We start from the raw sequence: 72089 nt of genomic DNA on the forward strand, positions 1-72089 counted from the left end.
GAGAATGTGGGGAAAGAAGAACTCTTCTCCATTGTTGGTGGGACTGCAAACTGGTAGAAACCACACTGGAAATCAGTTTGGTATTTTCCTTAGAAAATTAGACATAGAACTACCTGAGGACCCAGCTATACCACTCCTGGGCATATATAAAGAATATGCTCTAACATGCAATGTTAGAAGACACATGTTCTTCTATGTTCATAGCAGCCTTATTTATAATAGCCAGAACCTGGAAAGAACCCAGATGCCCTTCAACACAGGAATAGATACAGAATTGTAGTATATATACAGGTATATTACTATTCTGCTATTAAAAATAATGAATTCATCAAATTCTTCCGTAAATGGAAGAATTAGAAACTGTCATCCTCATCGAGGTAATCCAATCACAAAAGAACACACATGTTATGCACTCACTGATAAGTGGATGTTAGTCCAAAAGCTCAAAATAAACAAGTGACAATTCATAGACCACAGAAAGCTCAAGAAGAAGGAAAATTAAAGTGTGGATGCTTTGGTTCCTCAGAGAAAGGGAAGAAAATACTCACAGGAGCAATAAAAGAGACAAAGTGTGGAGCAGAGACTGAAGGCAATGCCACACATAGACTGCCCTACCTGGGGATCCATCTTATAAACAGTCACCAAACCCAGACGCTATTATGGTCGGCAAGAAGTGTATATCAAAAGGAACATGTCATGGTTGTCTCTGGAGGGGCCCTGTCAGAACCTTACACATACTGAGGCAGATGCTCGCAGCCAACCATTGGACTGGGTGTGGGGTCCCCAAGGAGGAGTTGGAGCGCAGTCCAGATGAGCTGAAGGGGTTTACAGCCCCATGGGAGGAACTAAGATGTCGGCCACCCAGAGCCCCAGGACTACCAGGAACTAAACTCTCAAACAACGGATACACAAGGTTCCAGGCCAAAAATGTGGCAGAGGAATGCCTTGTTGAGCATCAGTGAGAAGAGAGGTCCCTGGTCCAGTGAAGACTCAATAGATACCCCATCAAAAGGAAGTCGAGGGGTAGTGACAGTAGGTCAGGTGGTGGGGAATATACTTGGAGGAAGGGAGTGGGAGGAGGGGTTGGAGTTTTTCAGGGAAGGGGGAAACCAAGAAAGGTTATAGTATTTGAAATGTTAATGAAGTGATTATACAATAAAAGAAAAAGAAAAGGAGACATGAATTTTTGGGTTTTGGGAGGGGTGGTGAAAATGGATCTGGGAGGACTTGGCAAAGGGCAGGGGGAGAATAGGATGCAAATACATTATGTGAATGTGCGAGATTCTCAAAAGATACTGTAACTTTTAAAAACCACAAAAGAAATCAAAAACTTAAAACCCCAAACAAAGACAAAACAGAAACAACAAAAATAAAATAAATAAGAAAATCGAGAAGAACAAAACTCAGAAAGCCAAAACTGGCACAAAATTCCCCAAAATGTAAACATGTTAAAAAACAAAAGAGACGTTCAAACAAAAATCTCATCATACCATGAAAGCCAAAACCAGCCAAGCAAAGAAACCAGAAAATAAAATCCAAAGCATAAAATGTTATAGGTCAAATAATCTCCAGGCTGTGGTTGACCAAACTTTTAGACCCAACAATCAGGAGGCAGAGACAGGGGGATCTCTGAGTTTAAAGCCATCCTGGTCAAGAGAACAAGTTCCATGCATCTCTGAGGAAAAAAAATAACAAAAAACAAAACAAAACCATCCAATATCCATGGCCCAGGGAGATATTCCGTACCTAAATAGCAAAACACTAGGTCTGAACTTCAATCTTAAGAAACCATGTGTGAATTCAATCAATAGAATTATTTTAATTTTACTTTGTGAAATGGATCAAAGACCTCCAAATAAAACCAAACACACTAAGTCTAATAGGACAGAACATAAAGTGGGGAATAGCCTTGAAATCATTGGCCCAGAACTTCCTAAACAGAACAACAAAGGCTCAGGCTCTGAGATCAACAATAAATGGAACATCAGGAAACTGAAAGCTTCTGTAAGGCAAAGTCTCATTATGAAGAAAGAACAGACTGTAGACTGGGAATGGATCTTCATTATCCCACAGCTGATAGAGGGCTAATATCCAAAATATACAAAGAACTCAAGAAGGAGCTTACCTCCAACCCCCCCCCCAAAAAAACCCAATCAAAATATTGGGTATAGCACTAAAGAGAGACCTGACAACAGAGGAATGTGGAATGGCTGAGAAGCACTTAAAGAAATGTTCATCAGACTTACTCATCAGGGAAATACGAATCACAATGACTCTGAGATTCCATCTGACAACCATTAGTGTGGCCAAGATCTAAATTCAAGTGGCAGTGGCTTTGGTTACTTCCACTGGGTCTGGGCTGGGGCCCTGAGCAGGCCTGGGGGGCAAACGCTGAAGCCAGTCCCACAACAACCATAGGAAGCTCAACTTCCAGGTATTCTAAGGTGCCCGGGATCACAGGGTCACAGGGCCACAGGATCACAGAATCCCAGGGTCTTGGTCACACCTGGATCTCAGGGTCACAGGGCCAGAATAACTCCCAGGAGCTTGGACACACCCAGAATCTCAGGTTTATAGAATCCCAGAATCACAGGATCACATTGACAGCTTGACTCAGAGGAGTTCTGATACCACCACGAGGACAGGAAGAACAGGCTCCAGTCAGATACACCTAGGGGAGGTAGCACTACAGATTACCAGATTTGGGGAGGCAATCATCAGAACATAAGCAACAGAAAACAAGGTGAAATGGCATCATCAGAACCTAATTCTGCTAACATTACACCAGAAAAGCAGGATTCAAATCGAAAAATCGCTTCACATGATGATGATATTTTATGTATTTTAAGAAGGACATAAATAACTCCGTTAAAGAAATACAGGAGAACACAGTTTAAGAGCTAGAAGTCCTTAAAGAGGAAACACAAACCTCCCTTTAAAATTATAGGGAAAAACAAGCAGGTGAAGAAAATGAACAAAATCATCTGGGATCTAAAAATGCAACTAGAAACAATAAAGAAATTATAAACTGAGACAATCCTGGAGCTAGAAATGTTTGGAAAGAGATCAGGAGTCATAGATGCAAACATCAACAACAGAATACAAAAGAGTAGAGAGAATCTCAGGTGCAGAAGATACCATAGAAAACATTGATACAACAGTCAAAGAAAATAGGAAAACCTAAAAGCTCCAACCCAAAACATGCAGGACATCCAGTACACAATGAGAAGACCAATGTTTAGGAAAATAGGTATAGAAGAGAGTGAAGATACCCAACTTAAAGAGCCAATAAGTATCTTCAAGAAAAGTAAAGAAAAAAAGTTCCCAACCTAAAATAGGAGATGCCCTTGAACATACAAGAAGCCTGCTGAACTCCAAAGACTAGAAAAGAAATTCCTCCTGTCACATAACACTCAAAACACCAAATGCACTAAACAAAGAAAAAAATATTAAAAACAGTAAGGAAAAATGGTCAAGTAGCATACAAAGGCAGGCCTATCTGAATTACACCAGACCTCACACCAGAGACTATGAAACATAGATGATCCTGGGTAGATGTCATACAGACCTGAAGAGAACACAAATGCCAGCCCAGGCTACTATACCCAGCAAATCTCTCAATTACCATAGATGGAAAAAACAAGATATTCTATGATAAATCCAAATTTACACAATACCTTTCCACACATCCAGCCCTACAAAGAATAATAGATGGAAAACACCAACACAAGGAGAGAAAATACACCCTAGAAAAAGCAAGAAAGTAATCTTTAAACAGACCCACACCAACATAATTCCACCTCTAACAACTAAAATAACAGGAAGTAACAATGACTTTTCCTTAATATCACTTAATATGTAAATTAGTATTACCAACACAACCTAATCGATTGAAATTCAAAATATGAGGAATTAAAAATTTGTTGGCTGTCACCAAGTGGTCTCTCTAATTTGGTCATTGGATAAATATGTCCAATACTCTACAATCCATATATACTCTCTGCTTGTTCATACATGACAGTGTCTTGCTGTGTAACACATAATGTTCTTGAAATCATGCTTCTCACATTTAAGCCTCTCTATTAATAAGATTGTTTATTTGATATTTTTACTCTATACTATGATTTTCAGAACAGCTTACACATTTCAAAATTATACAGTATAAAGAAACGTAGACAATTAATTTGGGAGGAGTCTCATAAGAGAACAACAAAGAGTGAGACTGAATATTTTGCTTTGTACTTATAATTATTGTATCATTTATGAAGGTGACCTTGTAAGGTACTTATTTTCTGAGATGGATACTTTTAAAAATTACCACACCCAACGAACCAGAATCTTTCCCACAACTAATGTCTGTGCCACCTTCCAAGCAGAACCATTGTTCATTGAAACAGTTGATGAATGACTTCATGGACAGACCATCTTAATACACACACCATTTCTTAATGAATGTAACCTGTTTCCAGTGGGCTGGGAATGATGACAATCACTCAAGTCACGTAGCTTTGACCATAGCAGGAAATCTGTATACAAATAATTGTGCCTATAATTCATTCCTTGGCAAAGCAGAACTGTGCTTAGCTACTATGGAGCAAAAGTCCTTTGGTGATGTGAGGAACATAGAAGTACACACTTATTACAATGAACTCCAATGTCTAAAATTTTCTTTTTTTAATTAAGTAGCTTTTGCTTAGTTTTTTAATATGTATGTGCATTACAGGAAACAAAACACAGGAAGGCAAGAACAAAGTCACCCGGTCTCAAGCAGCACAGCTTCATGTGTCTTTCTAGATCCTGCAAGTGTACATACACTTGGGTAATTGAGATTATATAGTATGTACCATGCTTTCCCCACGTTGTGAATATTCACTGACTAAATACTACACAAGGAGTTTGATAACCAAGAATACACCATACCATCTCAATCTGCCAGACAAAATTGTAACCCTGTCTTCCTTGGCAACAGAAATTTCATAGAAGACAAAACGGCAGCAGGCCTCTAGATAAACGTACTGACAAAGTTACAATTAAATTCTACATTCACTCCATCTTAGCTCACAAGGAAACACAAAGCAACAGACCACAGGAAGTATAGCATTCCTAAGCTTATCATCAGATCGACACAGTAGCATATGTAGAAGGGGTGTTCCCACTCAACAACTGTATTCCCACGGAGCAGCTGGGAGACGCATCTCTGGCAGGGCCTCTCATGACGTCACTCTCAATACACTGTGAACCTCTCTGCCCCTCCAGTCAGCCTAGCAACATGAACTTCCCCCACACTGTCCAGATATGGCTTAACAGTTCCATGTTCAAGAGGAACTCTTTTGTCAATTCTACCCTATCCACTTGCTCTATTTTAACCATGTGTTCTCCTTTAGGATATAACAGTCAGATGACAACTGTGCATAAGGAACACAGGTATTTTACCAAGATGCACATAGAGCCCCTGGGTACAGCTGTCCTCTGGATGTAGTGATAGGAACGGTCTTTCCCTCATCCCTACTCTTCCCTGCACAACTCCTAAGTGCAGATGATGCTAGTGAGAAGATTATCAAAGGCCACGCCCAGAAGACAGCCCTCCCCAAAGACTAGCCTAATCTTTTGCTACTTTTAACGTCCTTTAGGCACTGGGACTTACTACCTGGCAACATTAAGTGAAATGCACACCTAACCAATGGCTAGACAACCTGAACCAACCAACAGCTACAGTGCCTTTTCTGAGGACTAATCTTTGCCCTAGCCCACCTCTATCACCTAGTATCAGCGTCTGCTCAAAGGCCAAGTTTAACCTCCATTTTCCCAGTGAGACCATTCCTATGAAAGAATAAAATAATCCTTACAAAGTGGTGTCAGCCCTCTATTTTTACCATGGTGTGCATTTTTACATTTATGCATTAGTGCATGCATGTGTGCACAAGCGTGCCACTGCACTTGAGGTGAGGCTGAAAGGCAAGCTGCGAATGACCTTTCTCCTATCAAGTGGATCCTGGAAATCAAACTCAGGTCACCAGCTTGGTGGCAAGACCTTTACATGCTGAGCCACCCTACCTGTCCAGTACGCAGTTTCTTACTGTTTTGAGACAAAGTCTCTATAGCCCTGGCTCACCCAGAACACAGAGCTCCACCTGCCTCAGCCTAGAAGTAAAGGCATGCACTACCACATCAAGTCTAGTATGCACTTAAAAGTCTAGACACCAGATGTTCCCAATAAGCACTTCACTTTGCCCTGAAAGTGTCCACTGCAGTGATTACACTGCACACCTAACAAAGGCGCTGGTCACAAACTGCCTTCTAAACAGCAAGGTTCTGCTCTAGCCCCTCTTCCAATTCTCTTCTCCCAGGGGTCCTGTGTATGCATCTGTCCTGTTTTTGTGGGATACTAACAATTTCACTTCCTAAGTGGTTAAGATGTTTTTCCTACAAATTTTACCATAATTTATGAACATGTCTTTTCACTAACTGTACATTGTCACACACTGGCACCTCTTTAGTGTCTAGGAAGGCTGAGTGCTGCAAATATGGACATATGTCTCCTATACATTACAGAGTAAGATGCACAGATACACGGAACACTGGATAATCTTGCATTACCAAACTTGCAGTAGCATTAGGCCCTTCGTCTCCTTTCTTCCTCTCTCCCAGACTCTCCCAAGCAAGGCTGTATTGCTCAGAAGCAGTTTCTCTCTCTGGTTCCAAAACACAGCCCTTCACCAAGAGTCTAAACAGGACATTCTGCAGCACACACTACTCACTATGTCTACTGTTAACATACTTTGTGCACGTCTAAACACCTAGGAGAATCTGATGTCTCAGATGGGGATATACATTTGTCCCCCATATACATAGTAGTGCTGAAACCACACACACCAAACTAGTTTGATTTCAAAGTGTCTTCTGGTGAGAACATTCTGATCTCTGACCTTTCTTCCCCTTCAGCCCTGTCTTGTGTCCCAAGACACAATCACCTGTCACTTGGATCATACACCTTCACAACTCTTCAGAAGACAACTCTGCTATGAACTAACAGACTATACAGAATGTGTGAGTCTGTACTCAGTGAGTTACTAACTACTTTTGTCATACAATAGCAACCTCTTTACTACCTACAGACTAGATGCCATAGGACTCACTTGTCCAGTATGTACAGTATATAAAGGAAAGTTTAATACCTAGAGACTAGCTACCATGGGACTCCTGTGTCTAGTGTGTACACCATACACAGTATAGCAAAGTTATATGCGATGCACAGAGCACACAGGATGATGGGTAAGCAAGAAGTGCCTAGCACACTAATGGAATCTTTTTGCAGTTCCTTCCCTCCCACCTCCACTGAACAAGTACAGCCGGTACACTGTGCCCAGAGCTATGTTAACAATTCTATTTCTACACACAGTGTTTCTCCACTTTAAAAAAACTATATGCAAAAAAATATTATTCTACTTCTTGTACCTTTAAATGGATTAAGCACTTTCAGATAACTAAAAGACTACCTGATTCATTTAAGAACTCAACTGCTATTGACATAGCACTGGTAAATACAACTCTATGCAAAGCAATGGTTGTTATCTGAGGGATTTTCTAAATAACAATTTGGACTTTGACCCACTTTCTTCTCCCTTCAAACCGGTAGACAAATATAAGCATGTGTAATGCTCAGAAACAGCTGAACGAATTCCTATCCCAAAGCCACTTACACAACCACATTTTCTATGAATGTTAATGGTATACACTATGTTATGTGCTAAATTTACTATTTTGTCAGATATTGGCAACCTCTTTAACCTCTAAAGTCTAGATGTTGAAAAATAAGACATATTTGTCCATTTTATACAGTATTCATACAGTAAAAGAAAATGCAAGTATATAGAAATGGCGTCTGGAAAGGTCCCATGTACACACACTACATGACTGTGGTCACTGCCTCCCAGCAGCTCCTCCAAACCCCTGAGCAAGAACGGACATTTCTGCTCAGAGGGGCTCAACACTCTGCTTCCAAAAGACAACGGTTCATGAGTTTTTGCAAAAAGATATTTACAAAGTGATATTTCCCTACCTCTACATTTAACATACGTTGGGCACTTCCAATCATCTAGATAGACCAGATGTTCCACATGTGGACTGTTGTCCATTATGTACAGAGCAGTCCAGGAAACAGCAAACATGTAACAAAAGTAAATAAAAATTCTTACCACAAAATGTAAACACACCTATTGTTCTACTAATTGTACAATGTCATACACTGGCAACCGCTTTAACATCTAGAGTGAGTAGATGTTGTAAATTAGGACCCCTTCGTCCTTTCCATACACTATGTACACAGACAAGCCAAACAACATGGGCTAGTGGTTCCTTTCCTCCCACATGGCTTAGGGATCTGCATTTCCTTCTCCTGGGAAGCAGGGCACAGACACGGTGTGGCCAGCTCAGGGGAGATTTGGCTATTCCTCTCCAAACAATATTTCAAATGAATCCTAACTAAAAGGTATTTACAGAATGTTTTAGACTCATAAAATCTGTCAGGCACTTCAGAGCAGCTAGAAAGACATTCCCAACAAACCCTGGGATTTTCAAACTTACTCAAATGTGTACACACACACACATAGTGGAGGGTAAGAGATGAGATATAAAATGTATGCACAATGAGAGAGAGAGACAGACAGACAGACCTCGGCTTCACATGGCCGATCTGGCTCTGGACCTCTTCCTCCTCCTACTGGATCCTCTAAGCTACTGCACCAACTGGGACTAGTGTGGCTCCTGGGTCTTTCTAGAGGCCACCTTAAAAATTCCATCTCAAAGTCACTTGTGGAAGATGTGTCTACGATCTTCTTTCTACGGTGACACAAGTGATCCCTACGTCTACTTTACCCTGCATAGGCAATCTCTACAGCTAGATGTCCAGATTTAGCTAAAAGTCTAAAACGGGTCTGGGGAAAGGTTGGGAGCAGCTTTTTCCTATTAAATACACAGGCCTTCTGGGGTGGCAGGTTAAGTCTTCACCAGCCTTTCCGAATGGCCGAACACGTTGTCTCTTCTCGGCTTCTCTTGGGTGGAAGGAAGACCCGCGGCCCAGCAATCGATCATTCTTCTCCTTGATTGGGGTCCCACTCACCTTCGTCCAGGCCCTCTGAGGCCTCTGATCATCCAGGTCTGAGTGCTGGTCCATGGTTGGTCCCCTCCAGGCTGTGGCACAGTGTTATTGCACAGACCGGCCTCCTCAAGCCTCAGAAGCCCCGAAGACCCAGCTCTGGCCTTCAGGTGGCCGCCATTCTTGCCGCCATGCCAAGCTCACTGCCACTCAGAGATGTCCTCGAAGGTCTAGCTGGGGCTTCTCAGTGGGCCGGACCCTGGAGAGTAGGGGGTGCGGCGGGTGGAGGTGTGGAGCCCACGCACAGAGGCCTCTCCCATCCAGGTGCATCTGTGGCACAGAAAGAGTAGCTGTAGAATCTCCGAGTGGCCTGTCCGGTGGCTGCCTCGAGGCAGCCTAACGTCCTAACGTCCCCTGATAGGGACCGAGGCCGCCCCGGGGCCCCACCCCCAGCTCACCCAGCACAGGCTGAGGCTGTGAGGGGGGCAGGGTGGGAGAAGGCCCCACTACCCAGCTAGCTGCACTCTCAGCCAGAAATCCTAAAAAGGGTTCTTATTTTAGGTTTGTACCACAGTAACAGCTAAGATTTTAAGCTTTGCTAAATACACAATGAACAAACAAATAAAAAGACTTTATCTTTTTTCTTCATTTAATGAAATATCCATCATTTTTAGGAGTGGTATAAAAATATATATTGATTTGAGTATAATAAAAATAAAAATTAAAAATTAAATAAACAATAGTCAAGCTGACTGATGGTCTGAAAACTTGCCATACACAGGTATTTTCACTTCTAACACACATGTACCTACACATACACTCTCATACACACACACACACTCACACAAACACACAGGTGCACTCACAATCGCCCACAGGTATACCTACACACAAACACACAGGCTGGGATACAGAGGCTGAGAAAGGACTCTGGATTCCCCAGCAGCTTCTCTTCAGCCCTTGCTGCCTGGCTGTCTGCAGCCTCTCACTGTCCCACCCCAGTTACTACTGTCTTCCTGCTTCTCCCATGCTGGCCATCAGGGAAGGGCAGCACAGGAGCCCAGAACTATACTAAGGGAATCATTTCACTCTACATTTTCATGTAATTCTTGATGTGACTTTTATAGAAAAAGAGGTAGGGAAGATCGATACTTCAGACTTTATATCCTGGTCCATTTGGGAACCCAGTATTTCCAATCCCTTTCCCAAAATTGTTTTAGGGCATGGATTGGGCTCAGCTCCAATGTGGCAGGTTGTGCAAATTTGGGCATCCCTCATCTAACTCCAGAATGGTCAGGAGGCCTCTAGTTGCAACTAGAAAACCTAAAAATGTATCATTAGTCACATGTACATATTTTTATTCTCCAAAATTAGAAAAATGAGTATCATTTATCTGTAATAATTAATTAAGTCCTCAAGAAATAACACCATTATGTGCTATAGCTAGACACTGAGGACACCAAGAACAAGTACTTACAAGTATTTGATGTGCACATTTTCTAAAAATATAAAATTATTTTCAAGCCATTATGATTTTGATAACATAAAGAATATGATTGTATGGCCAATTGTTCCTATATAGTCTGGCTGGGACACAAATTTCAGGTGCCTTGCCTTAAGGGGTCTTGCCCAGGCACTTTTTTAAAAAATTATTAATTTATTATATATAAGTAGCCCAATACTTATATATATATATATATATATATATATATATATATATTAGTAGATCATTAAAATCAGGGACAGGACAAGGCTGCCCCCTCTCTCCATATCTTTTCAATATACTACTTGAAGTTCTAGCTAGAGCAATTAGACAACATTAAAATCAGGGACAGGACAAGGCTGCCCCCTCTCTCCATATCTTTTCAATATACTACTTGAAGTTCTAGCTAGAGCAATTAGACAACATAAGGAAGTCAAAGGGATACAAATTGGAAAGGAAGAAGTCAAACTATCACTATTTGCAGATGATATGATAGTATACTTAAGTGACCAAAAAATCTCCACTAGAGAACTCCTACAGCTGATAAATAACTTCAGCAAAGTGACTGGTTATAAAATCAACTCAAGCCCAAGAATCACAAACCAATCATTTCTTAGCATGGAGAGCCTGTGAAATGTGAGCCAATTGATTTGTACCACTCCATAGCTTTTAGGCCAATCAATTTAAATTATCAGAGCCCAGGCTCAGTGGACCAATTAGTTTCCTATTTCCTTGAATGTCTATAGCTGCGCGAACTCCTGCATAGGGGTAATGGTATAAGCAGTTCACAGGAGCAAGATAAGCTTAGCCCATTTCCAGTTACCTTGTGGGGCCAGGATCACCTATTCAAGGCCCTTCTGCTAGGTCTAAACAAAGGGCAGGCTCTGGAATGTGACCTTTTACCTAGTTTCTAACAAAGCAAGATAGCATTTTAAACTTCTGACTTCTTGGGGTCATTAGAGTTAGGCTGTATTATTTTCTATCTTTTCAACTACAACCCTGAGTTATCAGTTTTAAACTAACCTTTTATTACCAACATTATACCATTTAAATCATAACTAATAACTTTTAACTCTATAGTCAAGATATGTAAAACCATATACCTTTAAGACCAATTAGAAACAAAAATAAAGTGATTACACAAATCTCATAAATTTAAGCCAAACAAAATTTTTCTTCTTCTAGCTGTAATTTCGAGAGAGAAAAAAAAAAAGCACTTTAAAGCCAAAATCACAATTGTAGAGATTTTTCTAAGAGAAATAACCATTAACCCAGTTGCCCATAGAACTTGAGGCTGGTGGCCCTTTAAGAAGCAGCTTTTTCTCCAGTTGTGTTTGACTCCTAGTTGAGTGTGGGGCAATTTAATTCAGCCTCCTCTGCGACTAGATGAAGAGATAAACCACCAGCAGATGATGTTTTTACCATTTTTTTCTTTTCAACATAAAACACAGGACAACAATCATCCAAGCAACAAAATAAAGGGGACACAAATTGACATGTGGACACGTTGGTGTGCACCAAAGACATAAAAAAGGGAAGCATGCTGTACAGTACTAAGAATATCTCCAGTAGGCTCCACAGAGGAAACAGGACCTCACTATATTTCAACTTCTCCCTAGGTGTACAGAGCCATATTGTGGTGTCATGCCACTTGGTAGGAACTCCACGTTGACCAAGGTGAACTTCCTCTCCCAGACTTTGTTGAGAAGGGATTCCTGTGCAATTCAGGATCCTGCTCCACCTAGGGTGGAGCACTCAGAGTGAAGGTGAAGTTCATTGTTCCCCCAGGTCTACAAATTCCTGAATTAAGCAGGTGACCCACCCAGCTGCCTGAGCAATGGAGCCAAGAACCAACAACTTCCCTGGAACTCAGCCCAGAGTCTGGGGGGAGGGGCTTGGCCAAACTGTTAAATGGTCTGACCTCCATTAAAGTTGGGGCCTGGATTGGTAAACTATCGTCCTGGCCCTCTTTCTTTTAGCTGCTTTCCCAATCCATCCCTCAGTTTCTGTTCCAGGAACCCAGTTCGCAGTAGCTACAGAATGCAACATAATGATGCCCAACGTGGGGCTGGATGCGAGATTTCCTGAGGTGACCCTGTCTTTGCGAAGCTTCACAGAAAACGGAAAAAGATGGTATCCTGCTCAGTGAGCAAAATAGGTGCTAGAGGATACGGACTAAGTAAAGTAGCGTAGACCCAACACTAAAATGCTTAGGGAAAAGACAGTGGAAAATGGGAGAAGAACTTTATAGACATTTGTCCACAGCTTTAAGAGCTGATTCAGGCAAAAAGAAAAGGGTTTTAAAATAGGCATATGTCCACAACCTCCAAAAGCTGCTTTAAGAAAGTTGGAAAAATGAGAGCATAAAAGAGAAGGAAAATGGACATAATTGGATACATAACACGTGTGCTTCCCTCTCTGCGTATCCTTGTTTGTCCTCGATGCACACTGTGTCTACATGTATGTTTATGTCCTATACGTGGTGTTGTGTGAATGAGCGTTTATTTGTTTCATGTTAAAAAAAATTGGTAAAAATTTCATCTGTGGGTGGTCTATTTTTTAATCTAGCCGCAGTTTACATAGCAGAGGCTGATTTAAGGTGTCCTGCACTCAGCTAGGAGTCAAATATAGTTAGAGAGAAAGCTGCCTTTAAAAAGAGCCAGCAGCCTCAAGTCTAGGACAAGTGGGTTAATGGTTGTTTCTCCTAAAGAAAAATCTCTACAATTGTGGGTTTTGGTTCAAAGTTCTTTTAATTCTCTCAAAATTACAGCTAGAAAAAGGAAAAATTTGTTTGGTTTAAGTTTATGAGATTTGTGTAATCGTTTTATTCTTGTTTATAAATTGGTCTTAAAGGTATAAGTATATTTTGCATGTCTTGACTATATAGAGTATTGGCTTATAAGTCATTGGACATGATTTAAAAGGTATAATGTTGGTAACAAAAAGTTAGTTTAGAACTGGTAGCTCAAGGTTACAGCCATCTCAAACAACATGTGGCATGACACAGGAAATACAGGCCTCTAAGATGCTTTTAAAGTGGCATGGTGTTTTGTGTGAATCTTATCCTAGAAATTGGACTTGTGCGGAATAGGATTTAAAATAAAGTCTCTTCAATTAGTTATACTGTCATACATTTGAACATAAAAACTGGCAGACAAACCTTGTGCTATAAGAATGATGTGCTTGCCATTGATTTTAAAGAAAATAGATTGTTTAAAATTGAGATTTGCTTCCAAAGTTATAGTTATGCTCTATTATTGCAAGAAAAAATTAAGAGTTACAATAAAAATTCCCAGTGTGCCATTGGCTGCAGTTTGCAGTCTAGTTAAAGGCTCACAATTCTTATCTTATTTTGTAATTAAAATGATTTTAAGAGTGATACAGCTGTGGCCATTATAGGCCTATTGCCACTTTTCCACAAGTTTATTGACTACAATGGTAGAAGCAAAATTTACCCTCCAAGATTAAAAAGGATATCTCAGTGGAAATTAAAAGCAGCTAGTAGAATTTTTCCGGGAACCCTGCAATTACAGGTTCCTTTTGTTATTTGACCGTCATACAAGTCTTTGCAGGACAGGTGGGTTTGGGTCTGGGGTTAGACAAAAGGCTCAGAATAGAAGATACTTACATTTGAGGAACCTCATACAATGTCCTTGCCTAGGGCTGGTGGGTGTTGGACAGATAAAAAATTTACATTTGAGTTGGTGCAAAGCTCAGAGCTTCCTCAGTGGAAGCTTGTGAGGAACTGCTTTTGTCTTGCAGACCCCACCTAGGGAGTGTTTGGCCAAAAGAACATTCTTGACAGACTTATCCAGGTGTGGTTCAAAAATGCAGTTCAAACGTATGAAAGGTTAATGAGGCTATGGAGAACTTATGAAGGCATTAAAATTTGGCCTGCCTACTCCATACAAAATTATTATAGATTTAAAGGGTTGTTTTTTGCTTTACATTCTGATAATTATAAAAGCATTTGCTTCAAACTTTAAAGAAACAATAAAGCAATTTCATTAGAAAGTTTGTGCCTCAAGGAAGGGCTAATAGCCTTACCTTATATGAGAAAAAATGTTTTGTCTCTGCTTCAATACAAGAAGCTAGGATCTTAAATATTTCAGTGTATGTTGTTCATAGAATTTTATTACAGGCCTTTGCTTTTAACTGTGGGCTTTTAAATTTTTAAGTAAATGATTTTCAAAAGATAGAATAAATTAATTGGCTAAGACACCGCTTTAAGCTTGCCACAAGAGGATTTAAGCCTCTAATGTTTTCAAAATACATGATGCAACAATCAAATTGATTATTATTGATGGTTGATCTATTACATGGCAAGCCTTAGGCAAAATTAATAATTGTTATCCAAAAGATAATTTGTCACAGTTTGTTGTTATATTCCTATACATACATCCTATAAAGACTACAACAACTGTGGGAGTAAAGCTCATGTAATTGGATCACATGCTTGTTCTTTTGAGTTTCTCCCTCCTTCAGCACAGATAATTGACTTGGTCATTGTAGTGCCTATTTTTAAGATGTTAAATCAAGCTTTTAATAATAATATATATATACATATACAACTATATATATATATATATAGTTCCTTTATTTAATACTGCTAATTCTTAATTTTTACATTTATTTATGCAAACGTAATTCAAGTTAAAAAATATATGTTCTTTAAATGACTGTCCTCTGGATATTTGAGAGCTGATCCAAAGGCTGGTTAGACAGCCATGGGAACTGAGCTCTTGCATTTTATGGTTGTGAGCCTAGAAAGATGGCTCAGCCGTTAAAGGCTAGGCCCTCTATCATGGAGTATTGGAACTCGGATCCCAGCAACCACATGGTGGCTCACAACCACCTGTGATGAGCTCTGACGCCCTCTTCTGGTGTGTCTGAAGACAGCAACATTATACTTATATATAATTAATCTTTTAAAAGGTGCCTGGACAAGACCCCTTAAGGCAATGCACATAAAATTTGTATCCCAGACAGGCTATATAGAAACAATCGGATGTACAAGCATATTATTTATATCATCAAATGCTTAAAAATAATTTTGTATTTTTGTGCACATCAAATTATACAGATTTGTTCTTGATGTCTTCAATTTCTACCTCTACCATATAATGGTCTTAATGCTAGAGGACTTAATTAATTATTACAAATAAATGATACTCATATTTCTAATTTAAAAAATTAAGATATGTGCATGTGACTAATGATTCATTTTTGGGCATTCTAGTTGCAACTGCTCTAGCAAAAAGCAACTGGGAATGGTACGCTTATTTTCTATAATTGCATAGTTATTGCCTATGTTATGCTATATGCTTGGTGTTCCAACTTAGATTAGAACAAACAATGGAACTGGACATTTAATGAATAAAGGTTATTCATTTGAGATGTCTTTGACAATTTAATTGTTTGTTATCCTCAAAGACGAGGTAACCTAAAACATATTTTAAAAAACAAAAAATTATCTTCTTAAAAAAGAAAAAGAGAGGGGAAATTGTATCCCCGTGCATATCATTTGAATTATGCTTGTATTTTTAAGAAAAATTTAAAATTTGGATGCCAGGCAACTCCCTGCTGAGTGTATATGACATCCTGTAACGAGGCATACTGATGCCTGGGTGAAATGAAGGAATTCACTTATTGACATATGCCATGATTCTGAATTAATATTGGGGAAGAAGGCATGTCTATGTTTTTTCCACAGAATGCTGCAGAAGCATGCTAGCTGCCAGAGTGGTTGGTGTGGCATGCTGAAGATATGCTGACTGCGGACTTGCTGAGTGCCCAGACAATGGTAACATAAGAGCTATATTGGGTATATGTTCTCGACTTACTTTAATTGTCAAATGTCCCAGATTAGATAAATTGCCTTGCTTCAAGCTTTTAGACATTGTGGGACAGAACATGGAGACTGTTAAACTATTTTAGAAAAAATTTAATCTAAAGAGGAGTTATAATGACTCTCCTATATCCTTTAATGTGATCAGCTGACTTTTCCTAAGAACTAACAGCTTATCTCTTGATACACAAAGCTACCTCCCCCACCCCACAGGCCAGGCTTTCTGCTTTTTTGAGTTGCTAATTTGCAACTGAATTGGATACCTCAGGGGCATCTGCAGAGGAGTTAATCCTGTTTCACCTTTAACACTTGACCTTGTTAAGCAGACTGGCTGTCTCCACCCAGGCTCACCTGGATAGAAAGATTGAGTGTCTGTTAAAGACACTTGCAGACCCCCTGGCTTCAAAACTTACACAAGTGGATCTCCAAAAAGGGAGCCATATAGAACTCAGATCTATGTGTGTTTGTTTATGAGCAAACATGGGCACCAGTGAGAGGTGCGAGGCAAGGCACCACATGGGGAGGTGAATTTCTGCCTCTGAGTCCCCAGGAAGTACACCGAATTGCATAGGGGTTAACGTCGAGAGGCTGTCCTTAAAATAATAAGGGAGCCTATTACCCATCCTCTGAAAAAGACATCATACAATACTTAAGAGGAATTACGGTCAATGCTTTCCCTCCCCGTTAAGGCCTGTCATCTTATGACAGATGTTTATCCACTTGTTTTCTACCTCATTTTCAAATTAATAGAAAGGGAGGAAATATACAGAGCCATATTGTGGTGTCGTGCCACTTGGTAGGAACTCCACATTGATAAAGGTGAACTTCCTCTACCAGACTTTGTTGAGCAGGGATTCCTGTGCTATTCAGGATCCTGCTCCACCTAGAGTGGAGTGCTCAGAGTGAAGGTGAAGTTCATTGTTCCCCCAGGTCTACGAATTCCTGAATTAAGCAGGTGACCCACCCAGCTGCCTGAGCAATGAGCCAAGAACCAACAGACTGGAACTCAGCCCAGAGTCTGGGGGGGAGGAACTTGCCCAAACTGTAAAATGGTCTGACCTCCATTAAAGTTGGGGCCTCGATCAGTAAACTATCGCCCTGGCCCTCTTTCTTTTTGCTGCTTCCCCAGTCCATCCCTCAGTTTCTGTTCCAGGAACCCAGTTTGCAGTAGCTACAGAATGCAACATCTAGGAGAGTTTTAAAATCCATTTTCCTTCTCTCTTTCTCTCTCATTATTCAACCCTTCCTGAAGCAGCTCTTGAAGGCTGTGGACATACACCTATTTTCAAACCCTTTTCCTTTTACCTGAAGCAGTGCTTGAAGGCTGTGGACAAATGCCTATAAAGTTCCAACCGGATATTCCACTGTAAACCTCTAAGCGAGTTCAGCGTTGGGTTTACACTGCCTCACTTAGCCTATAACCTTTTGTACCTATAGTTGCTCACCATGCAGGATACCATCTTTTTCTGTTTTCTACGAAGCTTCGAGAAGACAGGATCACCTCAGGAGATCTTCTTGTATCTGGACCCACGCTCCAGGCACCATTCTGTAACTGCCCAAAGCTACTGCAAACTGGATCCCTGGATGAGAAGCTAGGGTTAGATGGGGGTGGAGGGGGGAGCAGCGAAAAAGAATGAAGGCCAGGACAACACAATTGCTGATCAAGGCCCCAGTTAGTTGGAGTTCTGACAACATAAAGGTTCTTGGGCTGAATCTCTTGAGACTCGGCTCAGGGTGTGTTGGCTTCACAGTTCCACACTGCTCAGAAGGTAGACTGCTTGATTCAGGCAGCTATAGGTCTGGCAGATCAAGACTTCAACTTGATCCCAGTGCTTCACCCAGGCTAGACCCAGGTGTTGGCTATCAGCGACTCCCAAGTAATACAAAGGAAACTGCATTGTTTTTTCGAGAACAAAGGGTCAGACCCTCAAAGGGTGGATTTTAGCTAGCCCCAGGCCTGGGGGGAGGGTGCAGCTCCTGACACCTTAAAAATGGCTCATTACACAGCTGCATTCATGTTGGGGGGAGAAGTCTTCCCTCCTCAGTTAAGTCTCTCTGGAAACATTCACCAACCTTGGCAAGAAGTGTGAATGCTAAGTGAATCTACATCCTGTCAAAATGACTATCAAAATTAACCATCACATTTTGTATGTATAATAGAGAAAGAGAAAAGAAGGAGAAAGAGAAGGAAGGCTACAGAGAGAGAGAAAAGGCATGGAGAAGAGGGAGAGGGAGGGAGAGAGAGAGATAGAGACAGAGATAGACAGAAACAGAGACAGACAGACAAAGACAGAGACAGAGAAAGACAGAGAGACAGAGAGACAGAGACAGAGAGAGACAGAGAGACAGACAGAGACAGACAGAGAGACAGAGAAACAGACAGAGAAAGAGAGACAGAGACAGAGAGAGACAGACACACAGAGAGACAGAGAGAGAGACAGAGAGAGAGAGAGAGAGAGAGAGAGAGAGAGAGAGAGAGATTTTTAAGGAATACAGCCCTGCAGGCTTTATTTAAGACTTCAGACTTGCAGAAATCTAAAGTATAAATTTATGTTGTTTTAAACCATGAAACTTGTGGAGACTTTAAAGTAACAGGCAAAAGGTTCTGAATGGGGGAGGGGTATTGGAGGGACACTGAAATTTGGATCAGTAGGGAGTGAAGAATTTTTTCATGGAAGTTATTCAAACTATGGACAGACAGAGGCAAAGGCATAGCTGTAGCTCCAGAGCTCTTTCAGGACCAGGCCCCAGATACAGACTGTGTAGTGGGGACTTTGAAGAGAGGAAATTAGGGCCTCACAGCAGAAGTAGGGGTGTCTTCTTATGTTTTCTGAAGTTAGAGGATGTCTCACAGTAAAAACATGCAGCCAGGCTTTCTAATTCCTAGGCAGGAGGCAGAGATGTTGGTGGGATTAGGATGTTTGGCTTCTAACACCCCTTGTGATGTAAGCTGTCTCCTCCCCCTGTGGTGTAAGATGACTCCACCATTCCCCCTTCTGTAAGAGTAACCCTAATTAAAATGCCTCTCTTTAACATGCTTCTGACATTCTAAGTCAATACAGTGAGTCCAGAAACAACAACAATAACAACAAAGGAAAAGGCACTTGCAACATGAAAGGAGGTCATCATTACTCAGTGCCCTGGTGAGTCTATACATAGAAAAGCAGAAATACAAATGAAATCATTAAAACTCATGAAGTACAGCAGGGATACATGATCTGTGACAAATGGACAAGTCAAGTACATGCCTATATGCACAAATAAAAGAAAAAATCTATGGATTAAATCAAAAATATAATCCTTGTAGACTAAATACTTGATAGCAAGTTTAACAAAAACTATCATAAAGTTCATCAAAACTTATGAAATGAAAGAATGTAGAGAATAGAGAGACATCCCATGTTGTGGAGGGCTGAGCACTTTTTATTGGTGCTCTTAAGAACCAATCAAAACCTGCACAAACGATCTCAATAGAGAGGCCATAGACATGACTCCACAGCTAACAGAGTCCAATGGGTCTGCACAGACTGTTGGTGACCCAGGACACATGGTGCAGAAACAGGAAGTGAGAGCCTATCAGTGACCACAGGTTCCATCACACTTCCCGAATGGTGGCATTCCACAGGAATACACTCAGGAGGCATTGACTCTTAATTGGCCTCCCACCCACAACAAACCATGGGGCTGAGGGAACAGCTGTGCCAAGGCCACAAGATGAGAGGGCAGCAGAGCACAGCACAGCCCTGGTCACCGCCATCTTTGCTGAAACATCCAAGATCAGGGTCCTCTGTTTCTTGTGCCTCCTCCCTAAATGGTTCTCTGAGATCTGTGACATGAGGCTGGTGACAAGGACACAGTCTCCTCACCAACTGTAGAATCAGTATCAGCAAAGCCAACTGCTCCTACTAAGTAGGAAAAGTGGCATCAGTTGGTGTCAGGGAGGCAGATAGGACACTAACCCAGGAAGAGAGAGACTGTCTTCAAAGAGGTGCACAGACACAGCTGGCAGCACCATGGGCTATGCTGGTGATAGCCAGTGTCCCATTACCAGCCACAGCCAGAAGGGGCACACACACACACACCAGATTACTATGTTCAGCCTGGGCTCACCTGTGTCTGGATCAGCCCATGCCAGGCACCCCTGAGGTGGACTGAAGTGTGAGGCTCCATCCAACCCTGCCGAGCTGAAGGGGTGCCTCCCTCTGCCAGGTTGTTCCCTCTTGGGCTCTGGGAAGTCCTTCACACAACAATTCCAGGTGTCATCTGGGTTCCTGCTTCCTGGAGGCTGCTGCATCAAGGCCTGCCTCTGCTGGGACCAGGGAAGGGGACTGGTAGACTACTGAAGGCTGTGCTGCCCATGTACAAAATAATGATGTCATTTGAGAGTTACAAACCTCATCGGGAGGGCACTGATGCCTGGATTGTAAATTTACAGCAAAAGGGAGCCCTTCAGTCCTAAACCCACATCCTACCTGACCGTGCTCTGAGCTGCCGCTCTATGAAACCACTTAAGGCAGAAATTGTAGTCCCAAGGTGTAGTCAGTTGCAGCTTGCTCTGTGGTCCCTAGGGCTGTGGGTAGGTAGAAGATTACTCCGGTGTTCTTGGTGGGATCCACACAAATCTTTCATTACCTGGTTTTCTGTGCATCCTCCCTGCTGTGTACAATTGCAGAAACATCTGCTGTTTGCCCACTACTTTGTGTCTCTGCCCATCTCTAAACTGGTGTCCTTAAGTACAGACCTGTGTCAGGAATTCTAGGGTTTGAGGGTGTGGGGTGCAGCAGGTGCTCAGAATATTTTTTTGACTGTATAATATTTTTAATTATACAATTGTAAATTATTCAATTTCTACTATTTAGTATTTTGGATAAAACCATTTTACAATACACAAGATTTTTCAAATGCAACAAAAGGTATCAAAAACTACTTATGTGCCAAGTTTACAGGCTATGGTGAAGCTTTATCTTAAAAATACCTTCATGAGAATAAACATCCAACCAGTTCTCTCTGCTTTTAAAAATATGATTAGAAATATACAATTTAATAAAATATCAAGACAATGACTGATCAAATACTGACACATCAGTAACATTTAAAACATCACTTCATCTGCACATGAGTGTACAATAAAGTCTTCAAACAATGGATGTAAAACTGCAGTACCATAATCTGACGGACATGACAAACGTGACTACCCACAGTGAGTTCCACTCGATCATCAAGGAGGTAATTTCTTACACAGTATAGGCAATCTTTTAAACATATCTGTAGTATTTCCACTCAGTGGTATGAGGAACACTCAGATTTATGGAGAAATGCAAGATCATCAAGGAGGTAATTTCTTACACAGTATAGGCAATCTTTTAAACATATCTGTAGTATTTCCACTCAGTGGTATGGGGAACACTCAGATTTATGGAGAAATGCAAGAGCAGTGGCTATCCTCACTAGGTCACTTCAGTGGGAGAGAAATCTTAAAATAGTTTCTATTTTTTTTTTTTTTTGAGACAGGGTTTGCTATACTGGAACTCACTTTGAAGACCAGGTAGGTCTTGAACTCACAAGAGATCCACCTGCCACAACTGCCCAACTTAAATTAAAAAAAATATATGAAGAAAAGCAGCTGATGTTTCCAGAACACATACTCACTTGTCACAGACAGCTATTCAAGCTAACGAAGGCCTGAGGAATTCCAGCTACAAACTACCCAGAAAGCTGGAAAGGTCTACCAGACCTGATTATGCTCAAAAAGCCTCATGAGAACACTTGGGAAGCCTCTAAGACCTGTCAGGGCCCAAACCAAGAGGTAGAAGCCACCCAAGAGGGGAGCAGTAGGGCAGGGCAGGACAATGGATGGGGCTAGGTTTTGGGGGTCAAGTTAAAGCTGGGAAGTTAAGGAGGAAGAGCAGCATGTGGCTATTTAGACAAATACTGCTACCTTTGAATGTGGTGCTACTCAGGGTCCATCCTTCTTACCTCAAGGCAAGAGTTATAGCTGGGCCTCAGAATTGTATTAATATATGTATACAGTTCTGAAGCCCAGCTTTACAGACATTCCTCTTTTGGACTCTGGATAGTATAAGTTCCCCCAAAGCATCAAGGGCACCTATAAATATACTGTTCTAATTTTAATTCTATTGGAAGAGGACTTGATGTACTTACAAAGGTATTTAAAGTTCTTAAGTTAATGGGGCCCCTCCACCCAATATCTACTGATTCATGCTCTATAGTAACAGGGTCTTCTATCCCAGAAATTTCTGGGTAGTTGTAGTTTGGGGAGAGGTTGTCCACTAATCCCAATGGGAAGGACTTTCCATTAATTTGATCAAAGACTTTCTGGGTCCTGGATGTTACCAGTCAGTTGCTATGCAGTCCTCCCCAGACAACATCAAGTAGGTTTTCCTGGGAATGCATCCTCACCAACTCACATTTCCTAAGTAACTTCAGCAAGGGAGTTAAATCCAGGGAAGAACCACTGTGGCAGCAACTCTAGCTGGAATGGAGCTGCCAACACAAAAAGCACTGGGGTCATCCCTGAAGCCCAAACTTGTTGACCACCAGCAATTGTGGGCAGGCCCTGTTCAACTCATCCTGATACATGAGAACAAATCTAGCTTAGTTCAGGGAATGAAGTCTCCTTCTGTCTCTTAAGTACCAGGCCTAGCTTGTTCAGGGAAGGAAAAAAAATCACCTGAGAAGCTTCTATTTTAGACTTAGGCAGTTTGATTTAGCATTATTGGTAAATGAAACACTTGTCCTACCTAGATCTTAAACTCATTCATATCTAGGGATAACAAACTTTACCTTAACTGTCTTTTCCCACTGCTTGAAAGCTATGTGCTGCCTAGGGAGGGGCTCTTTGTGAAGATTTATACTGAATCCTCAGGCCTCCAATCCAAGGTCGGCCAATGCAGTTTGAGGATAGGAACATTGAAGGGGGAGGGGGGGGACTCATTCTTTCAATATTTTTACATTAACTAGACTTTAACCTGTCAATACCAACTATAAGGAAGGCAGCTTTTCCAAGTGGGATTGCTTGCTCACTGAGACATTCATCTGTCTTAGGAAGGCATTGGCTGTCAATGGCTTTCAATATTGCATTTCTCCAGTTTCTAAACTGGGAGAGTCAAAAACCATTAGCCTCAATTGTGGAAGTAACCAAGACAACTATGAAGTATTTTCTAATTATGGGCTCTGTCTTTTTTGATTTTTTTTTTTTTGGCAGCAGATAAATTCTGGTTTTAAAATTGCTTCATGGCACAGGTGTTGCTGGCATCTAGCAGGGTGAAGAGAAAAGGCATGCTACAGTTTCTAGTCATATTCCCTAACCAAAGGCAACAGTGAGTTCTCATACACAAGCAGCCTAACTCCAGAAGCAAGTGATTGTCACTAAAGTCAAACTGTGAATCACAAGGAAAAAACTCCACAGTGTTACAGAGAAAGACTCTACAAAGGGTTAACAATTTTGGGACTTTGGGGTTGATGTTTTGTTTTGTTTTGTTTATGAGACAGGATTTCCTTGTGTAACATTGGCTGGCCTTGAACCCAGAGATCCACCTGCCTCTACCTCCCAATGCTGGGATTAAAGGCATGCACTACTACCGCAAGGCTCACAATTTTATTGTTAAAGCCACCATTATTTAGGATGCTTTTCCAAAGAAAAATGCTAGGGTTGATGTTTTGGTTTAATGTAATGGAGTAAACACAATTATAACGAGACTGAGCAATCCAACAACATCCCACCTCTGAAATCTCCATCCTAAATGACACAAGGGAGGATTTGTAGGAACCAGTTAACTGAGAAAGGGTTCCAATGCTCTCATCAATATCCTCTAGCAAGTTTTTGGTAACCGTAACAACATGCAACAGTGTTTAAAAGCAGTGTTCACAGATTGTTAATAAAGCACTCTTTGGTGAAAAACAAGCAGCTTGGGTACTTCACGCAGTAAGCATCACAACAGTATTAACAAGAGGAACGTGAAGCTGATTGGACCAATTCATACCTTAAGATGGAGGGTTCCACTGGGGGGATGGTCACCTCGTTCATCTTTATAAACTGCAAGTCAGGGTCACAGGCTGAACAAAAAAATAAATACCTAAAAGCTCTCCATCAGATCCTCCACTCTTCTGGAGGCCAGCAGCGAACATGATTGCCATCACAGGAACACACCTGCACCACACTCACCAGACAGCTCTCTGGTGGCAGAGGACAGGGTATTGACACCTGAGACTAAATTCACAACAGCAGCTTTTGTCCAACTTGAGATTACAAAAGGGAGAGTCAGGCCCTCAAATGGTTCAACCACAACCCGGAGGCAGTGAGTGGATGAGAGGCCAGTGACATTTTCTTCATCAAATGAACTTCTTATGTGGAAAGAAGCTAAGGCCATTGCAGAGTCTGCTTTGTTCTCAGATCGATTGGCTAAATCCTTTGGGGGGTTTTCTGTTCCTAGTCTTCCCTGGAGTGCCAGTCACCGTTTTTTTGTTTTTGTTTTTGTTTTTGTTTTTTTTGTTTTTGTTTTTTTTTTTACTTTAACGTAAGACTGTCTTAGTCCTTGAGATGGCTGGACATAAGGCCAGCATGGGCATTTGCTGCAAAGCACTCCTCCTCCTCCTCTCCCTCCAAGGAGCCAGGACAGCAAACTATCTGTCAAAGGGTCCAGATGGCTACTGTGTTCTGAAGCCATCAAGACAGAACAGCAGGGTGGGAAGAATGTAGTCACACACAATCCACCAGATGGCAACACTACACAGTGCAGAGGTCAGCACAGCTAGGGGACATGTGAGGAGGATAGCGCTGGCTTTCGGCTGTCTCCGACTTTTCAGGGCCCAAAGTCTGTCTCCTTGTGTCACTCCACTGACTTCATCATCATCACTATACGGCTCAGGCTCTTGATTGTCTTGATTCTCAAGCCCATTTATTGAAATGTCATCAACATCCGAAAGGTGTTTGGAGAAGTCTTCTCTGAGGGGTCCTGCCCTCTTAACGTCTGACGGAAATAGTCGCCTTCCAGCCAGAGGCTTGATTGTTTCATGACCAGAAACTGTTGCTGGGCCCCAATCACTGAGCCAGGTCTACAGATTCTGAGCCAGGCAATGCTCTCGGCTGCCGTCATCCTGTAATGCTTCATGAGGTAGCAGCCTATCAGAGTGCCTGTTCGACCAAGACCAGCTTTACAATGCACTGCAACGGCACCCTCGACATTTTCACAAATATCCAGAAATTCTTGGACAATTGCCTCAGCAGGGGTGCTGCCATCCGGAAAGAAAAGATCATGGTGATAAAATCCAGCATCCGTAAAGCGCTTAGCATCATACATCCTTTTATTCAGACGAATAATGGTAGTTACATTGTGATTCTTAAAATATGGAATATAAGTCTCCGGAGAATGTTGGTGGTAACCACTTTCCAGCCTGGATCTTGAATGCGGCCCACAGAAGGTAAGAAACCGCTCTGGTATTATCCAGTTGAAATCTCCATTTTCTGCTTTTTCATAGTGTTCATATTCATCAAGGTTAAATGAGTTGAAATTAAAGAAGCCATTCTGCATTGCCTTCTTTACTGCGTGAAAACAGTCGAGAAGTGTAATGTAGAAACTGCAGCTTCCGTAGGCAGCATCTCTGAAAGGAATATAAGCTGTATCTCCGAAGATTAAAGTTCTATACGCGTCTTCTGGTGTCCTTCCCAAATATATAACCATATAACACCCGATAAGGAAGGCGGCATTCGCTTGCTTTCTCTGATCAGTGCCGGTAAAATGGATAATTTTCTTCCTCAGCATTGTAATGGACTTGAGCTTCTTATTTATCTTGCAACAATATCTGTAAACCATGGCCAGATTGAGTGATCCAAAATCTGCATAGAAGTTCTCATACTCTAACTCGTTATCTATGCTGAAATAATGTTCATTTGATGCACCCTTTGGTCTGCTGTAGAGAATGGCAAAACAAAGGCGATTCGGATCACCTCGGCCATCAGAGGGGTCCCTGCGCCCTCTCATCTCAGGACTCCAAAGCATCTGGAAAGCAGGGCAAGGGAAGGACCTGGCGGGTCCGTGATGTTCAGGTACAGGTCGTCCTGCTCCAGGTGGTGCAGCTCCTGCGGCGTGGAGCTGTGGCTCTTCTTCACTCCGGGAGAGGAGGACGAGCTGCGGCATGAGTAGGGGGGCGCGGTGGCCCAAGCCGAGCGCTGCTCGCTCTTATGCTTCATGGAGGCGGCCGTGGCCGTCAGGGGACCGCGACCATGGCCCGGGAACCCGGCCCGGATCCTCGCACTGCGTCTCCCGCCGCCTGCATCCCCGGGGCCCCACAGTGCTAGCCGGTGGCTGGAGCAAGGCGCGTGCTCCCTGGGATGCTGCTGCCCTGGCTTCCCAGCTCAGCGGGCCTCGGCTCCCGGGGACCCCCAGGAGCAGTTGCTCAGAATATTGTATTAGTGGGATCATCCGCAGAAAGCACCGCCCACTCCTCTACTATGCACATGCCTCTCCTTTTCCCTGTGGGCAATGGTGAGGGATGTTGATGGGACTGTGCCCACAGAGGCTGATGTGGTTCAGTCTTTGCATGCCAGTTATGAATTTGAACTATCGTCTCTTCTTGTTGACTTGGGATCACACTGTGCAGCCCATATTGATCTCTAAGTCAGGACTTCCATACCACAACCTTAGAAATGTTGAAAGAGAGTCTTATCAATTTGGATGAGGGGTGTTAAAAACCCTGCAGTCTTCCCTGTTTTGAGAACTTCCCATCGTCTACACAGCACTTAGCAGAGGGGGCCTTTGGAGAGGGATTGCAGGTTGAGATCCCTCACCTTAGAAGTAGCTTGGCTCATTTATGAACACAGTGCTTAAGGGCAGGAGAGGACACGTTTATAAAAACAATTATTTGTTTTCCTAGACTGGATACTGTGAAGCAAACAGTTTTAACACAGACTTCCTGCTGTGATGCTCTGCCTCTCCATAGGACTAATCCGTGGATAAAGCCACCCATTGGCTCTGAACTCAGAAACAGTGAGTCAAAAGGAAACTTGTCTTTATCACATGATTAGCTTGGGTGTTTTGTCACAGCAATGGAAATCTAATGTGGAGCAACACAGCTAATGCTGGAATATCCCTGATGACACATGGTTCAGATACCTTTGCTAAGTGTTTGTGGGAAGCATTTGGAGAAGTTTGGAGATGCGGGCTGCTGAAGAACTGAGCCATATTCTAATAGAGCAAAATGACATTGTGATAGAGTCTTGACAAGAGTGATAGGACTGAGGATTCTGAGTGGAGGCAGACTAGAGGATACTCCTAGTGTAATATATCCTGACAAACAACACACACACACACACAGACACATGTACATGCACACATACATGCATGCATGCACACATGTGCATATACAAACATGTTACAAACACATGTGCACACACACATAAAAATGCATGCATAGACATGCATTCATGCACAAACACAAGTGCCACACACCTGTTCCCTGAGAACTCCTGAGGCAGAATCTATATGAGGTAAAGAGTGCAGTTTAGAGAAGGGTGTCTCCTGAAGAGATTGGTGACATAAAGAAGCCAAGGGCTTAATACCAGGCTAACTGGAAAGATGTTGTGAGGGCAGCTCAGGAATCAGAGACCCATCAGAGTGATGGGTGAATACATGAATGGCTTCAGGGCCTGTGAGATGAGGTTGTCTAGGAACTAGTAATCTGTCAGGTATGATAGAGTTCGGGGTTGGCATTATTAGGTGATGTCCCTGTGGCAGAGCACATCTGGTCTGGGTCAGAAGAGCTTGTCTTCTCACAGACAACATCACTTCTTCTCTCTCCCAACACACATCCTCCCTCTGACCCAGCTCTGACTCATTCCCGAAGGACACTTGCCTGTGATAGGACATAGGGGAATAACACTGCCCCATGGATCTAAAGAGGAAAATGTCCCGACAATGAGAGTGAACACATTCTATGATACAATTATTGTCCTGTGGGTCAAGATGGAACTGTGACTTCTCACAACCTTGGGATACAGCCCATGGCACATCTGCAGGAATTTACAGGGTAACTGTACTTGCCTCTGTGGAAGTGGGTCAAGCTGATAGAACCTAATGTCCTCCCTCATCCTTCTGTCAATGCTTAGTGGGTCCAGAAGGAACCAAAGTCCACACTCAGTTCATACCCTTTCCCCTTCGAGTCCCTGAAATCTTGGTCCCTTCAAAGGCATTTTAAAAAATATGTTGATTTTCTGTCTGAACTTATTCTTCCTGGGGCTTTTGAACACCACAGGGCCAATTTTCATACATAAATAAGTTGCAGGATAATATCAGAGGTTATCTTTCACAAACATCTATTTTATTCTCAGAGTTTCAACAAACACAATACAACTCCTAAGATCCTCTAATATAGAGGGGCAGGAATGTGCACACAGTGGAGGTCTCTGATGTGACCCTGGGTAGGCAGAGGGGCTCCTATCTCCACCAGCTTTGGATAGGCTGTCAGCCCCTGCTCTGAGTACTGATGCCTTTGAGGTGGCCTCTGCCCACCTGGGATATCTTCATTTGCTTCCTTCTTCCTGGCTGGACTCAGGGCCATGAGAGAAGCCTGACCAACCCTGAACATGATGGATTTCCACAAGGCTCCCTCCTGAGGTCCGTCTACACATGGGTCCTCTCCAACACTGTGACTGTAGCATCCGGCATCCTCTGGTGATCTTCTAAAATGCAACAACACACATGGATTCTGAGAAGCTCAGCTGCACAGGGCATCTCTCCAGCTGTGGTTACCTTTTTCCACACTGTTTCCCAAGCTGCCTGTTCCTCTCTGAACTTTATCCCCACATCTCCTAGCTCCCCCATAACACCCTCTCCTCCCTCAGCATCTACTCCTCTTTCTTTGCCTACTTCCTCCTCAAAGCAGGGTCAGTACCCAGCTTCTGTCTCCTAGTTCAACGTGCAGAATACTCACATGAGATGCCTTCTGGGATGCTAGATCTGTTGTTAGGTTCAATTTAACCAACGTCCCACAGTGTCTAGACCTACCTTCCCATGCATCGTAACATATACACAAACAGAAGTACAATCTGCCAGTTCACACAGACTGGAGTAAAATAGATACATTCAAATACAGAAATGTACCTGGGCTCTGCCGGATGCCTATTCTCCAGACGCCCTCGCTTGGTTTCAGTTCTGGGGGGAGACCCTCCTCTCCCCCAGGTGAGGTTGCTGTTGGGATGGAATGCAACAGCACAACTTTCTTAGTGCATTACTTATCTTCTTTCTCCACCACTTAAAGCCTCTGTGTCTCCTGCTTGGGACAGTCTTGTCCTTTGCTGAGGCACTGGGGTTGTGATCTATGGTCAAATTGGAGCTGCCGGTCACGTAAGGGACACTGGTAGAATGGCTGTCAGCTTGGTTCGTTGTGGGTGTGGTCTGCAGGGTCCTACCTGGAGGAATGCCAGGCCAACTGCCTCTCCTCTGTCTTCCCTGAAGAGCCTTCTGGCCAGAGACAGAGCCTTCACTCGTGGAGGAGGTCAAGCATAATGTGGATTCGCTTTCTCTCCTTCGTCCCACTTGGAAAGAATCAGGATCATGAAGGGAAGGGAAGGGCGTCATCAAGAGATTCATGGGCTGGGCACGGGTTGGGATGCCAAACTCCTGCAGGGCCTGTCTTCGCAGGAAGTAATAAGTGGCCATAGCTTCGTTGTATTTTCTCTCCAATAAAGACTCTTTTATTTCTTGGGCTTTGAACCCTAGGTGTCCCATGGCTTTTATAATTGCTGGGTCAGGCTTGAGGTGGAACAGTTCCTGACAAGGATCTGGGAATCCCTCCGAATCCTCTGTCAGCCAGGGATGCAACATCACTTCTGCAACCGTCGGCCTATGCTTTGGGTTGGCAGACAGTAAAATACTAATCAGGTCATCGAGTTCTATTGATATGCCAGATGGGACAGGATACTGCCCTGACAATATCTGTCTCCGCAGCTCTGGGACCTTCACGGCATCAAATGGCACTCTGCCAGCAGTCATATAATACAGAGCCACTCCAAGAGCCCATATATCCACCTTGGGGCCATCATAGAGTCTCCCAAGGACAATCTCAGGAGGAGCATATGGCAAAGTCCCACAGTGAAAGTTCAGCTTTTGCCCCGGATTCACTAGGGTGCTGAGCCCGAAGTCGATAAGTTTTATCACACCTTTCCTATCTATCATTATATTCCCAGGTTTCAGGTCGCGATGGATGATACCCAGGTCATGACAGTAGCTTATAGCACTCAATATTTGTTTAAATATTGTTCGTGCTTCATCCTCCTGCAGGGGGCCAGCATGATGGATGTAATCGTACAGCGATTCCCCCTTGGACAACTCCATCACAAGGTATATAGTCTTCTCAGTCTGGATGACTTGTTGGAGGGAGATGATGTTGGGATGATTGAGCCTGGTCATAATGTCAACCTCCGATGTGACGGGATGGTGCCTGTGCTTTTGCTTGTCAATCATTTTAACAGCCACAGGAGTGCCTGTGAGGCGGTGCTTGGCCAGCTTGACTGTGGCGCAGCCTCCATGGCCGATGGTGTTTAAAACTCTGTATTGAGAGTGGAAACTCTCTGCTTCAAAGAAGCTGGAATCAGATCTGAGATTTTCTGATTCCTCTTCACTCCCAGATTTCATTTCGGGAAACAAAGTATAAAGGATACTTAAGAGGAACAAAAAAAAAGGAAATGAAAGGAAGAAAGAAAGCTATGATGAAAATTAAAATAATGAAAAGTAAATAAACAGACAACTAAAACCAAACAAACATGACAACCAGAGCAGATATCCAGAAAAGCTAAACCACAAACAAAGCCAAGAAAATCCAAATTCAAACTTAGCAGCACAGCTCAGCAGCACTAGGAATGAATATTACTGATTGTGTTAGAAGAATAAGGTACAAGGAAATAGATAAATGATAAAAGAAATTTAAAAAATTGACAATTACAATATCCAAGAAATATGATATTAAATGTAAAAAACCAAAAAATGAACTCCAAACAATCAAAACTACATAAAAGCTAAAAACCTAGAGATTAAAACAAAATATAACATACTCATCAAATTTCCTAGAATATGCAAAGCACTAAACAAAATATTATGAAGAAAAAGTATTGAATAAGTGGAATAATTGGGAGAGAAATCTGAAAAGGTTTTTCTCAGAAAACTTGGAAATTGATAAGAAATATATAGATATGAATACAAATCTTATTATTTAGCATCCTTGACCATCACGGAGTTGATAACTAAAACTAGTCTAAGATTTCATCTGATTCAAATCAGATGTCTAAGGCCCCAATGGTGGTGTCAGTGGATGTGGGGGATGGAAACACTCACACACACTACACATGGGAGGATAGAAGAGGTTTGACCATTGTAAACACATGTGTGCGTGTTCCTCAGAAAACTAGAACTGGATGTGCCATGTGATCCAGCTAGCCCACTCCTGGGATATAGTCAAGGAACTCTGTTCCTGCCGCAGAGACACTTGTTCCTCCATGTTCAGTAAACAGCCTTGGTGTCTAAGGAAAATGTGGTATTACACACAATGGAATGTTGTTCAGTTGTAAAGAAAACAGAAATGATGAAGTTTTCAAGTACAAACATGGAATTAGATGATTAAGTGAGCTACCCAGACTCTAGAGAACAAAAATGGCATGTTCTCATTCAGAAGCAGGTCCTTGCATCAAATCTTCAGATTAGTGCAGCTCTCATAGTTCAGAGAAATTTCTTTGTGCAATGACACAGAAACCCGCAACTGGTCAAAACCTGGAGAGTAAGTGTTAACAAAGTGTTCAAACAAGAGCCAGGATGTCTACATGGTACCTTTCTCTCCCTCCTTTCCTCTGTTCCTCTCTCCCTTCCTACCTCCCTTTCTTTCTTCCTCCACGGCTCAGGTACTAACATGGTAAATGGGAATAGAGATAGTGTAAGAACCAGAGTTTTGACAGGGCCAGAGAAAAATATTACTATACTGGCTGGTTTTAGTGTCAACTTGACACAGGCTGGAGCTATCACAGAGAAAGAGGTTCAGTGGAGGAAGTGCCTCCATGAGATCCAACTGTGAGGCATTTTCTCAATTAGTGGTCAGAAGGGAGGGCCCCTTGTGGGTGGTACCATCTCTGGGCTGTAGTCTTGGGTTCTATAAGAGAGCAGGCTGAGCAAGACAGGGGAGCAAGCCAGTAAGAAACATCCCTCCATGGCCTCTGCATCAGCTCCTGCTTCCTGACCTGCTTGAGTTCCAGTCCTGACTTCCTTCAGTGATGAACTGCAATGTGGAAGTGTACGCTCAATAAACCCTTTCCTCCCCAACTTGCTTCTTGGTCATGAGGTTTGTGCAGGAATAGAAGTCCTGACTAAGACAAATTGGTACCAGCCTACTGGGGTAATTCCTGTGACAACCTGACCATGTTTTGGGGGAGGACTGTGGAAGAACTTTGGAACTTTGAGCTAGAAAAGCCATTCGAATATTAAGAGCTTGGTGCAAAGTTCTGTAGGATCTTGGAAGACAATGTTAAGAACAGTGCAAATGCTGGATGCCTGGCTTGTGAAATTTCAGAGGGAAGATTAAAGACTCTTACAGTGGCCATGTTTTGATTGTGAAGACTCTGTGGTTTGGTTAGCTGGGGATGAAGAATCAGCTGTGAGTAACAAGATACCAGAACCACTAAAGCAAACCTTTGTGTTACTGGGACTATTAATGCTGGTTAGCTGGAGCTAAGAAATTAGCAATGATTAAGAAGAGACCAGCATCACTGAGATGAAATCTTCTTGGAAGTGGTTTCTGAGAGCACAGAGAGTGTGTTCCAGAGATAGCCACGGTTATATTTTGTGCTGTGGCTGGACTTGGTACTGTGTAAGAGTCACCCAGATGGTACTGGTTTTGAAGGCGTGAAGGGGTCATGAAGAGCAGCTGAGGCTCTTGGCACAGTGAGAGGCCACAGAAGGCCATTGGTGAAGGTGCAGCCTCAGTTGCAATTGATGACCCAGGACTTGAAGGGGTCATGCATAGGAGCAGAGGCTTGTCACCATGAAAAGAGCCTATGAGAGGCTATTGGTGAAGCCTAATTACAGTAGAAGATAGCAGCGTTTTGGGGATGCCAGTACCATGTGATAACCACCAAGAACAGCAGCAGCAGTGGAGTACAGGCAGCTGGAGCCTAGAAGACAAGGTGTGTGCTACAAAGGGCAGAGCTGGAGAAGTGACCCAAGCCCTTGGAGGAGCCCAGAAGATCATAAGTTGGATCCCAGACATTGGACATTTGGAGTTTGAGTTTTGCATTTGGTTTTAACTGTGCCCTGATATGTCACATGTGCCCTGATGTGATTGAAGGAAGAAAGCATTTTAGTGGAGCCCACAGTTGAGAGACTTTGAATTTTTAAAAGACTTTGAATGTTAAAGATATTGGACATTTTAAAGTGATTGAACTTTTAATATGCAAAGGCTGTGGGACTTTTAAAGTAATTTAGATCTTGGGGATGAATAAGAAAGTAAGGGTTAAGGCTTAATTGTGTTGTGTTTGTGTGTCAAGTTGACAAGGAGTCAATTGTACTGGCTGGTTTTGAATATCAACTGGACACAGGCTGGAGTTATCACAGAGAAAGGAGTTTCAGTTGGGGAAGTGCCTCCATGAGATCCAACTGTGAGGCATTTTCTCAATTAGTGGTCAGGGGGGAGGGCCCCTTGTGGGTGGTACCATCTCTGGGCTATATTCTTGGGTTCTATAAGAGAGCAGGCTGAGCAAGCCAGGGGAGCAAGCCAGTAAGAAACATCACTCCATGGCCTCTGCATCAGCTCCTCTTCCTGACCTGCTTGAGTTCCAGTCCTGAATTCCTTTAGTAATGAACTGCAATGTAAAAGTGTAAGCTCAATAAACCCTTTCCTCCCCAACTTGCTTCTTGGTCATGATGTTTGTGCAGGAATAGAAACCCTGACTAAGACAATTTTCTTCTTGAAAAAGCAAGAACACGAAACTCATGAATTCACAACAGCTGTGGCCACCAGCATGACATCTGCACAAAATCAAGCACTCTGCCCTGACTAACCCGTAGTGGGAACATTGACGGTTGATGAAATCTAGGAAAGAGAGAGTCATTGTACTTAAGGATTTGGTTCCTGGTAGGTCAACCACACTCCAGTGGATGCCCCCATATTCAGGAACATATGACAGTATGCTATTTACAAATGAAAATACATGAATTAGTGGGTGGTGAGAATGGACCTGGGAGGAGTTGGGGAAGGGCAAGGAGTAAATAGGTTCCAAATACATTCTATGGATGTCCAAAATTCTCAAAAGATATTATAACCTTGAAAAACCACAAAAATCCAAAACTTAAAACCAAAACAAAGCCAAAACAGAAACAAAAAATTATAATAAATAAGAAAACCTAGAAGAACAAAAATTAGAAGGGCAAAATGGTGACAAAATTCCCCAAAATATAAACATAATAAAAACAATGAGACCTCATGAAACTGAAAGCTTCTGTAAGGAAAGGGACACTCTCATGATGACAAAACAACAGCATACAGATTAGAAAGGGATCATCACTATCCCACAGCTGATAGAGGGCTAATATCCAAAATATATGGAGAACTCAAGAAGAAGCTAAACTCCAAAAACCCAAACAAACCCACTCAAACTATTGGATATAGCACTAAACAGAGAATTGAAAACGGAGGAATCAGCCTGGTGGTGGTGGCGCACGCCTTCAATCCCAGCACTTGGGAGGCAGAGGCAGGTGGATTTCTGAGATCAAGGCCAGCCGGGTCTATGGAGTGAGTTCCAGGACATCCAGGGCTACACAGAGAAACCCTGTCACAAAAAAAAAAAGAAAGAAAAAAGAAAAAAGAAAAGAAAAAAGAAAACAGGGGAATCTGGAATGGCTGAGGAGCACTTACAAAAATGTTCATCATATTTACTCATCAAGGAAACATGAATCAAAATGACTCTGAGATTCCATCTGACAACATCAGAATGGCTAAGATCTAAAAGTCAAGTGACAGTGGTATGGGTTACACTTCCACTGTGTCTGTGCTGGGGCCCTGAGCAGACTTGGGGGAAACCTCCACAACCAGTCCCACAACACCCATAGGAAGATCACCTGCCAGGTGCTCTAAGGGGCTCAGGATCACAGGATCATAGGATCCCAGAGTCCCAGAAGCTTCGTCACACTCAGATTTCAGGGTCCCGGAGGCAGAATGACTCCAAAGAGCTCTGACACACACAGGATCTCAGGTTCACAGGCTACCAGAATCACAGGATCAAAGTGACAGCTTGACTCTGAGGACTTCTAACACCACAAGGATCACAGGAAGGACAGGCTCCAGTCAGATATGGCTAGGGTAGGTAGCACTACAGATTACCAGATTTGGAGATGCAAGCATAAGATCATAAGCAACAAAAACCAAGGTGACTTGGCTCCATCAGAACCCAATTCTTCTACCATAGCAAGTCCTGGATAAAACCTTACACTGAAAAAGCAAGATTCAAATCTCAAATCACTTCCCATTATGATAGAGGACTTTAAGAAAGACAGAAATAACTCCCTTAAAGAAATACAAGAGAACACAGGTAAACAGCTAGAAACCCTTAAAGACGACACACAATAAATCCCTTAAAGAATTGTAGGAAAAAACAAGCAAGCAAAGAAAATAAACAAAATCATCCAGGATACAAAAATGCAACTAGAAACAAAAAAGAAATTAACAAACTGAGATAACCCTGGAGCTAGAAAAGTTAGGAAAGAGATCAGGAGTCATAGATGCAAACATCACCAACAGAATACAAAAGAGAGAAGACAGAATCTCAGGTGCGGAAGATACCATAGACAACATTGACACAACAGTCAAAGAAAACACAAAAAGCTAAAAGCTCCTAACCCCAATCATGCAGGACATCCAGTATACAATGTGAGAAGACCAGCCCTTAGGAAAATAGGTATATATTTAGTTGTGTGTATATAGTTGTGAAGATACCCAACTTAAAGAGCCAGTAAATAGCTTCAAAAAAAAACTGAAGAAAAGTTCCCAAACCTAAAAAAAGAGATGCCCATGAGCATACAAGAAGCCTACTGGACTCCAAAGAGACTGGAGCAGAAAAGGAATTCCTCCTGTCACATAATACTCAAAACAACAAATGCACTAAACAAAGAAAAAATATTAAAAGCAGTAAGGGAAAAAGGTCAAGTAACTTATAAAAGCAGGCCTATCTGAATTACATCAGACTTCTCACCAGAGACTATGAAAGATAGAAGAGCCTGGGTAGATGTCATACAGAACTGAAGAGAACACAAATGCCAGCCCCAGTTAATATACCCAAAAAATCTATCAATTACCATAGATGGAAAAAACAAGATATTCTATGATAAAACCAAATTTACACAATATCTTTCCACAAATCCAGCCCTACAAAAGATAATAGATAGAAAACATCAACACAAGGAGAGAAACTACACCCTAGAAAAAGCAAGAAAGAAATCTTTAAACAGACCCACACAAACATTATTGCACCTCTAACAACAAAATAACAAGTAACACTGACTTTTCTTAATATCACTTAACATGAAAATTAGTATTACCAACGCATCCTAATCACTTGAAATTCAAAATATGAGGAATTAGAAATTGTTGGCTGTCACCAAGTGGTCTCTCTAATTTGGTCATTGGATAAATATGTCCAATACTCTACAATCCATATATACCCTCTGCTTGTTCGTACATGACAAAGTCTTGCTGTGGAACACATAATGGTCTTGAAATCATGCTTCTCACATCTAAGTCTCTCTATTAATAGAATCTTTTATTTGATCTTTTTACTCTATACTATGACCTAACATAACTGTCTTCTGGGATGCATCATCCAGCAGCTGATGGAAACAGATGAAGAGACCCAGAGTCAAAGAATAGGCGAAGCTTGGTGAGTCTTGTGGAAGAGAGGAGATACAATTAATCAAGCCAGAGGGGCCCAGGACACCACAAGAAGACCTACAGAGTCAACTGACCTACTCCCATGGAAGCTCACATAGGCTGAAGGAACAACCAAAGAGCATGCATGGCCTGGACCGAAACCCTATGCATGTGTAGTAGATATGCAGCTCATCTTCAGGTGGGTCCTGTAACAACTGGGTCAGAGGCTGTCTCTTACTCTGTTGCCGGCCTTTGGATCTATTTCCCCTAGCTGGGCTGCCTTTACTGGCCTCAGTGGGGAGGATAACCTTAGTCCTGCTAGGAATAGATGTCCCAGGAGAGGGTGCTACCCAAGGGGTCAGCCTCCCCTCCTCTGAGAAGGGAAGGGAATTACAGGAGGAGGGGCATGTGAGGTGGAACTAGGAGGAAAGGAGGGAGGGGGCTATTATTGGGTTGTAAAGTGGGCAAATAAAAAGTAATTTGAAAAAAATAAGGTAAATGGCTTACCAGAGAAACAATAGCCAATCTGCCTGATGGTCTGAACACTTCCTGTACACAGGTGTCCTCACACCTAACACAAGTGCACTCTCTCTCTCTCTCTCTCTCTCTCTCTCTCTCTCTCTCTCACACACACACACACACACACACACACACACACACAAACACACACACACAAACACACACAGAGACACTCACACACACACTCTCGGACACAGTCACACAACCACACAGGTGCACACACAATCACCCACAGGTATATCTACACACAAACAGGTACTCACATGCAAGTAAACTTAAAACACAGCACACACACACTATACACTCACACAAGTAACACCTCCCAAACACACACTGATCTAGACACAAATACACAAACTCACACACAAACTAGCACACACTAATCTAGACACACATACACAAGTTCACACACAAACCAATCAAACACAAAATCCACACACAGTTCACTCGAGACAATGAAATCGCAAAGAGCACAAATCCACCAACTCCTCTCCACGCACTCAAAGAAATCCAGGTGTGGCACAGCCTAACCTGTGCTGGCTGGACTGCATCACAGTTGCTCCTCATGAGGTCAGAGCAGGACCTGTCCTGACAGGGCTGGGAGGGACTCCAAGGTTCTGGCCTAGGTGAGCTATGGAGATTGACATTAGGCTTTTAGAAATCAAAGCCTGTAGGACATTTTGCTATACTTAGGTCACTTGATATTTGACAAAGGAGCTAAAAACATCCAGTGGAAAAAAAGACAGCATTTTTAACAAATGGTGCTGGACCAACTGGAGGTCAGCATGCAAAAAATGCAAATCACCCCATTCTTATATCCTTGTACTAAGCTCAGGTCCAAGGGGATCAAGGGCCTACACATAAAAACAGACAAACTGAAGCTTATAGAGGAGAAAATGGGGAAAGAATCTTACACACATGGGCACAGGTGGAAAGTACCTGAATAGAACATCAATGGCCTATGTCTAAGAACAAGAATCAACAAATGGGACCTTATAAGACTGCAAAGCTTCTGTAACACAAAAGACACAGTCAATAGGACAAAAACAGCAACCAACAAATTGGGAAAGTTCCTTACCAATCCTACATTTGTTAGAGGGCTAATATAAAAGATATACAAAGAACTCAAGAAGTTAGACCCCAGAGAGTCAAATAACCCTATTAAAAGTGGGGTACAGAGATAAACAGGGAATTCTCAACTGAAGAAAATCAAATGGCTCTGAAGCACCTAAAGAAATGTTCAGCATCCTTAGTCATCAGGGAAATGCAAATCAAAACAACCTGAGATTCCACCTCACACCGATCAGATTGACTAAGATGAAAAACTCAGGAGACAGCAGATGCTGGAGAGGATGTGGGGGGAAAAAGAACATTTCTCCATTGTTGGTGGGATTGCAAGCTGGTAAAACCACTCTGCAATCACTTTGATGATTCCTCAAAAATTTAGACATAGTACTACCTGAAGAGCCAGCTAGACCACTCCTGGGCATATACCCAGAAGATGCTCCAACATGAAATAAGGACACATGCTCCACTATGCTCATAGCTGCCTCATTTATAATAGCCAGAAGCTGAAAATAACCCAGATGTCCTTCAACAGAGGAATGGATACAAACTGTGGTATATCTGCACAATGGAGTACTACTCAGCAAATGGATGGAAGTAGAAAGTGTCATCCTGAGTGAGGTAACCCAATCACAAAAGAACACACATGGTATGCACTCACTGATAAGTGGATGTTAGCCCAAAAGCTCAAACTAAGTGACAATTCACAGACCACAGGAAGCTCAAGAAGAAGGAGAACTTAAGTGAGGGTGCTTTGGTTCCTCTGAGAAAGGGAGCAAAAATACTACAGGAACAATAAAGGAGACACAGTATGGAGCAGAGACTGAAGGATAGGCCACCCAGAAACTGTCCTACCTGGGAATTCATCCTATAAATAGTCACCAATCCCCAACATTATTATGGACAGCAAGAAGTACATAGCAAAAGTAGCATGCTAGGGTTGTCTCTGGAGGGGCCCTGCCAGAGTCTTACATATACAGAGGCAGATGCTAGCAGTCAACCATTGGTGTTGGTTCCCCAATGGAGGAGTTGGAGAGTGGTCTAGAGGGGCTGAAGAGGTTTACAGCCCCATGGAAAGAACATTCATATTGGCCACAGAGATGCCCCAGGTCTCCCAGGACTAAACCATCAACCAAGGGGCACACATGGTTCCAGCCAAAAATGTGGCAGAGGAAGGCCTGGTCGAGCACCAGTGGAAGGAGTGGTCCTTGGTCAGGCAAAGGCTCAATAGATGCCCCAAAAAAGGGATATTAAGTGGGGTGGGGAGGTAGGAAAGGATCTGGTGGAGGGGCACATACTTGGAGGCAGGATGTGGGAGAAGGGTTTGGGGGTTTTCAGAAAAGGGGAAACCGGGAAAAGTTTTACTATTTCCAACATAAATAAATGTTATATTCAATAAAAAAATAAAGATAAATAGACTTTTATTCTTGAAAAAATAACTGGAATTTATAGTGACAGTCTTAAAAATTACATGTTTGCAGCTGGGAAGGAAGCAAGGTCTTAAACTGGTGTTAATTGGGATGTAAGTTTGGTGGAGGTTTAGCCAGATTCCCAGGTGAGGGGCTCCTTTCTCTTCCCATGTTGTCCATTTCCTCTCTCTGCCCCGCCTTATGCACACACATAAACCCTGACCTTGGAGCTTCTCAAAGGTGTGTACAATGCCATGGGGGCTGGTGTCTTGAACAACCATGGGGAATGCAGCTCCCTAAGAAGAAGTCATGCTTGCAACAGCCTCTACCATGCCAAGCCCCCAGGTTACATGGACTCCTTCCTCTGAGAGGCTGATCCTGACTAAGAGAGGAGCCATGGGGGAGTGAGGGGCAGGATGGGAATGTGCAAGTGCTGGCAGTGCCTAGTTTTCTACTGCTATGCCTTAGCACTCAGGTAAAAGGGGATGGGAGTCCTGCCAAGTCCCTGTGAGCTGACCCTGCAGGGGAGAACTGCTGTGAGGCCACAGAAAGCAGCACAGACTCAAGAGAGCACCTGAAGCTGGAGGTTGAAGGCTTTGAGGCACAATCCCCTTCCTCTTATTTGCAGGTGACATTTATTGTCTGTGAGGAGTCCTATTGGCTAAGATAATGGGCTGCTCCATTAGCGTTCAAGGTGCTGGTGTCTCTGTTGTCCCAAAGTTGGTATTTCACCTACCTCCCACCCGCACCCAGCCTCTTAAAATTCATTTCTTTTTTAATTTGTTTTTATGGGGTTCTGGAGTGGAACTCAGGTCCTGCTTGCAAGGCAAACATTTTATTGAGCAATCCATTTCTATATCTCCTGTGGGTATCTCATTCCTTGAGTTCTATAATGCCAACCTGGGCTCTACAAGGAAAAGGGACTTGTACTCTGTAGCTGCCTACAGCTATTGCGAACTGGGTTCCTGGAAGAGAAGCTGAGGGATGGATTGGGAAGGGGCAAAAAGAAGGAGGTCAGGACGATAGTTTACCGATCAAGGCCCCAACTCTAATGGTGGTCAGACCATTTAACAATTTGGGCAAGCCCCCCTTCCCTGCTTCTGGAGGTGAGCTGCAGGGAAGTGGTCTGGCGGTTCCCTGGGCGTTGGCTCCACAGCTCAGGCATCTGGACGGGTCATCTGCTTAATTCAGGAATTCATAGATCTGGAGGAACAATGAACTTCACCTTCACTCTGAGCACTCCACCCTTTGTGGAGCAGGATCCTGACTAGCAAGGGATTCCCTGCACAACAAAGGCTGGGAGAGGAAGTTCGCCTTGACCAATGTCAAGTACACTCTGAGCACTCCACCCTAGGATAAAAATTTCTGCTGTAACCTACTTTCCTATTATGCCCTAATGTCAGATTCCTGTCTGAAGCCCTTGTCCTTGGCCAATGTCAAGTTCTTACCACGTGGCATAACACCTTAATATGGCTCTGTACAGGGACTAACTTGTCAGGGCTGAAAGAGGTGAGGATAAAAATCAGAGCTCACAGGAGGAAGTTAGAGAGGGATACTCAGGGGCCTCAAATCAGCTGGACCAATCTCCTTCCTCCTTCCTTTTCTGGAAGCCAGTTTAAGCCTCTTCAGAGTACCAGAATGACTTCCCAGTGGGAGCAAAGCTTGATCCCCTGACTCCACACACCTGCAAACACAGCTCTCCTCCTCAGGCCTAAGGGAGGCATGCTGGGGACAGCTGCTACCCAAGGAGCTGTGCTGGGCAGGGTACAATCCTGAAACACTACTACCCAGGTTCATGGAGAATACATTGTGGATGTGTAGAGGGGAGGAGTCCCAGCAAGCTCTGGTTAGCATTTCCGCTGGATGGAGTCACCAAAAAGTCATGACACATCAAAGCTTCATCCAGTGAGCCAATCAACAGCCAGGAAAGTTGGGCAGCTGCTGAGCTCTGGAAATCCTAGATACCATTGTTTACCTCTGCCTTGATCTTGCCAAGACTATGTAATTGAGCAAGTATATAAACACATGTATCCACCTAGCCTCACAGCACCCTATTCAGGACCAGCGTGAGTCTGCAAACTGATCTACACACAAACATACACACACACACACACACACACACACACACACACACACGGTCAGAAGATCCAGGGCTTGAGTACTGGCTGCCCATGACCTCATTCATTCTCTTTGCAGTGTACAGAGCAGACACCACCAACTCCATTTCACAGGCTGGGATACAGAGGCTGAGAAAGGCTCTTCCCATTCTGCCAGCATCTTCTCTTCAGCCCTTGCTGCCTGGCTCTCTGCAGCCTCTCACTGTTCCCACCCATATTACTACTGTCTTCCTGCTTCCCATCCTGGCTAACAATGAACGGCAGTACAGGAGCACAGCATGGCGCTAGTGGAATCATTTCACTTTATATTTATATTTAATTCTGGATGTGACTGTTACAGGAGGAGATATGGAAGGTGGATACTACAGCCCTCATATCCTTCTCCATTGGGAACCCAGTATTTCCAATCACTTTCCCAAGAGAGTTTAAGGGATGGATTGGGCTCAGCTCCAATGTGGCAGGTTGTGCAACTTTGGGCATCCCTCATCTACGTTCAGAATGGTCAGGAGGCTAGCAAGAAATGCTTTGGACTCTCTGGGACCAAGGTCTTGGAGGAAACCTGCAGGAAACAAATGTATGCGTGGATTTGGGCAACTGCAGCTTAAAGAAGGAGTCTACTTCCTTGTGAATGAAGACCCAAGGCTGCCATGACTGCACCCTGTCAGCCACACTCGATGCACATAAAGTCTCAGCTGTATCCAGCCGGCTCAGGGCAAGGACTGAGTCCTGAGGTTCTAAGGGGACTCCATTTCCCAGGAGAGAAGACCTGAGCCAGGATCTGGGTCAAGGAGACTCTCCTGGGTGGTGATGTCTCTGTTTCAGATCTTAGCTAAAGAGTGGTCACACTCCGGGAAAGGATAGATGTTTTTTGTTTTATTATCTATTTTTAATCAGGAATTCACAACAATAGTGGTACAAATTTGGATACGGGAGAGGACCATCCATTAGTCACATGTTTGCACAGCATCCACCAAGATTGACCTATTGGAGAGGCTGGCTGGAGAGATGGATACAGGTGCTTAAATAGATTGGACTCTGCCGCTTCTGCCTTCACCTGTTGACACGTGTTGATGAGTAACTGGGAGTCTGATTTCTGTTCTGTTGCATCCTGAGAGTCTGGTAGAGACTCTAGAGGAAGAAAGGGCCCTATTTATGCGATGACACTTCTCCTTACCATGAGGGTTGCTAGAGAATCTAGAGGTAGAAATGCCATATTGAGTCATTGTTACATCTCCTAGTCACAAGACTATAGGGTTTCTTCAAAGTCACTAACATGATTCGGGAACCTGTTGAGGAATCTCCAGAACATGCTGTTCTTGCAGCTACACACTGGGGGAGGAAACCACCACAGCACATGAGGTTGTCGCTTCATGATCACCACCTCAGATACAGACAGCATCAGACAGGATAGGGTGCCCAGAGAAAAGATGAGCAGATCCTTTTGTAGATGAAGAGGCCACTGTGTGTACCTTACAATGGAGCTCAGAGAGGAGGGAGCCCAACAGGACCAGCCAGGGCTGTGTGCTGTCACTAGATAGGGACAATCTGCTGTCGGCCATGAGCCAGGAGTGCTCATGCTTGGAACTTGCTTTTGATTCCGTTCTATCCTCATGAACTGAGCTAGAATGTTGCACACAGTTAGTGGGTACTTTCTGGCATGGTCAGGGCAACCGTGCTGCCTGGTTCCCAGAGCAGCAGCCCTGAGTTCACATGAGCACTGGCTCATGGGGTCTGGCATGTAGAATGTTGGATGGATCTAGAAAGACTCCTCTGCATGCTCTCCATTCAGTCATCAATTCCCCCACTGCCAGAGGACGATGAGAGACACATTACTGCCTTGTATTAGGCCTAAATTTTGTACATTGTTTCCAGTTAAATACAAGGCTTTTGTATTGTTTCTATTATTCTGCAAGCACTGGTTGGCTTATTGTACCAATGGCCAGGAAGGTGGTGTGATGCCCAACCCAATGCCTAATTATCCAGTCTCCAAGTCTGCAGTTTCTTTCCTATGGCACTGGGAATGTCCGTACTCTGCTGTGCTGGCACAGGCCACTACAGGATTCTGAAAGGGGCTGGAAGAGCAGAAAAGCATCCCATCTCAACACTTCATCCTCAACACAGATAGGTGTTCACTCCCTCTGTACTCCATCCCTCCTGATTCCTAGACCCCTGCATAGAAACAAGAATCACAGCCTTAGGGAGAGAAATGTACATTTCAGAAGTGTGCAACAAGGCCCTATGTTCCTAACATGGCATCCAGAGGATTCTTCCTGGAGATATGACATCTACTAGCCTGGTGCTTACTCTCAGCATGTCTATTGGAGTGGAGAAGCCAGGGTGCCCTTAGAGCTTTACATCTGGATACTGTGCTCTGCCATTCCATACTCTGGGGCCTGTACCTGTTCTGAGTCCAATATTCTTTGGAGATTTTGAAGTAATAGATGAAAGGTTTGAATGGCAGCACTTCTTGGGAGGGACACTGAAATGGTTCACTGGGGAGGGAAGAATTTTTCATGTAAGTTGTTCAAGCTATGGACAGACAGAGGCAAAGGCATGGCTGTGGTTCCAGAGGTCTTTCAGGACCCAGCACCAGAGACAGACTGTGCAGTGTGGACTTTGAAGAAAGGAAATTAGGGCTTCACAGGAGAAGTGGGGGTATTTTCTTATGTTTTCAAAAGATAAGGGATGTCTCACAGTACAAGCCTGCAGCCAGACTTTCTAATTCCTAGTCAGGAGGCAGAGATGTTGGTGGGATTAGGATGTTTAGCTTCTAACACCCACTGTGATGTAGTCCAACTTCTCCCCTGTGGTGTAAGTGGACTACTCCAGTTTCTGCAAAACCCCACTCTGCCCACTCAACATGCCCACTCTCCCACCCCTACCCCCACACACCCCCACACTTCGACCCACCTTCTTCCATCACTGATCATTAAGAGGAAAATCCCATGCCCTTTGTTTCCACCTGTGGCTATAGTGAATCCCAGCGACCTGGAGTCTATCTCACATTGGGCTAGCATTCACAGGAAACTTGCAATGTGTATTAACCACAATCCCTACTTCTGCCCTGCAGATTAGGTCAATTGAGATTTCTGCATGTAGACTGTAAAGTGCTGATGGATTCTAGGCCTCCATTCTTCCCAGCTGGGCTGAGTTTAATCGCTGCCCTGAAGGCTAACCCTCTATGCTTTGGATAAACTCCAGGGCCAGAAAAGTCCTGACCAAGGCAGGATGTAAATGACAGGTGTGAAGATGCAGGGTGGCTCCTGACAACCTTTGAAAACAAGGAGCCTAGACACACAGAAAATCATCTCTCTAGTTGACCCCCAGCTTTTCTATGGTTTCCATGTTTAGTGCCTGAGTAGTGTCCCGACCCACAGGACAGTCAACAGGGTTGCTGGGAATACCCAAGAGAAAGGCGAGAGACAACAGACGCAAGAAGACGGACAACAAGTCTAATTCTGCTCAAGCTGTCAAGTTTTATTTTTTTACACAAGCCAACTTAAAGGGAAAGGTATAGGTATAGGGAGGGAATGGGGGGAACAATCCCAGGGGGCTGGCATCATCTCTTAAAAACAGTTTCTCAGAATTTCTGGGAAAGGCTAGTTATTACTGCTGGAATTTTGGCATGATAAAGGAGGTCATGAGGAGGTGAAGTGGAAAGGAGTGGCTATAGTAACCTATCCACAGATGAACTTCAAAAGGAGGGGGTTTTGAGATCTATGTGGGAATGATTCCTGGCATGGAGATCTAAGTGAGAATGACTCCTGGTATCCACATCTCCTGGCATTGAGATCTAGGTGGGGATGGCTCCTGGTATGGAGAGTCCTTGGCATTGAGATCTAAGTGAGGATGGCTCCTGGCAGAGTAGCATCCCCTATGTCCCCCTGAACACTCCGAAATAGCTGTCATTTCCAGTCCTCTACCACCCACCTTCCCTACAGGCAGATAGGAAGAGAACAGAAATATTGGCAAATTTCATAAGAACATTGCCTGGCATGTTCTGCATTCTGTGTGCTACTATTCCCTATCATTCCAGGAAACTTTAAAAGGGGTGTGCAGAAACAGAGAGAACATGACAAGGTAAAAAATATATATGCACTTGAAGGACACTGGAGTGAAGAAGTAAGAACAGAGAAGACAGCAGGGGGATGGAGGTCACCTTAAAACCAGCTGGTGAGCCAGGGCCATTGCTTCTGAAGAGCCCTTAGTGCACTGCTGTGAATGGAGGGAGGGGAGAGGGATCAAAGGCAGAGAGGAGAGGGAGGGGATACCCAGGAGAGGGTTGGGATATTGGGAAGGGGATGGCAGAAGAATAGGAGAGGGGAGGGGGAGGGGACAAAAGAGAGGGGAGAAAGGAGAGGGAGGGGAAAGGTGGATAGAGAAAGAGGAGGGGAGGAAGGAAATGGGAAGAGGAGGAGAGGGAATTTGGGAAAAGGGATGGAGATTGGGAGAAGGAGGGGAGGAAATGGAAGTAGGCGAAGGAAGTAAGAAATGAAAGAAAGAAAGGAAGGAAGGAAGGAAGGAAGGAAGGAAGGAAGGAAGGAAGAAAGGAAGGAAAGAAAGAAAGAAAGAAAGAAAGAAAGAAAGAAAGAAAGAAAGAAAGAAAGAAAGAAAGAAAGAAAGAAAGAAAGAAAGAAAGAAGAAGGGAGAACAAAAAGGAGGAAGGGAACACTTGTCCCATATGAAGCTTTGTAGGGCTTTAAAACAGACTGGCAAACACTGTGTGAATCTTGCTCTTGTTGAACTCATCTTTACTTTTGATTTAGGTTGGATTGTTTGTTTCGTTTTGCTTTGTTTTGAAACAGACTCTCACTCTTTAACTCAGGTTTGTCTCAAACTCAGAGTGATTTTACAGTCTCAGCCTCCTAAAAACTAGTGTTACAGTGGGAGCCAGCATTCTGTGTGTCTTTAGAGTTACTGCTGTTTTGTGAGCATGTGCTTATGTGCATGCTTGTGCACCACATGTGTGCCCGCGGAGCCCAGTAGAGGGCACTGGGAGCCCCAGAACTAAAGCTACAGAAGCTTGTGAGCTGCCCTGTTGGTGCTGAACATGGAGTAGTGCTCCACAGAGAGTGAGTGAGTTGACTCCTGGCTTTGGAGGTCAGGCTGCCTCCAGCTTCTCTCCCTTGACTAAGCAGGCAGGTACAGCCACGAGGTACAGACCAGGAGCTGCAGAACAGATGAAACAGAGTCAGTTCGGGCTGCACCTGCACCCAAGGGCCTGGCAGTCCCACAGCACTCTGTGCCAGAAGAGAGTCAGTAACCCAGGCATACTGAGACAGGCTTGCAGGCCCACAGGAGGGACAAGCAGCAGCCAGAGTCTGCAGTACAACTAACACCAGACATAACCACGTGGCAAAAGTCAAAGGTAGGAAGGTTACCAAAAGAAATCAAGGCTACATGGCAGCATCTGGACCCAATTCTCCCACAACAGAAAGTCCTGGATACCCCAATGCACTATAAAAGCAAGATTAGCATTTAAAACCACAGCTCATGATGTTGATGGAGGGCTTCAAGAAGGACATAAATAACTCATTTTAAAAAATGCAGGAGAACACAAGAAAACAGGGAGAAGCCCTTAAAGAACTATAGGAAAGCACAACAAAACAGGTGAAGGAATTGAACAAACCATCCAGGATCTAAAAATGGAGGTAGAAACAATAAAGAAATCACAAAGGTGTGAGGAGCCACCCGTTGCTCCTGCAAACTCCATTACAAGATGGCGTTCGCATCCAGCTTGTGCTGAGCGGAGAACAAATCAGTGCGCGTGCCTGAAGTGATTTAACGTCCTTCGGTCTCTGCCTACCTCATGGCGTAATATGGGCTGATGAGCTGCAACCAATTAGGAAGTGCCATGTCCTAGGCGGGCTTACCAGCCTATATAAGCGACGGGTTTTCAGACCGTTGGAGTCTCCGCTTTGTAAGCTTATGCTCTCCCTCTCAAGATGCATTAAAGCTTTCTGCAGAAGGATCCTGAGTGTGCCGCGTTGTTTTGCTGGCGAGACGGTAGCGCGGGACAACTGGTGCAGAAAACCCGGGAATATGATCAGACCATCGTCAGCACCATCGGAGACCCCTTAAATTTAAGGATTCAGAACTGTAGGTAAGGACGTTCAGAGAGGTATGTCTTTTCCAGACTTTGGCTTGAGCTTTTCTCCGCTTTAGGAAGGTAGCATTGAGGCCTTGGTTATTGTTCTAGGAGCCCTTGTGGCAACATTTGTATCCATCAAGGTTGGTGTTAACATTTGTATCCATCAAGGTTGGTGTTAAGTGCAGTAAGACCGACTTAGATAAGCGGCAGCAACTGGGTCTGTGTCTCAGTCTCCTGTAGGTAAAGGAGCTGCTCCCCGTTTTTACACTTTCGCTTTCTGCGCAGGTTTTTACTTTCACTTTCCTCGCGCTGGTAAGGCAGATGTAGATAAGCCGCGGGTGCCCCCCCTTTTTTTTATCATCATGGGCTCCTCTCAGTCGGTTGTTACCGCTATGGAAGCCGTGTTGAAACAGCAAGATATAAAGATTGCCAACCGAATGCTCAGAAACTTTGTAAAGGCGGTGGATCGGGTGGCTCCTTGGTATGCCTGCTCCGGCTCACTAACTTTGGCCTCTTGGAACAAGCTGGGTAGGGACCTCGTTAGACAAATGGATGAAGTGTTCTTGAGGAAGTCCAGGATAGCATGTCAGAAACTGAACGCAGTGAGAGATTAGGTGCGCGCGAAGGAAAAAATGGGCCCAGTATAAGGAAAATGGCCCTCCCGGAAAGTCTGCTGACAAGGGAGCATATTCTAAGGAACCTAGAGATAAGGAAAACGGCCCTCCAAGTCTGCTGACAAGGGAGCATATTCTAAGGAACCTAGAGATAAGGAAAACGGCCCTCCCGGAAAGCATATTTTAAGGAACCTAGAGACTCTTTATTTGTTGAAAAGTCAGACAAGGGGACTAATTTATACCCCATCCGAGAGCTGAAAGCTCTGCAATTAAGTAGTTCAGACAGCCCCGGAAGCTCAGAGGATGAGAGCCTTGACCCCGAGGAGGAGGCTGAGCTAGATGAGGAAGTGGCAAAATATGAAGAGGAGAGTTATCATCATTTGCAGGGCAATAAGAGACACCAAAAACATTCACATTATGTGATAGCCGCTTCACAGGTGGTCCCTTGGGCACCCCCTCTGTATGAGGTCCGCTAAGGATCCTTCTCCCTCCTACCTGATAAGGTGAGAAGGAAGCTATGCTCGGCCTTCCCTGTTTTTGAAGGCCTAGAGGACAGGCGGGTATACGCGCCCGTGGAATATAATTAGATAAAAGAATTAGCAGAATCAGTCAGAAAATATGGCGTTTGTGCCAACTTTACATTAGTACAATTGGATAGGTTGGCAAGAGATTCTATGACACCTGCTGATTGGCAGACAGTGGCCAAAGCCACGCTTAGCAGCATGGGCCAATACATGGAATGGAAGGCCCTCTGGCACGAAGCAGCTCAAGAGCAAGCTAGAGCCAATGCTGCATCTTTAACACCAGAACAACAGGAGTGGACTTTTGACATGCTGACAGGGCAGGGGCGCTATGTGACCAACCAGACTAATTTCCCCTGGGGGGCATATCAGCAAGTTTCAGGTACTGCCATCAGGGCCTGGAAGGCACTCTCTAGGAGGGGAGAAGGGAGCAACCAATTAACAAAGATTATACAGGGGACTCAGGAGCCTTTTTCCGACTTCGTGGCTAGGATGACAGAAGCGGCAGGACGCATTTTTGGGGACTCTGAGACAGCCATGCCTTTTATTGAGCAGCTCATTTTTGAACAAGCCACTCAGGAGTGCTGCACAGCTATTGCCCCAAGGAAGAACAAAGGGCTGCAAGATTGGCTCAGAATCTGCAGAGAATTAGGAGGCCCCCTTACCAATGCAGGGCTAGCGGCTGCCATTTTACAATCCCAGAGGCGCCCCCCTAAGGGGCCCAACAAAAGGGTTTGCTATAACTGTGGGAAGCCCGGACACATGAAAAGAGATTGGCGAAATCAAAGGGCTCCCCCTGCTCTCTGTACCCGCTGCGGCAAGGGCTATCATAAGGCGGACCTGTGTCGCTCGGTCAGGGATCTGAGAGGTAATATCCTCCCTCCTAGAGAGACCCCCACAAATGAGGATCCAAAAAACGGGGTAGCGGGCCCATGGTCCCAGGGCCCACAAAGATATGGGAACCGGTTTATCAAAGCCCCGGAGAGAGCCCCCTTGGGGATGGCGCAAGAATGGACTTGCACGACTCCTCCAACTTCTTATTGATGCCTCAAATGGGAGTACAGCCCATACCTGTTCAATTGCCTACACCGCTGCCTCAAGGGACTGTAGGGCTCCTTCTGGGCCAGGGGTCACTTACTCTGCAGGGACTAATTGCTCACCCTGGCATAATTGATAATCAACATACCCCAGAGATTCAGGTTCTGTGCTCTAGCCCCAAAGGTGTATTTTCTATAAGTAAAGGAGATAGGATAGCTCAACTGCTGCTCCTTCCGAGTACCTACCAGGAGCCCAGGAGCAAGCAGATGGGATCTTCAGGTTGGGACTCAACCTATTTGGTTGTCAGCTTACAAGATAGACCGAAGCTGCTCCTACAAGTTAATGGCAAATGTTTTGAAGGTATTCTAGACACTGGGGCGGATAAGAGCATCATTTCTTCCCATTGGTGGCCAAGGTCTTGGCCAATTACCGAAGCCTCACATTCATTACAGGGGCTGGGCTACAGTGCCCATCCAACAATCAGCTCTTCCACCCTTACTTGGAAGACGGCGGAAGGGCAAGAAGGGAGATTCACTCCCTATGTTCTTCTGCTACCAGTCAACTTATGGGGACGGGATGTTATGCATGACCTCAGACTCACTTTGTCCAATGAATACTCGCCACAAGCAGTCCAAATTATGAAGAAGATGGGGTATGAAAGAGGAAAAGGGTTGGGGCGGTGTGAACAAGGACGTACAGAGCCCTTAGCGCCCAACCCGAACCAAGGTAGACAGGGCTTGGGTTTTTCCTAAGCGCCACTGGGGCAGTACGACCCATACCATGGAAAACGGAGGCCCCAGTGTGGGTTCCTCAGTGGCCTTTGACCTCTGAGAAATTGGCTGCGGTGACTGATTTGGTCACCGAGCAGCTGGCTTTGGGACACATAGAGCCATCAACCTCCCCCTGGCCCATTGCAGTGGTGACCCGAATGCCACGCTTTGTGCCCGTTCTGGTGGAAGCCCCTAATAGCATGTCATTGTTTAGACAAAAAGAGATTTTGGAATCTCAGCCATTGTTGAAAATTTTACTAATTTGTCTAAGAATCTTTTCCAGTTCATTTTTCAGTTCATTTTGCAGAATTGGACTTCTGAGTTTGAGCAGACACTTCGCGAATTAAGGATGGCCGTGCTCCAGATCAACTCCACATGTCTTGCTGTCATCTTGGATCTCTTCGGCCGTCTCTTATTTCAAAGAATGGGTGGGGGTTGGATTGTTTGGCATGGCCATCTGCTGCGGACTGGTGTTTCTCCTATGGATGGTGTGCAGACTCAGAACCCAAAATAAGCGAGACAAGGTGGTTATTGCTTAGGCGCTTGCAGCCCTGGAACATGGGGCTTCCACTGACGTATGGTTAACTATGCTCAAGCAATAGATCGCTGACCGGGCAGCTCTTGCACGCCCGGAACTCAGGTTCATTGCACTGGGCAGAGTGTCCAACACAGCACCCAAGGAGGGTTGTTGAACGAGGTATCGCACAGAGGGCCACTATCCCTCTGAGAGACATGTCGTTCCGCATAAGGGTTGCCTGCCCAAGTCTCCCTTTTCCAGAAAAACGGCAGAGGACAGGTCGAGAGTATCTCGGGCTCCAGAATAGGCCTAGGGATAACTCCCGCACATGGTCTGATCAATATTTTTGGCTGGGAGGTGCGACCACTGTCTCTACCCTCTCTACTGGGAGATCTATTTGCTGCATAATAAAACAAAAAGAGAGAGATGTGAGGAGCCGCCCGTTGCTCCTGCAAACTCCATTACAAGATGGCGTTCGCATCCAGCTTGTGCTGAGCGGCGAACAAATCAGTGTGCGTGCCTGAAGTGATTTAACGTCTTTCGGTCTCTGCCTACCTCGTGGCGTAATATGGGCTGATGAGCTGCAACCAATTAGGAAGTGCCACGTCCTAGGCGGGCTTACCAGCCTGTATAAGGGACAGGTTTTCAGACCGTTGGAGTCTCCGCTTTGTAAGCTTATGCTCTCCCTCTCAAGATGCATTAAAGCTTTCTGCAGAAGGATCCTGAGTGTGCCGCGTCGTTTTGCTGGCGAGACGGTAGCGCGGGACACAAAGGGAAACAACTCTGGACATAGAAAACATAGGAAAGAAGTCAGGAGTCATGGATACAAGTATCAACAAGAGAATACAAGAGATAGAAGAGAGAATCTCAGAGACATAAGATAATACAGAAAGCATTGAAACAACAGCTGAGGACTGACCACAGGTTCCATCACATTTCCCTAGTGGTTGCCTTCCACAGGAATACACTCAGGAGGCAGAGACTTGGAATTTGACTCCCCCACACAACAAACCCTGGGGACTGAGGGAAATGCTGTTCTAAGAACACAAGATGAGAGAGCAGCAGAGCGGAGTTGAGCAGAGCCCTGGTCACCGCCATCTTTGCTGAAACATCCAAGATCAGGGTCCTCTGTTTCTTGTGCCTCCTCCCTAAATGGTTCTCTGAAATCTGTGACACGAGGCTGGTGACAAGGAGACAGTCTCCTCACCAACTGTAGAGTCAGTATCAGCAAAGCCAACTGATAAGTTGGCTCCTACTAAGTAGGAAAACTGGCATCAGGTACTGACATGGAGGGGGACTGGACACTCACATAGGAAGAGAGACACTGTCCTCAAAGAGATGCCTAGACTCCACACAGCTGAACAGCACCGTGGGCTATGCTGGTGATTGCCAGTGTCCCATTCCCAGCCACAGCCAGAAGGGGCACACACACACACACACAAACACACAAACACACACACACATACACACACACACACAAACATACACACACACAAACACACACACACACAAACACACACACACACACACACCAGTTCACTGTGTCTCCAGCCTGGACTCATGTGGGTCTGGATCAGTTCCTGACAGGCACCCCTGTGGTGGACTGAAATGCGAGGCTCCTACCAACCCTGCCTAGCTGAAGGGGTACCTCCATAGGCCAGGTTGTTTCCTCTAGGGCTCAGGGAAGTCCTTCACACAGGAATTCCAGTTCTCATCTGGGATCCTAGTTCACGGAGGCTGTTGCATCAAGACCTGCCTCTGCTGGGCACATGGAGGGGGATGGTAGACTACTGAAGGCTGTGCTGGCCTCTCCCCACCCCTCACCCCCTCATCCTCTCAACCCCTCACCCCTCAGAGCCTCAGGTGTGCAGACAGGAAAACTTCATCACTGAGAAAACTCACATACACAATCTAGTTTCACTTGTTCTTAGCTGACTTGAAAATCGCTGATCAGTATGGGTTGGGTAGTGTGTGTGTATGTGTGTGTGTGTGTGTGTTTACAAGCATGCCAGGTGTGAGTATGGAAGGATGGGTGAGCCTATGTGTGATTGAGTGTGAAAAATCCCACGCACGCCTGCCCATCCGAACACCATGAGAAGTAGATGGCTGATATGTACATCTCCCTGACTTGACTTCCTGGATCCACACATGCAGGGGACTCCAGCTACTCTTCATTGATCTCCATGATTACCAAAGACACTACCAGGGCTTGATTACCCCAAGCAGTGACTCCAGACGCCATATAATCCAGGAACCTGGCATCTAGCACCCTGCTTGTTCTACAGTCAGTACAGCAGTAGGGACTAGCTTTAGTCTTAGAAGCTTCAGCCACAGCTCATCAGTCTTCAGAGAATCATCTTCAAAACCTGATTCCTATGCTGAGTGGTGGTGAACAGCCATGAGGTGACAAGGGCATTTAGTCTTGCCTTTAGGGTATCAAGACCTTACTGAAGGAAGCATAAAACACTTTGATCAGATAGTGACAAGACCAAAAGGGCTCATTTTCCACACAGCCAAGGCTGCTGATAGACATGGGAGCAGAAGAGGATACAAAATAATGGTCTATGATGCACAAAATAATGATGTCATTGGAGAGATACAAACCTCAATTGGGTGACACTGAGGCCTGGATAGTAAATTCACAGCAAAAGGGAGCCCTTCCGGGTCCCAGAACACAAGTGGGGCTCCTATTGCTTTCTCCCTTAAGGGGCCTTATCAGGCTACCACATTATTCCCAGCCCTGTTGCTTAACCCTGGTTGGTATAAAGGTTCTTCTTAGTCTTGGTGGCAGATTTCTAGTGACCATCTAAGCCATGTCTCTGCCAGTTCCACATACAGTCCTAAGCCCAGGTCCTACCTGACCCTGCTCTGAGCTTACCCTCTATGACCCCACTTAAGGCAGAAATTGTAGTCCCAAGTTGCAGATTGCTCTGTCCTTCCTTGGGGTGTGGCTAGGTAGATGATTACTCTGGTATTTTCAGTGGGATATACACAAATCCTTTTCATGACTTGGTTTGCTGTGTATCTCCCCTGCTGTGTATTGCTTCAGCAGCATCTTCTGTTTGCCCACCTCTTTGTGTCTCTGCCCATATCTAAACAAGTGTCCTTAAGTATAGACTTGTGTCAGGCATTCTAGGGATTGAGTGTGTGGGGGGCTCAGAATATTGAATTAGTGGGATCATCTGCAAGAGGAACTGCCCACTCCCCTATGCACATGCCTCTCATTTTCCTGGGGGCAATGGTGAGTGATGTTGATGCAATTTTGACCACGGTGTCTGATGGGTTCAGTCCTGCTGACACAAGCACTTTGCATGTCAGTTATTAATTTGAACTTTTTCCCTTCTTGCTGACATTAAATCACACTGTGCAGCACATATTGGTCTCAAACTCATAACACTCATACCACAACCCTAGAAATATTGGAAAGAAAGTCCTACCAATTAGGATGGGGGGGGGGGGGATCTTACAAATCCTGTAGAAGTTTCTGCTTTGAGAACTTCTCTTCCTCTACACAGATCTATCACCTTAGAAGTGGCTTGGCTTATTTATGAACACAGGGCTTAATGGCAAGAGAGGACACGTATATAAAAACAATTCTTTCTTTTCCTGGTCTGGATACTGTGAAGCAAACGGTTTGTTTTAACAGGTACTTCCTGTTGTGATGCTCTGCCTCTACACAGGAATAACCCATTGAAAAAGCCAGCCACTGGCTGTGAATTCAAAAACAGTGAGCCAAAAGAAAACCTGTGTTTATCACATGATTGGTTTGGGTGTTTTGTCAGGGCAATGGAAATCTAAAGTGGAGCAATGGAGCTAATGCTGGAGTGTCCCTGATGGACATAGTTCACACACCTTTGCTACGTGTTTGTGGGAAGCATTTGGAGAAGTTTTTAGATGCAAGCTTCGGGAGAACTGGGCAATATTCTAATGGACATTGTGATAGGACTGAGGATTCTGATTGGTGGCAGATTAGAGGTTACTCGTAGTGTAATATATTTTGGCAGACAACACACACACACAAACACACGCACAAACACACACGCACATGCACACATGCATGCATGTATGACACATATGCATACACAAACATATTATTACACATGTGCACACACACATGAAAATGCATGCACAGATATGCATTCATGCACAAACACAAATGCTACACATTTGTTCCCTGAGATCTCCTGAGGCAGAATCTAAATCAGGTAAAGAGTGCAGGTTAGAGAAGGGTGTCTCCTGAAGATACTGGTGACATAAAGAAGTCAAGGGCTTAATACCAGGCTAACTTGAAAGATGTGAGGGAAGCTGAGGAATCAGAGACCCATCAGAGTGATGGGTGAAAGAATGAATGCTTCAGGGCCCGTGAGATGAGGTTCTCTAGGAACTGGTAATCTGTCAGGTACGATAGAGTTCGGGGTTGGCATGGTTAGGTGATGTCCCTGTGGCAGAGCACATCTGGTCTGGGTCAGAAGAGCTTGTCCTCTCACAGACAACATCATTTCTTCTCCCTCCCAACACACATCCTCCCTCTGACCCAGCCCTGACTCATTCCCGAAGGACACTTGACTGTGATAGGGGAGTAACACTGTCCCATGGATCTACAGAGAAAAATGTCCCAACAGTTAGAGTGAACACCATGTATGGTACAATTATTGTGCTGTGGATCAGAATGGAACCATGACTTCACACAACCTTGGAATACAGACCTTGCCACATTTGCAGGCATTTACATGGTTACAGAACTTGCCTCTGTGGAAGTAGATATTTTCATTAGCTTCCTTTCTCCTGGCTGGATTCAGGACTCTGAGGCAAGCATGGCTGACCCAGAACATGATGAATTTCCACAAAGCTTCCTCCTGAGGACCCTGTCTACACTTGGGTCCTCTCCAACACTGTGACTGTAGAATGGTAGCATCCACAGGGCATCTCTCCAGCTGTGCTAACCCTGTTCCACATTGCTCCCCAAGCTGCCTGCTCCTCTCTGAACCTCTTCCTCCATCTCCTAGCTCCCCTATAACACCCTTTCCTCCCTCAGCATCTACTTCTCTTAATTTGCACACTTCCTTGTCCTAGAAGGGTCAATACCCTCTGCTGTCTCATAGTTCAACGTGCAAGATACTCACACGAGATGCCTTCAGGGATGCTAGATCTGTTCATAGATTCAATATAAACATTGCTCCACAGTGTCTAGGCCTAGGTCCCTTATGCATCATACCATACACATAAACAGAAGTGCAATCTACCATTTGACACAGACATGAGTAGAATAGATACATTCAAATACAGAAAATGTACCTGGACTGTGGCAGATGCTTTTTCTCCAGGTGCCCTCCCTGGGTTTCATTTCTGAGGGGAGACTCTGTTCTGTCCCAGATGAGGTTTCTTTGGGGAGGGAATGCAGCAACACAGCTTCCTCAGGGCATCACTTATCTTCTCGGTCCACCCTTTGAAGCCTCTAGGCAGACTCCTGCGGGGGAAAGGCTTGTCCTTTGCTGAGGCACTGTGCCTGTCTTCGGTACTCACATTGCTGCTGTGACTCATGCTGGGGACACTCCGAGAATGTATGTGGCCTTGGCCCATTGTGGGTGTCATCTGCAGTGGTCCACACAGAGGAAGGCCATGCCAACTGACTCTTCTCTCTCTTCTCTGAGCACTGAACAGCCTTCTGGCCAGAGACAGACACTTTACTACTGGAGGAGAACAAGTGTAATGTGGGTTCGCTTTCTCTCCTCCTTCATCCTACTTGGAAAGTAGCAGTATCATCAAGGAAAGGGAATGGCGTCATCAATGGATTCATGAGCTGAGCACGGGTTGGGCTGTCAAACTCCTGAAGAGCCTGCCTTTTCAGGAAGCAAAAAGTTTCCATGGCTTGGTTGTACTTTCTCTGACATAAAGAATGTTTGTTGTCTTGGGCTCTGAACCCAAGGTATCCCATGGCTTTTACAATTGCTGGGTCTGGCCTGAGAGGGAACAGATCATGACAGAGATCTGGGAATCCCTCTGAGTCAGGAAAGAAACAATAAAAGCCATTGACTTTGGACTCAGGGATGCCAGGGCTGCATCGTCGCTTCAGCAACTGTCGGCCTATATTTCAGGTTGGCTCTCATTAAAAGACTAAGCAGGTCATCAGATTATATTGATATGCCAGCAGGATCAGGATACTTCCTGACACAATCTGTCTCTGAAGCTGTGGCACCTTCACAGCATCATATGGGAGACTTTCAGTTCTCATAAAATACAGTGCCACTCCTAGGGTCCACATATCGACCTTGGGGCCATCCTAGAGTGTGCCAAGGACGATCTTGGGAGCAGCATATGGGTAAGTCCCACAGTGAAAGCTCAGCATTTGCCCTGTCTTCACTTGGGTACTGAGCCCAAAGTCAAGGATTTTTTATGTTCCATTCCTGACTCTCATGATATTGGTTGGCTTCAGGTCTCTATGAACTATACCCTGGTCAAGGCAGTAGTTCTGGCACTTAACATTTGCCTGAATATCGCCAGTGCTTCGATCTCCTGCAAGGGGCCAGCATGTCCTATGTACTGGTAAAGCGATGTTCCCTTGGCCAACTCCATGATGAGGTATATACTCTTCTCAGTCTCAATGACTAATTGGATGGAGACGATGTTGGTGTGATTGACTATCACCACTATGTCTACCTCTGAGGTTACAGGATGGCACCAGTGCTTTCTCTTGTGAATCATTTTGACAACTTTGGGGGTACCTGGGAGGCAGTACTGCCAAACTTGACTGTGGTGCAGCCTCCATGGATGATGGAGTTTAAAACTAGGAATTGAGAGTAGAAACTCTCTGTATCACAGAAGCTCGACACAGATATGATCTTTTCTGATTCCTCTTCACTTCCAGACCTCATTTGGGGTAACAAAGTATAACTGCTACCTAAGAGGAAGAAAAAAGAAAGAAAGGAAAGAATGTTATGATGAAAACTAAATAATGAAAAATATGTAAAACAGACAATTAAAAAGAAACAAAGATGACAACCAGAGCAGATATCCCGAAAAGCAAAACCACACACAAAGCCAAGAATATCCAAATTAACACTTAGCTGCAAGTCACTAGGAAGTAACAGCACAGCTCAGCAAAACTAAAAAATATTACTGACTGTGTTAGAAGAAAATGGTACAAGGAAATATATAAATGATGAAAGAAATTTTAAAAAATGACAATTAGAAAATCCAAGCATTATAAAATTAAATGAAAAAAAACCCCAACTCCAAACAAGTAAAATTACATAAAAGCTAAAAACCTAAATACTGAAAGAAATAAAACAAACTCATCAAATCTTCTAGAATATAAAAGAACTAAAAAATATACAAATCATAGAGAAAACAACCTAATGAATAATTGGGAATAACTGGACTAGGGATCTGAAAAGGTTTTCCTCAGAAGGCGTGGAAATCGATTATATATATATATATATATATATATTTATATATATAATCGATTATATATATATAAAATCATAATATATGTATATATATTATCGATATTATATATATACATATATACATATACATATATATATATACATATATATATATATATATATATATATATTATCATCCTTGGCCATCAAGGAGTTGAAACTAAAAGTAATCTGATATTCATCTAATTTGAATCAGATGGCTAAGGCCCCAATAGTGGTAATAATGGTTGTGGGGGATGGAAACCCTCATGTACACTATACATGGGAGGATATAAGCTAGTTTGGACATTGTAAACAAATGTGTGGGTGTTCCTCAGAAAATTAGAACTGGATATGCCACGTGATCCAGCTATCCCACTCCTGGGATATACTCAAAGAACTCTTTTTACTGCTACAGAGACACTTGTTCATCCATGTTCAGCAAACAGCCTTGGTGGCTAAGGAAAATGTGGTACCTACACACAATGGAATGTTGTTCAGCTGTAAAGAAAACGGAAATGATGAAGTTTTCAAGGACAAGCATGGAATTAGATCATTAAGGGAGCTACCCAGACTCCAGAGAACAAAAATGGCATGGTCTCATTCAGAAGCAGGTCCTTGCATCAAATCTTCAGATTTATTAGTACAATTCTCATAGTTCAGAGAAATTTCTTTGTGCAATGACTCAGTAACCCTCAACTGGTCAAAACCTGGAGAATAAGTGTTCAAACAAAAACCAGGATGTCTATATGGTATTTTTCTCTCTATCCCTTCCTCCTTTTATCTTTTCCTTGCTCCCTTCCTCCCTCCCTCTTTTTCTCCCTCCATTACTCAGGGACTATCATGGAAAAAAAGGAATAGAGACATTATAAGAACCAGAGTTTGGAAAGGGACAGACAAAAAAATTATCTTCTTGACAAAGCAAGAACACTAAATTCATGTATTTTCACAACAGCTGTGGCCACCAGCATGGCATCTGCACAAAATCAAGCACTCTACCCTGACTAACCCATAGTGGGAACATTGACAGTTGATGAAATCTAGGAAAGAGAGAGTCATTCTACTTAAGGATATGGCTTCTGGTAGGTCAACCACACTCCAGTGGATGCCCCCACCCTCGTGAACATATGACAGCAGGGTATTAAAAAAAAGACAAGAATATGTGGGTTGTGTGAGTGGTATTGAGAATGGATCTGGGCGGAGTTGGGGAAGGGCGGGGGTTGACTAGGATCCAAATGCATTCTATGTATGCTTCATCCCAGGGATGCATGGATGGTTCAATATACGGAAATCCATCAATGTAACCCACTACATAAACAAACTGGAAGAAAAAGACCACAGGGTCATTTCATTAGATGCTGAAAAGGCTTTTGACAAAATTCAGCTAGTTGGCCATTTTTACTGTATTAAAAATGTATCAGCATTCCTTCATGATAAAAGTCTTGGAGAGATCAGGAATCAAATGCCCATACCTAAACATAGTAAAAGCAATATACTGAAAAACCAGTGGCCAACATCAAACTAAACGGAGAGAAACATGAAGCAATTCCACTAAAATTAAGAGCCAGACAAGGCTGCCTAATCTCTCCCTATCTATTCAATATAGTACTTGAAATCCTAGCCAGAGCAATCAGGCAACTAAAGGAGGTCAAAGGTATACAAATTGGAAAGGAAGTCAAAATATCACTATTTGCAGATGACATGATCTTATACACAAGCGACCCCAAAACTTCCACCAGAGAACTCCTAAAGCTTATAAACAACTTCAGCAAAGTGGCTGGTTATAATATTAACTCAAACAAATCAAATTCTATTCAAAGAATAAACAAGCTGAGAAAGAAATTAGGAAAATGACACCCTTCACAATAATCATGAATAACATTACATACCTTGGTGTGACATGATCCAAGCAAGGGAACGACCTCTATGACAAGAATTTCAAGCCTCTGAAGAAAGAAATGGAAGAAGATCTCAGAAGATGGAAATATCTCCCATGCTCATAGATTGGCAGAATTAATACAGTAAAAATGGCCAACTAGCTGAATGAAATCTACAGATTCAATGCAATCCCCATAAAAATACCAAATCAATTTTCTATAGATCTAGAAAGAGAAATTGTCAAATTCATCTGAAATAAAAAATAACCCAGGATAGCAAAAACTATTCTCCACAACAAAAGATCTCCTGGGGGAATCACCATCCCTTACCTCAAGCACTAGTACAGACCAACAGTGATAAAAACTATGTGGTATTAGTATGGAGAGAGGCAGGAAGATCAATGGAATAGAATTAAAGACCCAGAAAAGAACCCACACACCTACGGTCACTTGATATTTGACAAAGGAGCTAAAAAATCCAGTGGGAAAAAAAAAAGACAGAATTTTTAACAAATGATGCTGGATCAACTGGAGGACAGCATGCAGAAAAATGCAAATCTACTCATTCTTATCTCCTTGTCCCAAGCTCAAGTCCAAGGGGATCAAGGACCTACACATAAAACCAGACCACACTAAAGCTTACAAAGGAAAAAGTGGGAAAGAATTTTGAACACAAGGGCACAAGGGAAAACTTCCTGAATACAACACCAATGGCTTATGCTCTAAGAATAAGAATTGACAAAATAGGACCTCATAAAACTGCAAAGCTTCTGTAAGACAGAGGACACTGTCAATAGGACAAAACTGCATCCAACAAATTGGGAAAAGATCTTTACCAGTCCTACATCTGATAGAGGGCTAATATCCAATGTATAGAAAGAACTTAAGAAGTTAGGCTCCAGAGAGTCAAATAAGCCTTTTTAAAACATGGGGTACAGAGATAAAAAAGGAATTCTCAACTGAGGAAACTCAAATCACTCTGAAGCACCTAAAGAAATGTTCAACATCCCTAGTTATCAGGGAAATGCAAATCAAAACAACACTGAGATTCCACAACACACTGCTCAGAATGGCTAAAATGAGAAACTCAGGGAGCTTCAGATGCTGGAGAGAATGTGGGGAAAGAAGAACTCTTCTCCATTGTTGGTGGGACTGCAAACTGGTAGAAACCACACTGGAAATCAGTTTGGAATTTTCCTTAGAAAATTAGACATAGAACTACCTGAGGACCCAGCTATACCACTCCTGGGCTTATATCAAGAAGATGCTCTAACATGCAATGTTAGAAGACACATGTTCTTCTATGTTCATAGCAGCCTTATTTATAATAGCCAGAACCTGGAAAGAACCCAGATGCCCTTCAACACAGGAATGGATACAGAATTGTAGTATATATACAGGTGTATTACTATTCTGCTATTAAAAATAATGAATTCATCAAATTCTTCCGCAAATGGAAGAATTAGAAACTGTCATCCTCATCGAGGTAACCCAATCACAAAAGAACACACATGTTATGTACTCACTGATACGTGGATGTTAGTCCAAAAGCTCAAAATAAACAAGTGACAATTCATAGACCACAGAAAGCTCAAGAAGAAGGAAAATTAAAGTGTGGATGCTTTGGTTCCTCAGAGAAAGGGAAGAAAATACTCACAGGAGCAATAAAAGAGACAAAGTGTGGAGCAGAGACTGAAGGCAATGCCACACATAGACTGCCCTCCCTGGGGATCCATCTTATAAACAGTCACCAAACCCAGACACTATTATGGTCAGCAAGAAGTGTATATCAAAAGGAACATGTCATGGTTGTCTCTGGAGGGGCCCTGTCAGAACCTTACACATACTGAGGCAGATGCTTGCAGCCAACCATTGGACTGGGTATGGGGTCCCCAAGGAGGAGTTGGAGTGCAGTCCAGATGAGCTGAAGGGGTTTACAGCCCCATGGGAGGAACTAAGATGTCGGCCACCCAGAGCCCCAGGACTACCAGGAACTAAACTCTCAAACAACGGATACACAAGGTTCCAGCCAAAAATGTGGCAGAGGAATGCCTTGTTGAGCATCAGTGAGAAGAGAGGTCCCTGGTCCAGTGAAGACTCAGTAGATACCCCATCAAAAGGAAGTCGAGGGGTAGTGACAGTGGGTCAGGTGGTGGGGAATATACTTGGAGGAAGGGAGTGGGAGGAGGGGTTGGAGTTTTTCAGGGAAGGGGGAAACCAGGAAAGGTTATAGCATTTGAAATGTTAATGAAGTGATTATACAATAAAAGAAAAAGAAAAGGAGACATGAATTTTTGGGTTTTGGGAGGGGTGGTGAGAATGGATCTGGGAGGACTTGGCAAAGGGCAGGGGGAGAATAGGATGCAAATACATTATGTGAATGTGCGAGATTCTCAAAAGATACTGTAACTTTTAAAAACCACAAAAGAAATCAAAAACTTAAAACCCCAAACAAAGACGAAACAGAAACAACAAAAATAAAATAAATAAGAAAACCGAGAAGAACAAAACTCAGAAAGCCAAAACTGGCACAAAATTCCCCAAAATGTAAACATGTTAAAAAACAAAAGAGACGTTCAAACAAAAATCTCATCATACCCTGAAAGCCAAAACCAGCCAAGCAAAGAAACCAGAAAATACAATCCAAAGCATAAAATGTTATAGGTCAAATAATCTCCAGGCTGTGGTTGACCAAACTTTTAGACCCAACAATCAGGAGGCAGAGACAGGGGGATCTCTGAGTTTGAAGCCATCCTGGTCAAGAGAACAAGTTCCATGCATCTCTAAGGAAAAAAAAATAACAAAAAACAAAACAAAACCATCTAATATCCATGTCCCAGGGAGATATTCCGTACCTAAATAGCAAAACACTAGGTCTGAACTTCAATCTTAACAAACCATGTGTGAATTCAATCAATAGAATTATTTTAATTTTACTATGTGAAATGGATCAAAGACCTCCAAATAAAACAAAACACACTAAGTGTAATAGGACAGAACATAAAGTGGGGAATAGCCTTGAAATCATTGGCGCAGATGACAACTTCCTAAACAGAACAACAAAGGCTCAGGCTCTAAGATCAACAATAAATGGGACATCAGGAAACTGAAAGCTTCTGTAAGGCAAAGTCTCATTATGAAGAAAGAACAGCCTGTAGATTGGGAAGGGATCTTCATTATCCCACAGCTGATAGAGGGCTAATATCCAAAATATACAAAGAACTCAAGAAGGAGCTAACCTCCAACCCCCCCCCAAAAAAACCCAATCAAAATATTGGGTATAGCACTAAAGAGAGACCTGACAACAGAGGAATGTGGAATGGCTGAGAAGCACTTAAAGAAATGTTCATCAGACTTACTCATCAGGGAAATACGAATCAAAATGACTCTGAGATTCCATCTGACAACCATTAGTGTGGCCAAGATCTAAATTCAAGTAGCAGTGGCTTTGGTTACTTCCACTGGGTCTGGGCTGGGGCCCTGAGCAGGCCTGGGGGGCAAACGCTGAAGCCAGTCCCACAACAACCATAGGAAGCTCAACTTCCAGGTATTCTAAGGTGCCCGGGATCACAGGGTCACAGGGCCACAGGATCACAGAATCCCAGGGTCTTGGTCACACCTGGATCTCAGGGTCACAGGGCCAGAATAACTCCCAGGAGCTTGGACACACCCAGAATCTCAGGTTTATAGAATCCCAGAATCACAGGATCACATTGACAGCTTGACTCCGAGGAGTTCTGATACCACCACGAGGACAGGAAGAACAGGCTCCAGTCAGATACACCTAGGGGAGGTAGCACTACAGATTACCCGATTTGGGGAGGCAATCATCAGAACATAAGCAACAGAAAACAAGGTGAAATGGCATCATCAGAACCTAATTCTGCTAACATTACACCAGAAAAGCAGGATTCAAATCGAAAAATCGCTTCACATGATGATGATATTTTATGTATTTTAAGAAGGACATAAATAACTCCATTAAAGAAATACAGGAGAACACAGTTTAAGAGCTAGAAATCCTTAAAGAAGAAACACAAAACTCCCTTTAAAATTATATGGAAAAACAAGCAGGTGAAGAAAATGAACAAAATCATCTGGGATCTAAAAATACAACTAGAAAAAATAAAGAAATTATAAACTGAGACAATCCTGGAGCTAGAAATGTTTGGAAAGAGATCAGGAGTCATAGATGCAAACATCAACAACAGAATACAAAAGAGTAGAGAGAATCTCAGGTGCAGAAGATACCATAGAAAACATTGATACAACGGTCAAAGTAAACACGAAAACCTAAAAGCTCCAACCCAAAACATGCAGGACATCCAGTACACAATGAGAAGACCAACCCTTAGGAAAATAGGTATAGAAGAGAGTGAAGATACCCAATTTAAAGAGCCAATAAGTATCTTCAAGAAAAGTAAAGAAAAAAAGTTCCCAACCTAAAATAGGAGATGCCCTTGAACATACAAGAAGCCTGCTGAACTCCAAAGACCAGAAAAGAAATTCCTCCTGTCACATAATACTCAAAACACCAAATGCACTAAACAAAGAAAAAATATTAAAAACAGTAAGGAAAAATGGTCAAGTAGCATACAAAGGCAGGCCTATCTGAATTACACCAGACCTCACACCAGAGACTATGAAACATAGATGATCCTGGGTAGATGTCATACAGACCTGAAGAGAACACAAATGCCAGCCCAGGCTACTATACCCAGCAAATCTCTCAATTACCATAGATGGAAAAAACAAGATATTCTATGATAAATCCAAATTTACACAATACCTTTCCACACATCCAACCCTACAAAGAATAATAGATGGAAAACACCAACACAAGGAGAGAAAATACACCCTAGAAAAAGCAAGAAAGTAATCTTTAAACAGACCCACACCAACATAATTCCACCTCTAACAACTAAAATAACAGGAAGTAACAATGACTTTTCCTTAATATCACTTAATATGTAAATTAGTATTACCAACACATCCTAATCGATTGAAATTCAAAATATGAGGAATTAAAAATTTGTTGGCTGTCACCAAGTGGTCTCTCTAATTTGGTCATTGGATAAATATGTCCAATACTCTACAATCCATATATACTCTCTGCTTGTTCATACATGACAGTGTCTTGCTGTGTAACACATAATGTTCTTGAAATCATGCTTCTCACATTTAAGCCTCTCTATTAATAGAATTGTTTATTTGATATTTTTACTCTATACTATGATTTTCAGAACAGCTTACACATTTCAAAATTATACAGTATAAAGAAATGTAGACAATTAATTTGGGAGGAGTCTCATAAGAGAACAACAAAGAGTGAGACTGAATATTTTGCTTTGTACTTATAATTATTGTATCATTTATGAAGGTGACCTTGTAAGGTAATTATTTTCTGAGATGGATACTTTTAAAAATTACCACACCCAACGAACCAGAATCTTTCCCACAACTAATGTCTGTGCCACCTTCCAAGCAGAACCATTGTTCATTGAAACAGTTGATGAATGACTTCATGGACAGACCATCTTAATACACACACCATTTCTTAATGAATGTAACCTGTTCCCAGTGGGCTGGGAATGATGACAATCACTCAAGTCACGTAGCTTTGACCATAGCAGGAAATCTGTATACAAATAATTGTGCCTATAATTCATTCCTTGGCAAACAGAACAGTGCTTAGCTACTATGGAGCAAAAGTCCTTTGGTGATGTGAGGGACATAGAAGTACACACTTATTACAATGAACTCCAATGTCTAAAATTGTTCTTTTTTTAATTAAGTAGATTTTGCTTAGTTTTTTAATATGTGCATTACAGGAAACAAAACACAGGAAGGCAAGAACAAAGTCACCCGGTCTCAAGCAGCTCAGCTTCATGTGTCTTTCTAGATCCTGCAAGTGTACATACACTTGGGTAATTGAGATTATATAGTATGTACCATGCTTCCCCACATTGTGAATATTCACTGTCTAAATACTACACAAGAAGTTTGATAACCAAGAATACACCATACCATCTCAATCTGCCAGACAAAATTGTAACCCTGTCTTCCTTGGCAACAGAAATTTCATAGAAGACAAAAAGGCAGCAGGCCTCTAGATAAACGTACTGACAAAGTTACAATTAAATTCTACATTCACTCCATCTCAGCTCACAAGGAAACACAAAGCAACAGACCACAGGAAGTATAGCATTCCTAAGCTTATCATCAGATCGACACACTAGCATATGTAGAAGGGGTGTTTCCACTCAACAACTGTATTCCCACGGAGCAGCTGGGAGACGCATCTCTGGCAGGGCCTCTCATGACGTCACTCTCAATACACTGTGAACCTCTCTGCCACTCCAGTCAGCCTAGCAACATGAACTCCCCTACACTGTCCAGATATGGCTTAACAGTTCCATGTTCAAGAGGAACTCTTTTGTCAATTCTACCCTATCCACTTGCTCTATTTTAACCATGTGTTCTCCTTTAGGATATAACAGTCAGATGACAACTGTGCATAAGGAACACAGGCATTTTACCAAGATGCACATAGAGCCCCTGGGTACAGCTGTCCTCTGGATGTAGTGATAGGAAGGGTCTTTCCCTCATCCCTACTCTTCCCTGCACAACTCCTAAGTGCAGATGATGCTAGTGAGAAGATTATCAAAGGCCACGCCCAGAAGACAGCCCTCCCCAAAGACTAGCCTAATCTTTTGCTACTTTTAACGTCCTTTAGGCACTGGGACTTACTACCTGGCAACATTAAGTGAAATGCACACCTAACCAATGGCTAGACAACCTGAACCAACCAACAGCTACAGTGCCTTTTCTGAGGACTAATCTTTGCCTAGCCCACCTCTATCACCTAGTATCAGCGTCTGCTCAAAGGCCAAGTTTAACCTCCATTTTCCCAGTGAGACCATTCCTATGAAAGAACAAAATAATCCTTACAAAGTGGTGTCAGCCCTCTATTTTTACCGTGGTGTGCATTTTTACATTTATGCATTAGTGCATGCATGTGTGCACAAGCGTGCCACTGCACTTGAGGTGAGGCTGAAAGGCAAGCTGCGAATGACCTTTCTCCTATCAAGTGGATCCTGGAAATCAAACTCAGGTCACCAGCTTGGTGGCAAGACCTTTACATGCTGAGCCACCCTACCTGTCCAGTACGCAGTTTCTTACTGTTTTGAGACAAAGTCTCTATAGCCCTGGCTCACCCAGAACACATAGCTCCACCTGCCTCAGCCTAGAAGTAAAGGCATGCACTACCACATCAAGTCTAGTATGCACTTAAAAGTCTAGACACCAGATGTTCCCAATAAGCACTTCACTTTGCCCTGAAAGTGTCCACTGCAGTGATTACACTGCACACCTAACAAAGGCGCTGGTCACAAACTGCCTTCTAAACAGCAAGGTTCTGCTCTAGCCCCTCTTCCAATTCTCTTCTCCCAGGGGTCCTGTGTATGCATCTGTCCTGTTTTTGTGGGATACTAACAATTTCGCTTCCTAAGTGGTTAAGATGTTTTTCCTACAAATTTTAACATAATTTATGAACATGTCTTCACTAACTGTACATTGTCACACACTGGCACCTCTTTAGTGTCTAGGAAGGCTGAGTGCTGCAAATATGGACATATGTCTCCTATACATTACAGAGTAAGATGCACAGATACACGGAACACTGGATAATCTTGCATTACCAAACTTGCAGTAGCATTAGGCCCTTCGTCTCCTTTCTTCCTCCCTCCCAGACTCTCCCAAGCAAGGCTGTATTGCTCAGAAGCAGTTTCTCTCTCTGGTTCCAAAACACAGCCCTTCACCATGAGTCTAAACAGGACATTCTGCAGCACACACTACTCACTATGTCTACTGTTAACATACTTTGTGCACGTCTAAACACCTAGGAGGATCTGATGTCTCAGATGGGGATATACATTTGTCCCCCATATACATAGTAGTGCTGTAACCACACACACCAAACTAGTTTGATTTCAAAGTGTCTTCTGGTGAGAACATTCTGATCTCTGACCTTTCTTCCCCTTCAGCCCTGTCTTGTGTCCCAAGACACAATCACCTGTCACTTGGATCATACACCTTCACAACTCTTCAGAAGACAACTCTGCTATGAACTAACAGACTATACAGAATGTGTGAGTCTGTACTCATTGAGTTACTAACTACTTTTGTCATACAATGCAACCTCTTTACTACCTACAGACTAGATGCCATAGGACTCACTTGTCCAGTATGTACAGTATATGAAGGAAAGTTTAATACCTAGAGACTAGCTACCATGGGACTCCTGTGTCTAGTGTGTACACCATACACAGTATAGCAAAGTTATATGCGATGCACAGAGCACACAGGATGATGGGTAAGCAAGAAGTGCCTAGCACACTAATGGAATCTTTTTGCAGTACCTTCCCTCCCACCTCCTCACTCCACTGAACAAGTACAGCCGGTACACTGTGCCCAGAGGTGTGGTAACAATTCTATTTCTACACACAGTGTTTCTCCACTTTAAAAAAACTATATGCAAAAAAATATTATTCTACTTCTTGTACCTTTAAATGGATTAAGCACTTTCAGATATTTAAAAGACTAGCTGATTCATGTAAGAACTCAACTGCTATTGACATAGCACTGGTAAATACAACTCTATGCAAAGCAATGGTTGTTATCTGAGGGATTTTCTAAATATAACAATTTGGACTTTGACCCACTTTCTTCTCCCTTCAAACCGGTAGACAAATATAAGCATGTGTAATGCTCAGAAACAGCTGAACGAATTCCTATCCCAAAGCCACTTACACAACCACATTTTCTATGAATGTTAATGGTATACACTATGTTATGTGCTAAATTTACTATTTTGTCAGATATTGGCAACCTCTTTAACCTCTAAAGTCTAGATGTTGAAAATTAAGACATATTTGTCCATTTTATACAGTATTCATACAGTAAAAGAAAATGCAAGTATATAGAAATGGCGTCTGGAAAGGTCCCATGTACACACACTACATGACTGTGGTCACTGCCTCCCAGCAGCTCCTCCAAACCCCTGAGCAAGAACGGACATTTCTGCTCAGAGGGGCTCATCACTCTGCTCCAAAAGACAACGGTTCATGAGTTTTTGCAAAAAGATATTTACAAAGTGATATTTCCCTACCTCTACATTTAACATACGTTGGGCACTTCCAATCATCTAGATAGACCAGATGTTCCATATGTGGACTGTCGTCCATTATGTACAGAGCAGTCCAGGAAACAGCAAACATGTAACAAAAGTAAATAAAAATTCTTACCACAAAATGTAAACACACCTATTGTTCTACTAATTCTACAATGTCATACACTGGCAACCGCTTTAACATCTAGAGTGAGTAGATGTTGTAAATTAGGACCCCTTCGTCCTTTCCATACACTATGTACACAGACAAGCCAAACAACGTGGGCTAGTGGTTCCTTTCCTCCCACATGGCTTAGGGATCTGCATTTCCTTCTCCTGGGAACCAGGGCACAGACACGGTGTGGTCAGCTCAGGGGAGATTTGGCTATTCCTCTCCAAACAATATTTCAAATGAATCCTAACTAAAAGGTATTTACAGAATGTTTTACTACTTATAAAATATGTCAGGCACTTCAGAGCAGCTAGAAAGACATTCCCAACAAACCCTGGGATTTGCAAACTTACTCAAATGTACACACACACACACACAAATGGTGGAGGGTAAGAAATGAGATGTAAAATGTATACACAATACAAGAGAGAGAGAGAGAGAGAGAGAGAGAGAGAGAGAGAGAGAGAGAGAGAGAGAGAGAGAGAGAGAGATCATCTTCACATGGCCGATCTGGCTCTGGACCTCTTCCTCCTCCTACTGGATCCTCTAAGCTACTGCACCAACTGGGACTAGTGTGGCTCCTGGGTCTTTCTAGAGGCGACCTGAAAAATTCCATCTCAAAGTCACTTGTAGAAGATGTGCCTACGATCTTCTTTCTACGGTGACACAAGTGATCCCTACGTCTACTTTACCCTGCATAGGCAATCTCTACAGCTAGATGTCCAGATTTAGCTAAAAGTCTAAAGCGGGTCTGGGGAAAGGTTGGGAGCAGCTTTTTCTTATTAAATACACAGGCCTTCTGGGGCGGCAGGTTAAGTCTTCACCAGCCTTTCCGAATGGCCGAACACGTTGTCTCTTCTCGGCTTCTCTTGGGTGGAAGGAAGACCCGCGGCCCAGCAATCGATCATTCTTCTCCTTGATTGGGGTCCCACTCACCTTCGTCCAGACCTCTGAGGCCTCTGATCATCCAGGTCTGAGTGCTGGTCCATGGTTGGTCCCCTCCAGGCTATGGCACAGTGTTATTGCACAGACCTGCCTCCTCAAGCCTCAGAAGCCCCGAAGACCCAGCCCTGGCCTTCAGGTGGCCGCCATTCTTGCCGCCATGCCAAGCTCACTGCCACTCGGAGATGTCCTCGAAGGTCTAGCTGGGGCTTCTCAGTGGGCCGGACCCTGGAGAGTAGGGGGTGCGGCGGGTGGAGGTGTGGAGGCCACGCACAGAGGCCTCTCCCATCCAGGTGCATCTGTGGCACAGAAAGAGTAGCTGTAGAATCTCCGAGTGGCCTGTCCGGTGGCTGCCTCGAGGCAGCCTAACGTCCTAACGTCCCCTGATAGGGACCGAGGCCGCCCCGGGGCCCCACCCCCAGCTCACCCAGCACAGGCTGAGGCTGTGAGGGGGGCAGGGTGGGAGAAGGCCCCACTACCCAGCTAGCAGCTCTCTCAGCCAG

The 72089-nt window shown here is 43.6% G+C and overlaps 2 protein-coding genes and 1 pseudogene across 2 annotated transcripts in view; all 3 read right to left on the reverse strand.

Annotated features, from left to right (window-relative positions):
• Window positions 1-25017: 25017 nt before the first annotated feature.
• Window positions 25018-26635, reverse strand: LOC127669203 (dual specificity protein phosphatase CDC14B-like; annotated as a pseudogene).
• Window positions 26636-29588: 2953 nt separating this feature from the next.
• Window positions 29589-31076, reverse strand: LOC127669204 (sperm motility kinase 2A-like). The gene has a single exon (XM_052163084.1). The coding sequence runs from the start codon at window positions 31074-31076 to the stop codon at window positions 29589-29591; it is 1488 nt and encodes a 495-aa protein (XP_052019044.1).
• A 40608-nt stretch (window positions 31077-71684) lies between these two features.
• Window positions 71685-72089, reverse strand: part of LOC127669205 (sperm motility kinase 4A-like) — an 18047-nt gene continuing 17642 nt past the window's right edge. The window contains exon 3 of the mRNA XM_052163085.1: window positions 71685-71814. Coding sequence (XP_052019045.1) covers window positions 71685-71814 — 130 coding nt within the window. The remainder of the gene's footprint in view (window positions 71815-72089) is intronic.

Source organism: Apodemus sylvaticus, chromosome 19 (genome assembly GCF_947179515.1).
Source record: "Apodemus sylvaticus chromosome 19, mApoSyl1.1, whole genome shotgun sequence".
Taxonomy (NCBI): Eukaryota; Metazoa; Chordata; class Mammalia; order Rodentia; family Muridae; genus Apodemus; species Apodemus sylvaticus.

What these genes read in the sequence shown, in the direction of transcription:
- LOC127669204 (XM_052163084.1), bottom strand. Translation starts at nt 31,076, where the DNA reads ATGAAATCTGGGAGTGAAGAGGAATCAGAAAATCTCAGATCTGATTCC.